A 72,089-nucleotide genomic window follows, 5' to 3' on the forward strand; every position below is an offset into this window, starting at 1 on the left:
CAAATATACAACAAACAAGCTTAACATTCCGCTACAGGAAAAAATTAAAATCGCCATTTTCTTGGCCACTTCGGCGAAAAAACGTAAAAACGTAAAAAAACAAAAATAACAAACTCAAAGGAAAATTTAAAATAGAAAGACCCTATCAAATAGCAAAATCAAAAGCTCAAACAAATCAAACGAATGGAAAACAACTGTGATATTGGAACTGGAGAACATGTTTCAGGCAAATACCATTGTTGATAAATAAAAGTAGCACTTAAGGAGGCTCGAGGATATAAAAATTTCAGAAAAAATTAAACATTTGTTTTTTTCACTACAAATTTTATTTATTACCTTTTGTAGTTGTTACTTTATCATATGGTACAAAAATCATTCAAAACAATCAATTCGTGTTGGCCCCAGATAACATTTAAAATGTGTACATCATTGAAAAAGTTCCAAATTATCTCCCTTTGGTGGAAAAATGCCCTTTTTTGGCTTTAAAATTGAAATATGTTTTTTAACTCATCGGTGACTTATATTTTTTAATATAATTTCCATATAAGCTGTACTTAAACTACATTATTGTAAAATTTGAGCGATTTCTGTAATAAATTTCTTTTTTTATTTCGATATTACCTATATTTCTCCTATTACTTCAACCACCTTTACAAAAATGTATGCTTCTTTCGAAGGCAGATTGTGAGCGCAAATGAACGGTGACCCCACTTTTTTATTTTAATTTTCTATTAACTATAAGATAAAGTTCATTTATAGAAAAATATAGAGAAATCCTATATAAATGATTTAGACCCGCGAACCCCCTTAACCGTACAGATCATTGTTACTTTTTTATATTTTTATGTTTATGTTAGGTGTCAACTATACATGGTTCTGATGCATAGATAATACAGTGTGTTCATTTTTATAGTCATTTAAACTTCTTAAGCGGCTGACAACGTAAAATAGACATGTATTTTATTTCGTTTGAAATAGGGTTTTTCCCGTTTGCTATTTGTAGTTAATATTTACAGATGGGAACTAGTATAACTAGTTTGGATACTGGTTTTGTAACAGTATGTACTATTTATAAGTTTGATGTTAGGTGCAGGAGGCACGAGGAAAGTTTTGGCGGTTTTTATGGGTGGGGTTTAAAGGTACTATATAAAGTTTGGGATTTAAATGTATTAGTATCGAAGGTGCTCGTGTAAAGCAAAATTATATCCGGGTGAAATTTGATCCGGAGGAAAAAATGTCACAGTAGTTGTTGTTATTTTTTTATCCGGAGGAAACTATTTCCTTGGGATATTTTATCCTTTGCCGTGAAATTCTATCTGGGTAGTTAACTTATTGAATAGTTATTAGAAAAAAATTATCCTTTAAAAATACATTGAAATAATAATAGTGTATTTGAAATAAAGCGAAATTGTTAAAAAAAAATATATTATAATGGGAAATAATTTCACAAATTATCCTTGAAAAAATTTCCTGAAATATTCAAGTCAATATCATCCTTTTAAAAAGAAAATTATCATGAAACATAAGGAAGAAAATCAGAAGTAATTTCAAAGATCGTAATTGTGAAAATAATATCATGATTAAATAAGGTTAGTGAAATTCATGTAAAAGTGAGTTGTTTTCAGATCTCAGTACAAATATAAATTTAAAAGTAAGGTAGAAATATAGTTGCATATTGCTACTGTTAACAGTAATAGAAGAATTTGATTATGATGATATTTTTAACTATATATTAAATAGTTTTGTCTGGGGACAGAGATGTAGTTTTTGAATATATGGAAATCAGATAAATCATAGCATAACAATATATTGGAACAATAGCATGTTTAACAGCTGGATAGTTTTTACCTGAGAAATGTTATCTGTCTTATTAAATCAAGTTGTAAGTCATCTTTTTATATAAATTAATATATAAAAAATAAGATTCAAAGAAAAATTTTGCTATAAAATAGATTCAGAAATATATTATATTAATGTCTTTAAAATATAAATTGCTCATAATTACCTCCCTTTGATAAATTATGCAAATTTAGTCTACCTTTGTGAAACATTTTATAATTATAGTCAGGTATAAATTGATTGTGAGTAACTTACATAGTAGTTAATGGAACTCCATTTCACACGGGTCTGTGAAATATAGAATGGCAAATATATACCGGTACATACTATCCGCATAACACAGATAGATTTTCACTCCTCTGGAAAAACTCAACCTGTGAAATACCATGCCTGGAAAAAAATTACCAGGACAAATTATCCTCAGGATAAAATATCACAGAGGAAGAAATAAACCGTTACACTCGCAGTTACGTCGGATTGAAGTTGGTCACATAGGTATATGTGCAGTTGCTGCTATGTTTATTGTACGTACAGGCGTTGGAGGCATTGGCCGGGGGAAAAGAAACGATGCGAAAGAGGAACAATGTTATATGTCATGTGTTTATATAATGTTTCGATTGAAGAAATATGTACAATTCAGTAAAATAAAATATTGTATCGCAAGAGAAAATAAGATGTTACTGCGAGCAACTAATCCTATATCTGTGTTTGTCTTGTTTATAGCCTATTGAATTAGAAATTAAATGCTTTAAATTCGGACGAGCAGGGCGAGGGAGAATTTAATGTTACCTGTATGTTGAATTCCTATCTTTTACACGAAAACTGTTGATTAATTAGAAAACATTTATGAGTTTGTATTAAATACTGAATAATTGTGAAGTGCAATTTTTCGGTAGATAAATTATTTTTAAACTTTACTATTAAAACTGAAATTGTATATGATGTTAAGTTAGTATTCATGTCTGGGGTGTTGCTTATCTGGGTTAGTTTCATACTGTTTTTCTAATTGGATATTTGAAGCAGAAAGTATGTTTTGCCACCATTTTCTACATACGAAAATACCTGTACCAAGTCAGGAATATGACAGTTGGTATCCATTAGTTTGATGTGTTTAAGCTTTTGATTTTGCCATTTAATTAGGGACTTTCCATTTTAAATTTTCCTCGGAGTTCAGTATTTTTGAGAGTTTACTTTTTGATCATGTTGAATGGTACATAGTGTGAATGTAAATAATTAAAATCTTATCTGAATGTAAATAATTAAAATCTTATCTGAATGTAAATAATTAAAATCTTCTCTGAATGTAAATAATTAAAATCTTCTCTTTATCATAAACTTACATTATCAATGACTAGGGGAAAAAAGGAACATGTGAAGTGATATGAAAGTCTATGATGTGAATTATTGCTTTAAAATTGTGCTTAGGAATCATGAACATATTACTGAATGTATAATATTCATTCTAAAAGCACAAATTATGAAACTGTGGAACGATTATATACTCTAAAAGACAAAATGAAAGAAGGTAAGCAGCAACTAAACATCATTTGACCTCCATCGATGACAGATAAAAGATTCAGTGCACTGGTCTTAAATCAATGTTTTTTACACAGCAATATTTGTTTCAAAATGAGAAACAGGCCAGCACCTAAAAGTTGAATAATGAAAACAACTATTTATAAATCTAGTGCATCTGAAGTGGTTTTTCTGGATTTCCCTTCGTAAGAAACACCAAATACATGAAACAGTCTATAAAAATTACTTGTGGTAGAGATTACAGATAAATGAATTTTTTAAAGATGGGTTTTCTGCGCTAAATAGGGAATCAGTTAAAACAAACAGTTTATATTTAGACCATGCAAACAGTCGACTTATTTATCAAATCTTGCATTCAGGTTGTTTTGATTGTTATAAGAAATGAATGTTATCATAACTAATTGTTTGAGTAGGCGTAGAAATAATAATCGAAATGCAAATTAAGTATTTTTAATTCTTTAGAATATACGATCTTGTAGACTAGGCTATATTGAAAGATTGTATTGTGGACAGATCTGTAAATTAAATCATACCACCGTAAATGTGTCTCGCATCTTTGAACAAATTTCACTTCGGTTACGGTAGATTTTATTGGTTCATTTGACTGTTATGTTGCAGTCATATGCACTGACAATAACGTTTGAATAATTCGTTTTCGGAACTATAAGATATTATTTTAGTTTATTTTCTATGTAATGTTTTGGTCTATTTGTCGTATTTCGTTCCTTTACATGACAATTTCAATTTTTCTGCGACTTTTACGCTTGAATGTCCCTTAGGTATCTTCCACCTGTTTTAGTAAGCTTAAACGAATCATTAATTCATATGTATACTCATGTTAACTAATTGATGAACAACCACGCTGAATTGGTTTGCACAAAGAGCATCGGGGTTTTTTACCCGCAAATATATATGCAAGGGAGAGGTAAATACACTCATCATAGATACCATGATTGAAATTTTATATTTGCGCCGTACTACAAAAGACAAAAGACTCATCAGTGACGCTCGAAAAAAAGAAGTTATAAAAGCAAAATAAAGTACATAGTTGAAAAGCAATGAGAACCAAAACTTCCTAAATGTTTTACCAAAAGATACCAGAAAAATGTTGTTGTTCCCCTGAAAGTCAAACAGTTTTAAGATCACGACCAATTTTAACAATGATTTTTCTGTTAAAATAAGTTCATGCGTCATATTCATGATCAAACATAATTTAATCGCAATTGGTAAATTATTCTTATCTAGCCATTTGATAAATATTAAACAATCGGTTAATGAAAATCTAAAACCATACTACATGACTAAGTGTAAATGTTCAGTGAAATTACATATTTAGAACAATTTCTGAATAATGCAATTCGAACAAATCGAGGGTAATCTGTGACGCAGTTATTTCGTTACAACAAAGGTGTCTGTTAAACTGTCGATGAGAGGAATTTGATTTTACCCTAAATATCACTTCTCTAAATATCTCTATTCATGTGAACACACATCCTCCACCAATGAAATCTTAAGCTGTGGTCACACCTTACCGGATAGCTCGAACGGACTTCATGCTAAAAATTTTCCACCGGACAGAACGGAAGACGACGGATAAAATGGACGCTTAACGGACAGGAAACGGATATGGACGGACATCTAACGGATAAGAACGGATGTATAACGGACATGAACGGATTGAAAAAAAAATTATACGTTCGACATTTGTTCGAGCTGTCCGTTAGGGTGTGACCGAGGCTTTAGAAGGAAATGCAAAGCAATATATATCTAAGCAAATAAAATACAATTATACGCAGGATTAAGAATACTTATTTATGTCAGACGAATACTGTATACACACCAGAAGTTTCATTTTGGTAGCTTTATAGTACTTTTTCTATTTTCGGATTCAAAAGATAAAAAAGTTATCTTGTCTTACGTTTGCAGCCAGCACCCAGTCAGCTGTTCTGATTGCACACAAGCAATGTCATGTAACTTAAGTCCTTGGAATCCTTTTAGTCTCTCTCAAATGAACTAAAGTTGGTCCTAACGGAAAAGCTGATAGACTTCTTATAAACATGTGTAACGAAAATAACAAAAAGGATTTAATCATATTGCTCTCCAAGTGTTTCCGTAGTCATACATCTTTGTCGCTCAATTTTTGTGGTATCACGGATATGGACGTTTCTGATGATGGAAATCCTGGAAAACTACTTCGGACTCAACTTTATCAAAGTGTAAGTTTCCTTTTTTCATAACCTTACTTGCTAATTTGCCGACAAAAAAAAATGTAATATATATTTGCTACATATAAAAAGAAGATGTGGTATGATTGCCAAGTAGAAAACTCTCCCCAACAGACCAAATGACACAGAAATTAACAACTATATGTCACCGTACAGCCTTCAACAATGAGTAAAGCCTATACCTCATAGTCAGCAATAAAAGGTTCCGAAATGGCAATGTAAAACAATACAAACGAGAAAACAAACGGCCTAATTAATATACAAAAATAAACGAAAAACAAATATGTGGCACATAAACAAATGACAACCACGGAATTACAGGCTCCTGACTTGGGACAGGCACTTACTTACATAATGTGGCGGAGTTAAACAAGTTAGCGTGATCACAACCCTCCCCTAACCTGGGACAGTGGTGTAACAGTATAACATAAGAACTACAAAAATCAGTTGACAAATGATCAACTCATCAGATGGATTCAAATATAAATACTACACAGAGTGGATATGTCCGGGTACTTCTATAACCAAAGAACAAAAAGACACTAAGTGCAGATCTGAGAGTATTCGCAGTTACTGAAAGCTAGTTCAAAGCTACTATCAACCAATCAAAAAAAAATGTGCGTCTAAGACTAAATTATCAATCAGTGCACATCCAACATTCAATGGATTTATTGTAAAGACGTGATAAAAAGTCAGAGAAAGACATAAAATTGAGAAAGGAAATGGTGAATATGTCAAAGCGACAACCACGCGACCATAGAGCAAACAACAGCCGAAGGCAACCAATGGGTCTTCAATGTAGCGAGAATTCCCGCACCAGTAGGTGTCCTTCAGCTGGCCCCTAAAATATGCATAATAGTACAGTGATAATGGACGTCATACTAAACACCGAATTATACACAAGAAACTAAAATTTAAAATCATACAAGACTAACAAAGGCCAGAGGCTCCTGACTTGGGACAGGCGCAAAATTGCGGCGGGGTTAAACATGTTTATGAGATCTCAACCCTCCCCCTATACCTCTAGCCAATGTAGAAAAGTAAAACAATAACAATACGCACATTAAAATTCAGTTCAAGAGAAGTCCGAGTCTGATGTTAAAAGATGTAACAAAAGAAAATAAATAAAATGACAATAATACATAAATAACAACAGACTACTAGCAGTTAACTGACATGCCAGCTCCAGACCTCAATTAAACTGATTGAAAGATTATGTCTTCATCATATGAATATCAGGTAAAATCCCTCCCGTTAGGGGTTTAGTATCATACTATCATAAAATATATGAGAAGAACATAACCCGTGTCATGCCAACAACTGTTTTTTTAGAAATAAATGTGTTTAGTTCCGATGCAAAGACCCTATCAGTGAATCAATGTTAAAGCCAAAATATGCAATCTTTAATGACCTGACAACAGTATCGTAACTATATCCCCTTTTAATAAGTCTATTTAAAGGTTTTGTTAGTTTCTGAGGAGAATACTGACATTTTTGTGCTTTATAAAGAATATTTCCATAAAATTTTGGATGTGAAATACCCGAACGTATTTACCTCAAATTCTTAAACTAAAAGCCATATATAAACCCAACCTCTTTCTTTCATAAAAAAGCCATTGCTATTTTGTCTCCTCAAACGGTTATTTTCTAGCATGTTTACATGAACGGGGAATTTTAATCAAGTTAAAAGTTAACTTATAATGACTTATTTCAATTTTACCAAACAGGGTTAATAAACAATGACCTGTCCACATTGGTGTAAATTTTGAAGAGGGATCTGGTAAATAAAAAAAAAATGCAAAACGACCAAACAAAAATCAATCATTCTGTTTTCACACTCATTTGAATATATATACTTGTACTGATAATTTGTTTGATCTTTTATTCTCAACGTCACAACTGGATACATTTTTGGGGTTCAAAAAGTTAATGAACTATTATATATTCAGATGAAAATTTGCCTTGTTAAGGCATGTGTGTGTAAACAAAATCTACTTCAGATTATATTCTTTATCTTGATGAGACCAGCGTTTATCTAAACAGTTGAGATATAGCAAAGATTACTTTTTTTGTCGTAAAAGATCAGATGCGAGATCGAAGTCCTGTGTCTGCTACTCTCTTTACACGATAGAACTATTCTTATTATCATTATTTGCCAAACGTTGAATTAAAACACGTAATTAATTATTCATGACGAGAATTAATAAACAATAGTTCTAAATCCTACGGGTGGAATGACGGCCTGTTTTATTAGAGCATTAATTTTTTTTTGCATCTTAAACTTTCCAAAGAATGGTTGCAAATATTTGTTAAGAGTGCGTACGACTTTCCTACATGGGATATCATAATTATTGTTGATACCCATGAGTCGGCCGCACATGGCTGCCTATGTATACATCCCGCAAAATCAAGCATGGGCTTTAGTGTCAAATAAATGAATTTCCATATTTCTATACTTCAGTAAACCCTTGAAGTAGATCGGAGGAATATAATAGTTATAAGTTATTGGAGTAAAAAATCTCCGTATAGTTTTGTGATTTCTTCTCCACAAATCCACCACAAGTCAAAACATCACTATACACTGTTCATACACGTGGTTGTAAGTATTTACGAACAAAAAAAACCTATAAAATTCATAACCTCGTCATAAATTACGAATGAAAAATCAAACAAAATAACAAGAAATATCATTGATATTTTCACAATTTTTTGTTTATAGAATTTTTATTTATTTGAAACACTAAGGTTTATGTACCCCAGGTCACATAGATAGCTGTAGCCGTAGCCGTTCTTGGTACAAATTTGTTTACTTAAAATTTTGGTCTAGCATACGGAATTATAAGCCAGGTCAAGAAATCGGGAAACAAATGAGAAAAGGCCCAAAATTAAGTATCTTTAAAAAATGTTATGAAGACTCCATCGAGACCATTCTCCAAAAGGCATGTTAAGTTTAAACGAAAGATGTATTTGGTGTTCAATTTATCTGTGAATTCATTTATAAGTTGTGACCCGTGGCGAGTTAGACTAGTATGATATTAACAGTTCTCCGACATTAACCAGTCTCTAATGTCGACCTCACAATTTCATTGTTTTTCTCTCCTTTTTTGATTTTTGTAACATCGAAGTTAATAGTCCCCCCTTTTTTTTTTAAACCTACCGGCTAGTATAAACATTAATCCAAAAGAAATTATTTTAACTATGCCGTTGAATCATACTAGAATATCGTTTAAAACAATGAATAAAAACGACACAAATAAGCAAATACCTTTGATGACCATGTAGATTTAATATATTAACGAAATCAGTCTTCATTGAACCAAATCTAAAATTAACGGGTATTCTCTCTAATTTCATTCCATGTTACTGACGTCACACAAACATAACTCAACAATAAGATTATTGTAAAGTTCAAAATGTAAGCATAGTCTATTAATATATGGAGAATCCATATTATACTTAACTAATAATCGATAATATTAAATGGTATGAACGGGGTCACCAATGTAAACAGATCAATGTAAATAGCCGCGTATACATTTAAGTATCTCCCACATGGTCAGTCGGTTGGAAAAGGGGAATTTATAGTTTATTTTGAATTTCTATTGTTATAATCCTCAGCCTTTATAAATAGTTATCAAAAGTACCAGGATTATAATTTTATACGCCAGACGCGCGTTTCGTCTACATGTATTAAAAGCTGATAAAGTCTAGCCATGGCATATAACAAACTAGCAATCAAGACTTCTACATCTTACCATGGAAGACTCGATATATTGTGACAGATCATTTCTGGTGGGTTTACGGGTAAAATGGGAACGAATGCAACAAATAACTTCAAATTGTTAAAAATTTAAGATAATCAAATCATCAGATTTGTCTAAAACTGTTCTTTTAATATTGAATTATTTTTTAAAGAAGAAAAAAATAATTTATCTTTAAGTAAATCATTTCTATCTTTTTAAATTTCCGTTAAAGCTCTTGTGTTTTTAATGTTTTATTCAAATTTGGCTTATGATATACTACTGCTTACATCTGAACAATTGTTGGACATTGAAATTAATCCATGAATTAAAACTGCTTTGAGGTGCTACAATTTGCGGTTTTTTTCCTACATAATGCACATCTTTTACTCATTATATCGTGTTTATCCATTACAAATATGCATTTACTATTCAGGCGTTACAGGAGAATATAAATACGACGCATACAGAACTGACAGAGAATTTACAAAAGACGACATGCCAGTGGAACACGTTGGGAATTCTGTTGATGGGTGTTCCTTTATGCTTTTTCCAGATTACAAGTAGAAAGAAGGACCAAAAATGTTCTAAAAGATTAGTCAATTTTAGAATTGTAAGTCTTTGTTTTGTAATTAAAGTCAAGCAAAACTCTAGTATGACTATCTGTACATGTTTTTATTTTATTTTATTATTCAACAATTTTCCGACTCTTCCTTGACGGTTTTTCAATGTGATCTATTCAAGTTGTTTGAATTCAATTGCATAAAAACAATTATTGAAATATGCGTAAAAAGAAAGAGGCGAATACAAATCGTATCTTTAAGAAACGTTGAAACAGATAAAATATTCACATATGTTTAAGTGACTTATTATTTTATTCCGTTTTCAGATACTCACAGGACTGATCGCTCTTCTAACAACATGTTACCTGATGAAGAACATCCAGGACATGTTTGGAGAAAATGGCGCCGTTATTGGAATCTTTACATCAGTTATTGTTGAAGTCGAGATGGTAGGTTGATAATATTTCACAATGTGACAGTTTTCTAAAAAAAAGATTTGCCAAATAAAACACGTGCTCATTTTTAATCATAACTTATAACAATATATTCTAGTTCAGAAAGATACTTAAGTTTTGGTCAAATTAGAAATTATGATAAAAATATGTGGATGATTTTAATATAAAATTATATTTTCAGAAATACATCACAAATGGAACTATGAATTGCATTTTATTTGCATTGTATGTGCTATTGGTACTAACGATACTGACGCAAACATACCTTCATCGTTCGACAACGAAAGAACAGAAATCCAAATTAGAAGAGGTAAGCTGAAAATAGATCTTCTGCATAGATATTTTTAAACTTCCATGCCAAGTACTCATATTCTTTATTCTTGAATTCCTTTATTTTCATTCTTGAAAAATCTCGAAAAAAAACGAAAAAAATTCACAATTCTATCTATTATATATTTCTTAATTTATGTAACAATCATGTAATATCGTTTACAATAAGTATTTTGATGTATTTCATTTATTCATTTTATAGGAATCGACATCAGTGAGCAACGAATCTTTATTTTCCAAGCTTACTTTTGGATATTGCACAAAGTAAGTATATTAAAATTAAATTGACTTGTTGGAAGTACATAAAATTATTTAAAATATATCAGAAGTTCAGAAAAATGCATTTATGCGTTTTGATTATTTTTGTGGGTTGTCAAAATATTCCACAATTATAAGAGCACGTACTTTATTACTCATAATTGGCATATAGTGTTCGGGTAGGAAGCCTTTTTCCGTAGGCTTGTGAGTTAGAATCTATATGGTAAAAAACAAAGCAATATGTAATCATATTATTTAATGTTGTCGCATTTTATATTCATGTAGTTTATATTCCGAGATGTAAATAATCAAACATTTGTTTTACCAACAGACTTGTCATGAAAGGATACAGACAAAAATTAGACAAAAAAGATTTATTTCCATTGAATGAAGAGGAGAGTTCAGCATGTGTTGTACCAAGATTTGAGAAATACTGGAATCAGGAAGTTGATTATATCAAAAGGTACGTTGTTTATCCTATATCTCTTTGAGAAATTACCAGTTTGAAAATTAGTATCATTTTTCGCATCAGTTCTTAAAATATAAATTGTTATGAAGCTATAAAAGGTTTTTTAATAGGCAGTTCTGATGCATAACATTTGGTAATCCAATAAATATATTTCTATCTTAAATTTGCAGAAGCTGTGTTGTTTCAACAACAAAGAAGGCAGGCAAAGGCAATGGAGAATTAAAACAACAGCCACGACTTGTTAAATGTTTATTAACGGCGTTTGGACCATATGTACTAGGTGCTGCTATGTTGAATTTACTATCAAGTATTTTTGGATTGCTCACACCTTTTGTCCTTAGGTATGTATGAAAGATGGACGAAACATATATCCTAATTACTTTCATATTAATTTCCTCTGAAACTTGTAACTTTTAATCGACTGTGAATCTTTTCAGTAGCTGTAATTAGCTATAATGTGTATTTTCACATATCAGTGATATGCATTTCTGTATAAGTCTATAAAGCAATGTATTTGTTTACATTTCATATACGATGGCAACTAACGTTCAATCAACTAATCTTTATTTTAATTATTTTTTTGCATTTTGCAGATTATTAATTCAGTTTACTGAAGATCACACCAATGCCATGTGGAAAGGATACATGTACGCTATATTGATGTTTGGACTCACCATTGGCAAAACCATTTTTGAAACTCAACAGGGACTAAGAAATTGTAGCGGTGAAAGGCGTATGTGGATAGCAATTTCATCAGTCATATACAAAAAGGTAAATTCACTATATCTTTTGTCAAATTGGGAGTAAAGTCGTATTCTTCTAAAAAAAATGATAAATATCCAAGGGACTGATCAATATTAAGAGTAATAATCATATGGGAACGGTTTTAAGTGAAAGTAATAAATCATTATTTGTTAGATGAATTTTAAATTGCAAAAATATGCTTATATTCATTTTTTATTTCAGACCCTTAGACTTTCCAACTCAGCAAAAAAGTCTTCAACATCAGGAGAAATAGTCAATCTGCTGTCTGTTGATGCTGGTAGAATTTCTACTTGTTTCCATAATATAAATTTCCTATGGACTATACCGTTTATGTTCTGTGCCACGTTGTTCTTACTTTGGCAGACACTTGGCGTATCGGCATTCATTGGACTTGGAATCGTAGTTGTTCTCATTCCATTCAACTCGTATTTGGTTAAAAAAGGAAAAGATTTGCATGTAAGTTAAATAGTTTTTAACTTTTTTTTTTATTCTTAATCAACAATGTATTTTATCCCATGATATAAGTTCAAGTTAAATAAATTTCAAATAAGGTGCTAATTCAATTTGGAAAAATTACAAAGACAAACAAAAATCATAATATCTAAATGATTAAATTAATAATTTAGAATTATATTAAATCTTTTTCAGTTAGAGGTTATGGATTTGAAAGACAACAGAGTTAAAATGATGAATGAAGTTTTGAATGGTATTAAGGTGAGTTTTTTTCATTTCGGCATGCATTCGACTTACGTTATGGAAATACAATATAAGATATATGATGTTTTATATTATAAAAAATAAAAGGGTTTAAATAAAGCTTGAATTGATTAAAAACAAAATGTTCCTATTAAACTAACCATAGTATAACAAAAGTACGACTGTCTACACTAATCATTGTTGTTAATTGCTCAGATTTTTCTTGTAGGTATTGAAACTTTATGCCTGGGAGGATTCTTTTGAGAAACAAATATCAACGATACGTGACAAAGAAATGGGTGTCATCAGAAACCAAGCACTTGTTGGTACTTGTATGCATTTGGCATGGTGTTTGACGCCATTTTTGGTAAGCTTTCAAGTTAAATTCGAAAGAAAAATAAAAAAAAAAGAGTTTAAAAGATAATTAGAAATGTTTGTCAGTTTTTTAAGATTAGTGTTGAAAGTAATTTCTAATAACAGTATAGCAGATGATCTTTGAATTAATTTGTTTTTCTGCATTTTATTAGGTTTCATTGGGGACATTTGCCATGTATGTTTTGATCGACCCTGAGAATGTGCTGACTGCTGAAAAAGCTTTTGTGGCGATGTCTTTATTTGGAATGCTTAGCTGGAATTTGAATGCATTGCCTCACATCGTAAATCACTACGTCCAGGTAATTATTTTATAATCAATTCACAAAATATTTGAAAATATAGAGCATGAAAATAAAATATTGTTTATCAGAGTACAAATCCAACAGATTAACTATAACTATGAAAATCTAATTTTAAAATTGTTATTATACAAAACACTGAGCTTGTTATTTTATTTAAGATAAACATAATGTAAGTCTACTGTAACAAATAAAAATGGTATTTTGTAATTTATGATGACATAGACTATTTCCTTTTGGATGGTACATAAAAACAAAGTGACTGCAATGTATTTAAAAGCACGGATGATTTATTTAAAGTTTTGAGAATTCAAAATTACAATTTGTACAAATGCCTTTTCAAAGTTCTAGAGTATACAGTTCTGATATTCCAAAGATTAGGGTACTGAGAATCCTAGAAAATAGAATTTTAAGCATGGAACGTTATCAATTTTAGGCCAATGTTGCTTTGAAAAGAATCCAAGCATTTTTGAACAAGGAAGAACTAAATGAAGAAGCTGTGACAAGAAACCATGACAACAGTAAGATCACTATGAAATATGAAATTTTAATTCCCCTGAAATCTATATTTTATGTATAAAAGTAGATTTAAAGATTTAATTTCATTTCCAATTTCAGCAATCGATGTTTCTTTTAACCTACACCATTGAGTTTGACTGTCCCTTTGGAATCTTTCGTCCCTCTTTTAACCTACACCATTGAGTTTGACTGTCCCTTTGGTATCTTTCGTCCCTCTTTTAACCTACACCATTGAGTTTGACTGTCCCTTTGGTATCTTTCGTCCCTCTTTTAACCTACACCAATGAGTTTGACTGTCCCTTTGGAATCTTTCGTCCCTCTTTTAACCTACACCATTGAGTTTGACTGTCCCTTTGGTATCTTTCGTCCCTCTTTTAACCTACACCATGTTGAACTTCCCACACATTTTTCGTTTATATCAATGGAATTTTCATCTTGCAAAAACAGATATATTTTGTTGGTGAATTTCAATATATGACAAAATAAATATAATTAATACACTATATTGGAATATTTCGATCAAAAATAGTTAGTCTTTTACCTTAATTAATAAATGTTATATTTTATTCTGTAGAAAATGCAGTCACAGTTGACAGTGGAACATTTGCATGGAATAAAGAAGATGATTTTATGTTGAAAGAGTAAGTAGTGAATAGTAAATCAGTTTGCAAATTAATGAAGGTATTGACATTTTTTGCTTAACAGTATAGTTAATACACGTCATGACCAACTAAACAACTAAAAACAATTTGATTACGATATTTTATTTTACCGATCACTGTGTTATAAACATCTGATAAAAACACATACATAAGCCTTGCTTTTTTTACAAGACACAGCTTTTATATTTTCACTTTAGTTCCTATTCTTGTACTAGCTAGTTTAGTTCGTACATTATAATGTCAATGTATTTTGATTTTTAGCATTAATGTCCACATACCAGAAGGATCATTTGTTGCTATCGTAGGATCTGTTGGTTCAGGAAAGTCTTCCATGCTGTCAGCTATCTTAGGAGAAATGGAATCTATGTCTGGAAAGGTCAATCTGAAGGTTAGCTACATTTAAATATCTATTTCAAAGTCCGTCAACTTTTAAAATTCATCTTATAAGATTTATTCTAGAATCACTTTTGTTTTCTTTCTCAAAGATTGTACATTAATTCTTCGTTCTTGGAATATTTACCTTGATGTATTATTACACTTATATTCTTATTATAGGGTACAGTGGCCTATGTTTCTCAACAAGCCTGGATAAGAAATGCATCACTACAGAATAATATTTTGTTTGGAAAAGGGATGGATAAAAGTGAATACAACGATATCATCAATGCAACAGCACTTCGTACTGATTTGGATATGTTGTCTGGTGGTGATCAGACAGAAATAGGTGAAAAGGTTCGTATAAATTCCTTTATATTGTAATTGTTGACATTTAAAAGCTATTAAGAAATTTTCAATGAAACACAAGTGTGTTTCTTATTAAGACTGGAAAAAATATAAATTGCAATGTTAGTAAAAGACAAAACTTTTAAGGACAATGATAAATAAAAAAAAAATTAAACATCTTAAATATTGAAATAAGTATTTATCAAATTTCTATATGTATTATATCTATATTATATAATTTCTCTATTCTTTAGGGCATTAATCTAAGTGGTGGACAAAAACAGAGAGTCAGTTTAGCCCGGGCATTGTATCAGGATGCAGATATTTATCTACTTGATGATCCTCTTAGTGCTGTAGATGCTCACGTTGGCAAACATATATTTGATGAAGTACTTGACAAGAAAGGAAAACTAGGAAAGAAGGTACTTTGACATTGACTTTAATAAAATTATACAATATCGGAAAATGTTTACCATCGAATGTGCTGTATAATTTTGTTTAGTTGTTTGTTTTGAACTGTGAACCTGCTCAGACTCCTCCCTTAAGCTTTCCTTTATTTTCCGATAAAGATAAATAACGATTAAAACCGAGATGTCTTTAGTGTTGTTAAAATATCAAAGTTTCCATAGACCTTAGACAAATAACATCAAAGCAATAGGGAATTAGTATATTCACATCAAACGAAGTCTTAAAATTAGTATTGGTTTAATTTACTTTTGTTTCGATTTTCAGACAAGAATTTTGGTAACAAATGGTGTTAGTTTTTTACCCAAAACAGACATGATCATCACAATGGTAGATGGTAAAATCGGAGAAATGGGAACCTTTAAAGAATTGATTGACCATAAAGGAGCATTTGCAGAATTTCTTGACAATTATATGATTAATAAAGGAAGTGACAAGGAAGAAACACTACCAGAGAGGGACGAGACTTCTGGTTTATCTCAAACAAAAGATGAAAATTCCAACATTGTGAAAACAAAAGATGAAAATTCCAAGACTGTGAAAACAACAAATGATATTAACGAAACCGATTATAAAACCGTGGATAAAATAATTGATGATGAATCCAATGAATCAGGAAAGGTAATACAAATATCTACTTTTATTGTGAATGTATACAAGGAAACATTAACCAACAAATATTGGTTGTATTGATAATGCACACATTCAAAAATGAATATGAATATAATAGTATATCAATTACTTATTTGCTGTAAATGATCCTTCATAACTTCTTAACAAAGTGTTGTCCTTTTTGTTATCTTATCCCTCCCTCTTTTATCTAGAAAATTCCGATTAATTTGTTTTGTTTCCGGTTGGAATTAAATATGGAAATAAGTTTTGTATGCAATCAATTTGATATCCATAAACTAACAAAGCAAATATATAACGACTTTCAGGCTAGAAGTGCAGTGATGTCGTTCTACATGAGTGCCATTGGTGTTCCACTTAGTGTTTTTATCGTTATATTCAATATAGCATTTGAAATACTAAGTCGGTCATCTGATGTGTGGATTAGCCAATGGACGAGTGACAACACAACTCACATCAATGGGACTGTTGATACAACACAGAGAAATATGCGTCTTGGTGTCTATGCTGGAATCGGAGTATTACAAGGTAATAATAGCTTCATTTATTTTTCCAAAACCTGTAAACTTTTTTTCGACGCTCTTTTTAAGAATTCCTTATTCTGGATAAATATTTTTTGAATACTAATGTTTTAATTGGTTAGTTGTAAAATAATTAACATTAAATTCGGCTTTAACATAGATTTGTGACTTTTTCTTTAGGTTTTGTTTTACTACTAGTTGGATATGGTGTCAGTACTGCAAGAATGAATGCATCAAGAAAACTTCATAAAAATCTTCTAAGAAACATTCTACGTTCACCAATGACCTTTTTCGACACAACACCAGTAGGCAGAATAGTGAATCGCTTTTCCAATGACGTTGCCAGAATAGATAACGAAATCATCTACCAATTCAAAGACTGTATTATCAGCGCTGCTGTAGTCATCTGTAATTCCGTGATAATATGTTTTGGAACACCACAGTTTCTTTGCGTTCTTTTGCCAATAACAATCCTTTATTTTATACTTCAGGTAAATTATCATTATCTACTACTTTTAATCCTTGAGCGATGTTGCTTTAAATATTATAAACGTTTTGGTGGGGTCAAATTTTAAGGTTTTTCAATTTAGCATTTTGGTCTTCCATTTCAATTTTCACTGGAAAAGGAGCCAGTTGAATTGACTCATATATAGATAGCAGAAGATGTGGTATGAGTGGCAATGACACAACTCTCCATCCAAGTCACAATTCATAAAAGTTAACAATTATAGATGAAAGTAGGGCCTTTAACACAATGCAAACAGCAAAATATCATGGGCACAAAAAATGACTAGTGTAAAACCCATTCAATTGAGAAAACCAACGATATAATCTATATATAAAATAATGAGAAACGAGAACCACATATGAACCACACAAACAAACGACAACCATTAAACAATATGTTCCGGACTTAGGACAGGTGAAAACAAATGCAACGGGTTTAAACGTTTTAACACGCGCCAACCATCATCCCAACTTCATGTAGAGGTGTAACATTACAATATAAACAGACACACTATAAGATATCAGTTATCATGTTGATTTTGTTTATAATTTTGTAGAGATTCTATACAGTAACTTCGACACAGCTGAGACGTTTTGAGACATCTGCAAATTCTCCAATTTACTCCCAATTTGCTGAAACTATTTCTGGAACATCAACAATCAGAGCTTACAATCAACAAGGAAGATTTATTGATGAATCAGCAGAACGTATTGATGCACATAAAACAGCTCAAAACTCCGCAGGGGTTGTAAGCCGGTAAGGATCGAATAACCTTTTTCATATTTCAATTGTGTTTGAAACTCTATATTTATATAAACAAAAACCAACAACCATCAAAACTCTTAAGGAAATGGTAGAGGAAATTATTAAACAAAAGATAAATTGACTTCTTGTGACCAGTCAACTACAAACATATTTCTTATATATGACTTCACTTTTTACAGATGGCTATCGATTCGACTTCAGTTTATGGGTGCACTTATTTTATTGTTTGTGTGTATATTTGCTGTACTTGAAAAAGCTACACTGTCTGCAGGAATAGTAGGACTTGTTATTACATATGCGTTAGAGGTAGGTTGTTTTTAAGACAGATTCTTATATATCTTTTGAATAGTTATATACAATTTCTTATGTTAAGTTAAAAGGATAAGTTTTATGCAGTAGATTTTCAATAGCTGCATTATCTGAAATTTTAATTTGTAAACGTGTTTTCTTACTCGTATTATGTCCTCGGTGAATTTTGATTTTAAATTTTGACATTCAATAAAGTATTTTCTACCTGATATTAGCTTCTCCACATCGCAATGGAATACAAGATGTTTTCCAGTGCAACACATGGATAAAAAGTACAGAAGACTAATCTGTAGCGAAGGATTTTTGACAATTGATAAAACATTGTTAAAAAGAGCCGTATAATACCAAAGGAACATTTAAAACTAAATACGATCAAATGCATAATATCAATATTTATCTTTTTTTCTGACGTCTTTCAAATATATAATTTTGTTTCAGATAACCGGATGTTTGCAATGGGTTGTACGAGTAATATCTGATTTAGAAAATAACACAGTATCGATCGAAAAGATCCAGGAATATACAGAAACCCCAACTGAGGTATGCATTATAATCCTCGTAGATTCATTTTGTATGTTTTAATTTTTTTTTAAATCATATAGAAAAACAACTTAAAAACAAATAGAATTCAACGTTACACTCGTTTGTTGAACACCAATAGTATAAGGTAAATGACTTTGCATAAAATAGAAAGGCTGGTCTTCACAAAGTTGTTTTTATTATTTGAAGCATTTGGTGGCTGGCACTTAAAATGCTCTTCAAATGACAAAAAAATTAATAAGTTCATTTACACATACTATAGGCTGCATGGGAAATTCCGGAGAAGCAACCTAGTTCAAGCTGGCCAAAGATAGGATGCATAGAATTCCAAGACTATGGCGTAAGATACAGAGAAGGTCTAGACTTGGTGCTGAGGGGAATTACATGTACGATACAACCAAATGAAAAGGTAATTTTTCCATCTCTCTACGATACTTCTTCAAACATGGCTAAATGAATGGAGACTTTGGGTAAACATCGATGAAACAGCAACCTTGTAACATTTACAATTCGTATTAATGGCTTTTCTCATATACAGGTGTCAATACTATATGTCAATATCGAAATATTTGTCTTTTACGAAATTCTTTACAGAATTTCATTAGGATATGATGCCAGAAAATAAACAAATATTATAAAGGATGCTTATGTATATCTATTTCTTTTTATAGATTGGTATAGTTGGCAGAACTGGTGCAGGGAAGTCATCTTTAACCATGGCTTTGTTTAGAATCCTTGAGAAAGCTAAAGGGAAGATAATCATTGATGGAATTGATATATCAACTATTGGTCTTCATGATTTGAGATCTAAAATTACTATCATACCACAGGTACATATTCAAACCTTCTTTGGTACAGTTTGGTTCACTAAAATAAACTTTTTGACAGTAAATAGATTCAAATGAAAGTAGAATGTTAGAAAACGCGGCTTAACAAATCCTTCCACCTTTTAAAGAAAAAATAAGTTACAACTATACAAATTATAAATGGTTAAATTTTTATTAACCTGTGTATTGTTTTTTGCAATACTATTTTCATTCAAATGAAAATATTTTTCTTGCAGGATCCTGTCTTGTTTTCTGGGACCATGAGAATGAATTTGGATCCATTCGAGGAGTACAGTAACGAAGAGATATGGAAGGCTTTAAAACACGCTCATCTGAAGAAATTTGTTGATGGCTTGGATGAAGGATTAGAGCATAAGTGTTCTGAAGGAGGAGAAAATTTTAGGTAATTATGTAATTTAGGTATCTAACGCAATTCAATAACGTTTTGTTTGAATGTGTATTTTAAATAAATGGGTACATTAGATATTCATAGACATTATAAAAGGTTAAAATCATAATTGAATGCGATATACAGTAAGGTTGAATGAAAATTAGAAAAGTCAATTAGATTATGTAGGAAGGTTTTAATGATTTACTGATTAGTTCATTATCATTATCATATGCACTGACGAAACATGAAAACCAGATATAAAAACAATTTGAAATAACAACTTCTTTCTAATTCAATTATTTAAAAAAAAACAAGATCGTTAAACTAAATTCGAATTTGTTTTCAGTGTTGGACAAAGACAACTTATGTGCCTTGCCAGAGCGCTGTTGAGGAAGACTAAAATATTGGTGCTAGACGAGGCTACAGCAGCTGTAGATTTAGAAACAGACGATTTAATACAGAAAACTATTAGAACAGAGTTTTCAGATTGTACAATCCTTACAATAGCCCACAGACTAAACACAATCATGGACTACACAAGGTAATAATTGATAATTGCGGTTGCATTTTGTTAAATATTGTAGAAACAGCAGGTATTGTTTAAGAGAGCAAAATCAAAGACAACTGAATTTCATGAATCGGATTGATTGAGGGTTGCTTGATTAATGTACTGTGGAAAAATTACATGAATATTAAGGATGAGAACGAATTAACAATTAATCTATATCTATATATGTTCTGCATGGAAGATTGACTGATGTGAATGGATATTTGGACGGCTTAGCAAAAATTAGGGAGAGAAATACTGCCTTGCAACAGGTCACAGTAGTACCAACAGACATTTGTTGCAAGGGTTCTGTAACATGCCGTACGTAGAACACCTACCTTATACGAAACATTTCCGACTAGACGTGGCTACATATTTATACATCCCACACAGTCAAACGACATATTATTTTACATGTTGGGGCCTGTCAATGCTGTCTATACTATTTGTATTTTGCTCATTGTTGAAGGTCGTATGGTGTCTTATAATATCTTAAATCAACGTCAGTTGGACTATGATTGATAGTTGTCTCAATAGCAATCCTAATACATCTCGATATATGTTTACAAAGTATCTGAATAAACTGATAATTATTTGTTGTATATTATTCACTTTAATGTTTAAATAAAAATGGCGAATTATTAAAGGAATTAATTGAATCTAACGTTTTGAGAAATATAATTACCCAAAACATATATATCTATCATTATATCAACAAAATAGGTCATATATATTTTGCTTTTTTTTTTAGAATAATGGTCCTGGATGCTGGAAATATAAGTGAATTTGACACACCATCAAACTTGTTAGATAACTGTGACAGTATGTTTTATAGTATGGCTCAAGATGCAGGATTGGTTAAAAGCAATTAATAAAGACATTTATCGAATAAAGTATACTTTGCGACCGGAATAAAGTGATCTGACGGGATATAAACGTGAACAGAGTCATTCACTTGGAAGACGAAATGACGGTCTGATCTCATATCTTTTCCCGACCAAGCCAAGGTGAAGGAGTGGCTAAAAGTTACTGACATGCGGAAAACATTTTCAGTATGCTAATGTTTTTTCTTGCCATTGTTACGATTGCACTTTCATTAATAATTCAATTCATGAATACATATCGTTATCATTTTATTGATAATTTCTGAGCGAAAATCAATTTTTGCATTTAATCAATCAATGTTTCATTTCTATTGTATAGCATCATTTTGAATATGTCCCTTTATCTTTTTCCATTTCTGAATTTGTTACAATTTGTAGTTCAATATTTCTCTAGTGCAATATACAGTATTCGTTGTTATCTCAATATGTATTCTATTCTATTTTTTTTTTGCATAATTTTTTTCTTTGCCATTTGTTATTTTGATTTGTTATACTGTATCTCAATCTCGATCTCAATATTTCTAGCTGGCATTTTATAGGGTATCTACCTTATTGTTATTTTCATTGTTGAATTTGTTTATATGAATTTTTACATTTGATTATTATTTTGGTTTTTATTTATTAAATAAATGAAGATAAATATGTTTGTTTTAATTTTGTTCAGCATAAATATACTACTGAATTATGTTGGCCTCTCATTGTCAAAACGTTGACTTGTTCTTTAAAAAAAAAACTGAAAAGATAGCAGCAGTAAAATGATATGGCCTCCTATACTCCCCTCCCGTTGTTAGAACAGTGATATATAGTTGACTGTTGTATTAATCCCGATCAAATCAGGGAGATAATTTGTTCTCGAATTAAAACGGAGTATGGACAATAATGGCCAAAATCGGCCCCAGTTTAGAACAAATTTTGTTCATATCTCAAGCCGTTTTTGCGTAAGACACTTTTAAAACTGATGACAGATAAATTAAAAAAAATCATGTATTTTCATGAAATACTTTTTTTTGTGGCCGTTTTGAAATTTGTATGTAGTATATACTAGAAAAATGTTATCTTTCAACTCATACAGTGTACACATGCTATTTCATGATATTTGTTTACGATTCATTATACTTATAATAACATGGTTACCGTTGCTATGGCAACAATAACCATGGTAACATATTAAAAAAAAAACATAAGTAATTGCTTTCAGGTAGCTTTGGTGTCTAAATGTTGGACGATAGATTTTAAACTTCTTTAAAAGACCTCTGGATCAATATGTTTTCGATTTCCAATGTACACACGATAAAACAGGGGGTCATAGACCTTGGGTATCTTTTTAAAAAGCATTGAAATTAGCAAAACCACTGTTATTTTATAAAGTTGAAAAGGAGAAACCTCATTTTCCTTATTGAGGAAATATTGAACGATAAAATTGTTTAAAAGTAAAGGAGAGAATTGTTTAAAATTAAAGGAGAGAATTGCTTTTCATTAATATTTCCGAAACATCACATAAAAAAGTAAACGGTAATAGGCCTAATTTTCATATAAAAAAATCAAAAAAATCTGTATAATTATTGCTCTTCTTTTGAGAAGGATTATTCTCTTTAGGTTCTTAAGATACACTTGAAGACAATTTGATTTCTTGAAAGTTTAATTTTTACATTTCAAGTCATGGATGTTGCTGTTGTTTTTTGGATAATACTTTCAAATATATTCTCAAACCATCTTAATTTTTCCAAGACGCCCAGAAGACAAAGAACCAGATCTACCTTGAACAGTATACCAATTTAAAGAAAAAAAATCGTAATCAGTTTTCATTAATTCGTTATTGCTCGTATTCTGTTGCTCTCTTTATAGTCACTTTGAATTATTATAGAATCCCGTTTAATGTAGACATCTGCACAATAAATAGAATTAACAATAGGTTTACGCATAAAGTATTTTTATCAAAGAATCTTGACAATTGTTTATTGGTTCTGCATTATGTGACAGATTATGCTATATTTTCTGTAGTCCCCAAATGTCCGTTAGCAAGGAATGGATAAACTCAAAATACGCAAGTCACAAGCTGAAGTACAGACAATGTGCTTTAACATGAACATATGTGTTTATGAGTTTTGTACCTCTTTGTTAAATCTTACTATTAATTGCATCCCGAGTGACTTTCAAACAAAATGGCATGGGGATATGGCGTGCATCTTGAATGCCTTCATATTTTGTCAGCGGCCAACCGTATGAAGTAGTGTTGTCAAATCGTACACTTTTACCTAACCGGTTACTCGGATAATCGTTCAACCGATTAACCGGTTAACCGGTAGTTTGAGTTGGTGCTTGAAAGCCTTATCAATAGTACCACACATAGATATAACATGTGGTATGAGTGTCAATTTGACAACCTTTCATCCAAGTCATAAATTTACGCTTTTAGAAGTGAAGTTTGTCCTCTTTGTTATAAGGCTTGTCCGTTAGGATTCCTGGCGAAGTTTGACTTTAAATAATCAACCACACCGTATCAACTATAGCGTTTGTACCAACTTCAGATTGAAAAATCACTTGTTGACTCCGAAAATGATGTGGAGTATTTCAATTTAAAAGATTAGTTATAAAAAAGAAGATGATTGCAAATGAGACAATTCTCCACAAGAGAATAAAATGACACAGAAATTCACAACTATAGGTCACCGTTTCTTTACTTTGTTTGCATGTTACTCGTACTATCACGTATACATTGAATACATTCACATTGGTTTGCAATTCACAATTTTTTGTTAGCATTTCGTTTAAAGTAAGACTAAGCCTTGCGCGACGGAGGTTGTACATTTAGGTGAAGGTTTACACAATATTAGATCAGAAACGAAATAATGAAGTAAATCGTAAATTTAATCGCTTACTGATTTAAAGTTACTGTTAAAAGACATGTATACTAATTATGTTTTTTTAAGATCCTGCCCCGAGCTGAGAGACAAGTTCTAATTAATTTTATGTGTAGAATCTATAGGATTAACAATAGCAATCAATTTACTGGACAATTGATCTGTCAAATTAATTACCAAGACGACAATTTTTAATTAAAACCTAACTATTTAATGATTTCAATACAAATTTATATCAAATCTGTCAAAAATAAAAAAAAAAGTCCGGTTAACCGGTTAACGTTTTTGGTATTCGGAATTCGGTCGTTCGACCGATTAACCGGTTAACCGGTTAACCGTTGACAACACTAGTATCAAGTTGTAGTTTGTGTGTTTTGAATCTCTCAGACAATAACTTCATGTTTTCTGAATTGCTGAGTTACTAGTTCAGTATATTTCTTGATATACATGTTTTTCTTATGACTATTTGCAATACACCTAATCGCTATTTATTCCATTCCGGATAAGTTCTAAAATTACACAACTTTTTCATCCAGTTGAAGCTATCTGGGGACTCTGTTTAAACAATTCACCATGCATGATACTTTTTAAAGAGACCTGTTTAAACTACCGTAAATACTTCAAACAAAATATGTTTTTACTTCAATTTTAATTTCGAAAAAAGTGGATCATACTATATCAAAGTTTCTTGATGATCACTTTCTAAAGTTTTTTCTCCCTCAGCTCACTACTGATGACCTCCATTTTTCGGCCGGTGACCCAAACAGGAAGTTGTATAAATGACTGTTTTTTCCCGGAATGGACTAAATAGCGATAAGGTGTATTCAACTTGTTTCGTAGTATGTATCAAAACATTTTATATTTCCGACAATGTACACAGTTTTTATTGTGTTTTTATCCTACAATTTTCATCCTCCACTTGCAACTTAATTTGTAAAAAAATAAATCATTGCCCCTATTTTCTTCAAAGAAGTCGACATAGATTAAACGCGGAAAGCGAAAAGGAACATAAATGAATATGATCATTATGGAAGTGGGCTAACATGAGACTTTATTTGTAAAAGTACAAATAAAACAAAAACATATTTGTGTAAATGTTATTTGTACAATAGTTGACGGATTGCAGGATAAATGGAGATATGGAATATACAATTTATAAGATAGCAACATCTGGGCATTTAACGACATTAAAACCATAGACATCAGGAAAATCTGTCAATAAGACTAGTATCTTTAGTGGCGTATACAGAAATGTTCATAAGTGGGGGTCCACTGACTGCCTAAGAGGGGGCCCGCTCTGGTCATGCTTCAGTGAGTCTCTCTATAAGCTACCAAATTTTGCCCAGAAAAAGAGGGGCGCGCCCCCTGGCCACCCTCTAAATCCGCCTTTGATCTTTTTATTTCTAATTTGTAGTTTAAGAAAACGTTGGTCTCCTAAATTGGAGTATATTTAGTGTTATTATCACAGTAACATTTCAGTCTCTTTGTACATATTTGTTTGAGTCTTAAAAAGTTTTGTACTATAGAAAATCAAACCATAATGAATAAAGGAGATGTGGTAATATTGCCACTTTATCAACTTTCCTACAAAGACGAAATGACGGAAATGTTAGCTTGCTTACATTTCTACTACATTTTAGATCTCTAAATTGCCATTCCACTATATGAACTGCATATTTACAAACATGTACCTGGTGTTACTATATATATATAAGGTGCGCATATCGGTCTGATTTTCTCTTTTTTATTTATGACAGGTTGATTGATTAGGCATTTTGGTAAACTATAAAGGAACGCAATTTCAAGCTAGAACTTTTATATTTCGCAGTTTGTTTTACTTATATAAAGAATGCATATATGATCTCAAGATTTGTTTTGTAAATAATTTTCACCGATTGACAGAATGTTGAACTTTGTGAAATGTAGCATACAGTTTGCAAGGTTTGTCCGACTTACTTAAGCACACAACCTATACATTTACACCACACAGAGAACATTATATTAATTTCTGTGTCGAGCCAAGAATATATCAGTTGTCAATCTTTTGATGTCTTTGAGCTTATCATTTCGTCGTTATATATTAAGGGACTTTTTCGTTTTGTTGTTTAATTCTTCAGAATGTGTTTTTTATCAGGATCATTTTTTTCTTTATAATTTTCACAACTAACAGAATGTTTGACCTTTTTTGACTTGTGCACCAAATGTGTCTTTTATAAGCAACTGTTTTCAAAATTTTATTGTATCGTCCCGAACATGCATGCAATATTTGCCGCTGAACGTAAACAACTATCAAACTTGTTTATTAAAAAACAGTTAACTTAATTAATCAATTTTGAGTTAATATATTCATGCATGGATGCAGCGATGACACCGCCATTGTCTAATATGATGGAGTTAAAAAAAATCCGTTATTCGAATGAATCTCACGTGAAATTTTCATATTATTTTCACTTAAAATTTACAAAAATATGTAGGTATTTTTATGATTTTAATTAAATTGTAGAATAATAATATTATTTCAATGATTCTATTTTAAAAAATTACGTGAATTTAACGAGTACAACATTCCGGTGATTTATGCATGAACTATTATAAGAATCACGTGCAACCAACCAGTACATGCAAGTGTCAAGTATATGCTCGTTTGATGTGAAAATCAGACGAGAGAAATTTGCATGTGCAGGACGAAATAAAATGATATCAGTAGAATTTTATATTGCATTACAGGAAATTTACGAAACCCGACAGGGAAAATGAAAATAAAATAAACAGTCATGTAGATCCGACAATATTTTTGTTTTTAATACCTCTGAATAGGAATCTGTATGCAAAATGTCACACGTTTTCGGTCAAATTCTAGGCATTTCAAAAACTGTGCAGCCACTTTTCTCAAAATCAAGGTTGTTGACAAACATGTATGAATTTCTAAACATGTATTGATTCAGTATGCAATCCTGGATATTAATATGTTAGTTTTTTTTGTTTTTATCCTTATATAAAGACATAGCCATTCATTGGAAAATCTAAAAAGGTAAGCCGAAAAAAGCATTTCCCATAAAACCTTTGTAAATTTGACGTTTTCCTATGAAATATATAAAGAAAACAAAAATGGTGACCCCCATTTTTTATTACATATTTCGATGTAACTCGATTCAAAGAACAAGTGTGGAAATCGGGAGATATGCCATTCGGTATCGTGTTACCTTAAGCCAAGTAGATCGGGTCTAAAATACTGAATGGTAACTAGTATAGACGCTTTGGTTGTCCTAAAAGATGTCTTCAATAGTCTGAACCGGCTTTTTTCAAATTTCTGCAACTACTTTTCTATTATCATGTTATATAATGTGATCAGGCAAACTAAATATTTTAAATGTCACAAATCAATTAGATTAATGTAAAATTAAGTTCGATATTGATACTTTTTTGGATTTTATGTATGTTTTTTTTTTCTTTTCTTTTTACCGGACATCGTTTGACAACCATGCCCAAGTTTGTCTCTCTTTTTATTCATAATCATAACAATAATAAACCATGAAAAATGCTCTTAGAAGACTAATAATAGTTTTAAAACAATCCACATTGAGTTGCATAATATTAATTTGCATGGCATGAAAAAATGCAAGTAGTCTGGTTATCTGGAAGGGGTATAAACGTTAGGTTTTCAATGCCTCCAAAAGAGAAACGATTTCGCTTCTGACAAAAAATTCATACCCTCCGCAGGCATGTGCAAACACAATATTTTGCAACTATTTTGATTGTTTATAGTTCCGTTTATAGTTTACATTATTAAAGGTTTAGAAATAAGATCCAGATGTAAACAAAATATATGAAGTAATTTAGTATTTTTATTGTTATAAGATTTAATATAATAGTTATATAAAACACATGTTGTGTTAGGCTCTGATCCTGTCCATAACGTTATAGTATGTATTAGTTTTCTGTTTTGTTTTTTCTAATCATATTGTGTTGTAAAATGATGCCCTTTATGGGTTCTTGATTAGATTAATAAAATTCTTATCTTATCTTATCTTATCTTATCTAGTTTAAAGGAAATTTTGGCACATCCCTGCGGAGGATACAAATTCTCGTAAAATGTACTGAAAATATTTGTATTCTAAGCAATAATTACAAATCATGGCGTTTTCAAGGTTCTATTGTGACGTCACGAACGTGATTTTTGCCGAAAACAACATGTTTTCAGAAAACACACATTACAATGATATTTTAGTTGGTAATATTACTGTGAAGGAAGTTTGGTTTTTTTGTGAAAATTGGGGCTGATTTTGGTGCTTTAATGTTTAACCCCGCCACATTATGTCTGCATGTGCCTGTCAAAAGTCAGGAGCCTGTAATTCAGTGGTTGTCGTTTGTTGATGTGTTACCAATTTTTTTTTCGTTCATTTTTTGTACATAAATTAGGCCGTTAGTTTTCTCGTTTGAACTGTTTTACATTTGTCTTTTCAGGGCCTCTCATAGCTGACTATGCGGTATGGGTTTTGCTAATTGTAGAAGGCCGTACGGTGACCTGTAGTTGTTAATTTTTGTTTTATTTGGTCTCTTATGGAGAGTTGTCTCGTTGTCAATCATGTACTACTACATCTTCCCTTTTATATTGAAGAAGATTGTTGATACTATGCTGCACATTTTTTCTATAGCAATCATAGCAATCGACAAAGTCATGGAGGGAATCATAGTTTTGAGCAGTTTTCACAATGTTGATTGTGTTTCCGTGAAGAAGTCGATGTGTTACCAGGTGCATATTGCTTGGAACGTACGTAGATAATCCAGGCATATTGCCTCTTAACAAATTTAAGGATTTAAAATTGTTTTACACCAAATATAAAAATGTCTTAGGTTTTTTTGTTTTCAACTACCCTTTGGTGACTGTAAGCCCTTGTATGAAGTTTCTGTTGTTTCAGCAGTGTCCAATGTCGATCACATCTTCTGAATATCTTTTGTTAGAATATAAGAATACTATAACGTTATAGTAGTCACAGCAAATCCAATCTCACTAATGAGTTCACAAAAAAGGAGAAGGAAACATAATATAATATACAGATCAGACGACTGGTGTCTCGAGATCTCAAACCCCGAAATATGTCTCGAGATCTAAAACCCCAAAATATGTCTCGAGATCTAAAACCCCGAAATATGTCTCGAGATCTAAAACCCTGGAATATGTCTCGAGATCTAAAACCCCGAAATATGTCTCGAGATCTAAAACCCCGGAATATGTCTCGAGATCTAAAACCCCGAAATATGTCTCGAGATCTCAAACCCCGAAATATGTCTCGAGATCTCAAACCCCGGAATATGTCTCGAGATCCCAAACCCCGAATTATGTCTCGAGATCTAAAACCCCGAAATATGTCTCGAGATCTAAAACCCCGGTATATGTCTCGAGATCCCAAACCCCGAAATATGTCTCGAGATCTAAAACCCCGGTATATGTCTCGAGATCTAAAACCCCGAAATATGTCTCGAGATCTAAAACCACGGAATTTGTCTCGAGATCTTAAACTCCGAAATATGTCTCGAGATCTAAAACCCCGAAATATGTCTCGAGATCTAAAACCCCGGTATATGTCTCGAGATCTAAAACCCCGAAATATGTCTCGAGATCTAAAACCACGGAATTTGTCTCGAGATCTTAAACCCCGAAATATGTCTCGAGATCTAAAACCCCGAAATATGTCTCGAGATCTAAAACCCCGAAATATGTCTGGAGATCTAAAACCCCGGAATATGTCTCGAGATCCCAAACCCCGAAACATGTCTCGAGATATAAAACCCCGAAATGTGTCTCGAGATCTAAAACCCCTAAATATAGACTGGATCCCGATGGCAATATTAAGTATGAGAGTATGGACATTACGTTTTTGCGTAAAATTAGTGTTATAATTTTTTATATTCTAAATTTTGGTGGTTTTTTTTCTTTATTTTTAATTCTATTGTTAGAACTGACCAGTCTACGTATCTATTTTTATGATAATCTATAACAAAATGGAATTCGTACCAACATCGTGCTTTTGAATTACTCCTAAAACAGGAACCGAAACGACAGGGCTATGAAAAAGAACTACATATATTGATACTACGAAAGTTTCAGAAACTAAGGTTTCAACTACCTCAGGCAAAGTTGACAGATACCCTTTTCTTTCTAGATCGCATTCTCTTTTGGTCATTTAGGTCCTAAATGTTTCTATATATCTTAACATATCAAATTTTCAAGTGTTTATGTTTGAGCATTTTGGTGAAAGACCATCCAGAAAAAGTGTTTCGGATGCATTGAATTCAAAAAGTGTTATTTTCATTTAAAGTCAACGTCACATGTATATCAGCGTTTCCTTATAGCCAATCAAGGTCGTTTAAAACTTCCATTTGTTGTATCTCCCAATTATAATTTCACTATGGAATGCTTATTCAATAAGAAATGTTGTCACCAAATGATTTATAAAATAGAGCATCATTATTATCATAATTATATTCCCTTGGCATAACAGGAAGCATACTGTGGAGTCATTTATTTTCGTGGGTATCAATTTTCGGGCATTGAGGAATACTTGCATGATCGTGGATATTTGATTTTGTGGTTTTGCCATATTTGCATATAAAGCCTATATAAATTTGTAATTAGTTGAACATTCAAATTCGTGGTTCACCTGTACAAAAGAAACCCTAGTCCCGCACTTATGGGGTTACAAATGTAAAACGGCTGATTTCATAGGACTATAGTTTTTAAGCTTAAACTTTTGAATTATGAAGTCGGTATTAGTGCTTATACTAAAGATGCGCATCTTATCAGATTAAATTTTATGACAAGTTGCTCAAGTTGGCCATTTTATACAATTTTGCGCCATGTTTTTGTTTACCTATATTGACGGTGTATGCATGTATATTCTCAGAATGTTAAACTTTTTCTATCTAGTTTTGCATACAGTTTTCAGGGTTTGTCCGACTAACTACAAACACAAACAACACGTATCTGGCATACGGAATGTGTATTTTATCAGTATATTGAATTTTCTCAATTTTCACAACCCACAAAGTTGTTTAACGTTCTCAGACGGCTGCATCAAATTATCTTTTATAGACACAACGATCTCAAATTGAATTGTGTCGTCCTGAAAAAATATTTGCCACTGGACGTTAATTATCCCTTATTCAATCAATATAAATTGTAATAAAAACATCGCTGTTTCAAAAATCCAACTTTTTAAGCTTTTTATTCTATGCATTCTTGGATACATTGTGACATCACCTTTGTTTTATGTGGTAGGGTGAAGTTGGAGATTCAGTTTTTAAAAGCTAAAAGTGCACCCAGTTATGACGAAATAAAATTAAATCAATCGAATGTTATATTGATCTATTAAGCAATTTACGACAAGATAGATGAAAATAAAATAGCAAGCGCCATTCAGATTCATTTACATATTTGGTTCAGTACCCCCGACTAAAAATAACGTTATTCTGTATTCAGCAACGTTACATGTTATTGTGAAATTCTAAGCGTATTTGTCAACTTTGAAGCAATGTATCTAAAAAAAAAAACAAGGATTGTGACACATCTTTTTCTAACATGCCTAGATTCAGTATACAATCCTGGATGTTATGTTAGTTTTTAGGTTTTTAGTCTTTCTCCGTAAAAACATAGCCACCTTTGGAAAAAAAACAAAAAAATTAAGTTTAAAAAAGGGATTTTTCCACAAAAGTTTTTCTAATATATCTTAGTAAATATGTCGCCAAAATTGACGTTTTCTTATTAAAATAACACACTAAAAAATAATAAAAATGGTGACTACTATTTTTTATTTCATATTCCGATGTAATTCTATATTGAAAGTACCAGTGTGCTAAAAATTGTGGAAATTGGAAGATATGCCATTCGGTATCGTGTTACCATAACTGTTAATATCCTCCAAACTTTGTTCCACAATTCTATATTTCTTTCAATTGTGTTGTTGATTTTTTTTTTAAATATCAACGATAATAAACTGCAATGCTCTTCAGTTCCATTGCTGACTGTACCGTCTAACTATTTTTATTCGAGCGTCTCTGATGAGTTTCATAAATATCAGACAAGAATTGCGAAATCTTTTATGCTATCACCCACTCGGACGTGTGTAGCCCCCTTTTTTACGGACTAACGGCTAGTACTATCATTATTTCAAAAGAAATTATTTTAACATTGCCATTGAACCATACAAGAATAACATTTAAATGTAATGAATACAAATGATTAAAGTAAGCATCTGTCTTTGATGTCCATGTAGATTTAAAATATTAACAAAATCAGCCTTCATTGAACCAAAACTAAATTTAACGGGTATTCTCTCTGATTTCATTCCGAGTTACTGACGTCACACAGACATACCTCAACAATAATAAGATTATTCTAAAGTTCAAAATGTCAGCACAGTCTATTAATATATGGAGAATCCATATTATACTTAACTAATAATCGATAATATTAAATGGAATGAACGGGGTCACCAATGTAAACAGATCAATGTAAATAGCCGCGTATACATTTAAGTATCTCCCACATGGTCAGTCGGTTGGAAAAGGGGAATTTATAGTTTATTTTGAATTTCTATTGTTATAATCCTCAGCCTTTATAAAAGCTGATAAATTCTAGCCATGGCATATAACAAACTAGCAATCAAGACTTGTACATCTTAACATGGAAGACTCGATATATTGTGACAGATCATTTCTGGTGGGTTTACGGGTAAATCGGGAACGAATGCAACAAATAACTTCAAATTGTTAAAAATTTAAGATAATCAAATCATCAGATATGTCTAAAACTCTTCTTTTAATATTGAATTATTTTTTAAAGAAGAAAAAAATAATTTAGCTTTAAGTAAATCATTTCTATCTTTTTAAATTTCCGTTAAAGCTCTTGTGTTTTTGATGTTTTATTCAAATTTGGCTTATGATATACTACAGTACTGCTTACATCTGAACAATTGTTGGACATTGAAATTAATCCATGAATTAAAACTGCTTTGAGGTGCTACAATTTGCGTTTTTTCCCTACATAATGCAAATCTTTTTCTCATTATATCGTGTTTATCCATTAAAAGTATGCATTTACTATTCAGGCGTTACAGGAGAATATAAATACGACGCATACAGAACTGACAGAGAATTTACAAAAGACGACATGCCAATGGAACACGTTGGCAATTCTGTTGATGGGTGTTCCCTTATGCTTTTTCCAGATTACAAGTAGAACGAAGGACCAAAAATGTTCTAAAAGATTAGTCAATTTTAGAATTGTAAGTCTTTGTTTTGTAATTAAAGTCAAGCAAAACTCTAGTATGACTATCTGTACATGTTTTTATTTTATTTTATTATTCAACAATTTTCCGACTCTTCCTTGACGGTTTTCCAGTGTGATCTATTCAAGTTGTTTGAATTCAATTGCATAAAATCAATTATTGAAATATTGGTAAAAACAAAGAGGCTAATAAAAATCGTATCTTTAATAAACGTTGAAACAGATAAAATATTCATATATGTTTAAGTGACTTATTATTTTATTCCGTTTTCAGATACTCACAGGACTGATCGCTCTTCTAACAACATGTTACCTGATGAAGAACATCCAGGACATGTTTGGAGAAAATGGCGCCGTTATTGGAACCTTTACATCAGTTATTGTTGAAATCGAGATGGTAGGTTGATAATATTTCACAATGTGACAGTTTTCTATAAAAAAAGATTTGCCAAATAAAACACGGGCTCATTTTTAATCATAACTTATAACAATATATTCTAGTTCAGAAAGATACTTAAGTTTTGGTCAAATTAGAAATTATGATAAAAATATGTGGATGATTTTAATATAAAATTATATTTTTTAGAAATACATCACAAATGGAACTATGAATTGCATTTTATTTGCATTGTATGTGCTATTGGTACTAACGATACTGACGCAAACATACCTTCATCGTTCGACAACGAAAGAACAGAAATCCAAATTAGAAGAGGTAAGCTGAAAATAGATCTTCTGCATAGATATTTTTAAACTTCCATGCCAAGTACTCATATTCTTTATTCTTGAATTCCTTTATTTTCATTCTTGAAAAATCTCGCAAAAAACTAACAAAATTCACAATTCTATCTATTATATATTTCTTAATTTATGTAACAATCATGCAATATCATTTACAATAAGTATTTTGATGTATTTTATTTATTCATTTTATAGGAATCGACATCAGTGAGCAGCGAATCTTTATTTTCCAAGCTTACTTTTGGATATTGCACAAAGTAAGTATATTAAAACCAAATTGACTTGTTGGAAGTAGATAAAATTATTTAAAATATATCAGAAGTTCAGAAAAATGCGTTGATGTGATTTGATTTTTTTGTGGTTTTGTCAAAATGTTCGGCAATTATAAGAGCACGTACTTTTTTACTCATAATTGGCATATAGTGTTCGAGTAGGAAGCGTTTTTTCGTAGGCTTGTGAGTTAGAATCTAAATGGTAAAAAAACAAAGCAATATGTAATCATATTATTTAATGTTGTCGCATTATACAAATGTTGTATATTCATGTAGTTTATATTTCGAGATGTAATAAATCAAACATTTGTTATACCAACAGACTTGTCATGAAAGGATACAGACAAAAATTAGACAAAAAAGATTTATTTCCATTGAATGAAGAGGAGACGTCAGCATGTGTTGTACCAAGATTTGAGAAATACTGGAATCAGGAAGTTGAATATATCAAAAGGTACGTTGTTTATCCTGTATCTCTGAGAGAAATTACCAGTTTGAAAATTAGTATCTAGTTTTCACATCAGTTCTTAAAATATAAATTGTTATGAAGCTATAAAAGTTTTTTTAATAGGCAGTTCTGATGCATAATATTTGGTAATCCAATAAATGTATTTCTATCTTAAATTTGCAGAAGTTGTGTTGTTTCAACAACAAAGAAGGCAGGCAAAGGCAATGAAGAATTAAAACAACAGCCACGACTTGTTAAATGTTTATTAACGGCGTTTGGACCATATGTACTAGGTGCTGCTATGTTGAATTTACTATCAAGTATTTTTGGATTGCTCACACCTTTTGTCCTTAGGTATGTATGAAAGATGGACGAAACTTATATTCTAATTACTTTTATATTAATTTCCTCTGAAACTTGTAACTTTGAATCAACGGTGAATCTTTTCAGTAGCTGCAATTAGCTAATGTGTATTTTCACATATCAGTGATATGCATTTCTGTATAAGTCTATAAAGCAATATATTTGTTCACATTTCATATACGGTGGCAACTAACGTTCAATCAACTAATCTTTTTTTAATTTTTTTTTGCATTTTGCAGATTATTAATTCAGTTTACTGAAGATCACACCAATGCCATGTGGAAAGGATACATGTACGCTATATTGATGTTTGGACTCACCATTGGCAAAACCATTTTTGAAACTCAACAGGGACTAAGAAATTGTAGTGGTGAAAGGCGTATGTGGATAGCAATTTCATCAGTCATATACAAAAAGGTAAATTCACTATATCTTTTGTCAAATTGGGAGTAAAGTCGTATTCTTCTAAAAAATTGATAAATATCCAAGGGACTGATCAATATTAAGAGTAATAATTATATGGGAACGGTTTTAAGTGAAAGTAATGAATCATTATTTGTTAGATGAATTTCAAATTGCAAAAATATTCTTATATTCATTTTCTGTTTCAGACCCTTAGACTTTCCAACTCAGCAAAAAAGTCTTCAACATCAGGAGAAATAGTCAATTTGCTGTCTGTTGATGCTGGTAGAATTTCTACTTGTTTCCATAATATAAATTTCCTCTGGACTATACCGTTTATGTTCTGTTCCACGTTGTTCTTACTTTGGCAGACACTTGGCGTCTCGGCATTCATTGGACTTGGAATCGTAGTTGTTCACATTCCATTCAACTCATATTTGGTTAAAAAAAGGAAAAGATTTGCATGTAAGTTAAATAGTTTTTAACTTTTTCCTTTATTCTTAATCAACAATGTATTTTATCTCATGATATAAGCTCAAGTTAAATATATTTCCAATAAGGTGCTAATTCAATTTTGAAAAATTACAAAGACTAATTAAAATCATAATATTTGAATGATTAAATTTATAATTTATAATTATTTTAAATCTTTTTTCAGTTAGAGGTTATGGATTTGAAAGACAACAGAGTTAAAATGATGAATGAAGTTTTGAATGGTATTAAGGTGAGTTTTTTTCCATTTCGGCATGCATTCGACTTACGTTATGGAAATACAATATAAGATATATGATGTTTTATATTATAAAAAAATAAAAGGGTTTAAATAAAGCTTGAATCGATTAAAAACAAAATGTTCCTATTAAACTAACCATAGTACGACTGTCTACACTAATCATTGTTGTTAATTGCTCAAATTTTTCTTGTAGGTATTGAAACTTTATGCCTGGGAGGATTCCTTTGAGAAACAAATATCAACGATACGTGACAAAGAAATGGGTGTCATCAGAAACCAAGCACTTGTTGGTACTTGTATGCATTTGGCATGGTGTTTGACGCCATTTTTGGTAAGCTTTCAAGTTAAATTCGAAAGAAAAATGAAAAAAGAATTTAAAAGATAATTAGAAATGTTTGTCAGTTTTTAAGATTAGTGTTGAAAGTAATTTTTAATAACAGTATAGCAGATGATCTTTGAATTAATTTGTTTTTCTGCATTTTATTAGGTTTCATTGGGGACATTTGCCATGTATGTTTTGATCGACCCTGAGAATGTGCTGACTGCTGAAATAGCTTTTGTGGCGATGTCTTTATTTGGAATGCTTAGCTGGAATTTGAATGCATTGCCTCACATCGTAAATCACTACGTCCAGGTAATTATTTTATAATCAATTCACAAAATATTTGAAAATATAGAGCATGAAAATAAAATATTGTTTATCAGATTACAAATCCAACAGATTAACTATAACTATGAAAATCTAATTTTAAAATTGTTATTATACAAAACACTGAGCTTGTTATTTTACTTAAGATAAACATAGCGTGAATCTACTGTAACAAATAAAAATGGTATTTCGTAATTTATGATGACATAGACTATTTCCTTTTGGATGGTGCATAAAAACAAAGTGACTGCAATGTTTTAAGAAGCACGGATGATTAATTAAAAGTTTTGAGAATTCAAAATTACAATTTCTTTAAATGCCTTTTAAAAGTTCTAGAGTATACAGTTCTGATACTCTAAAGATTAAGATACTGAGAATCCTAGTAAATAGAATTTTAAGCATGGAACGTTATCAATTTTAGGCCAATGTTGCTTTGAAAAGAATCCAAGCATTTTTGAACAAGGAAGAACTAAATGAAGAAGCTGTGACAAGAAACCACGACAACAGTAAGATCATTATGAAATATGAAATTTTAATTCCCTTGAAATGTATATTGTATGTATGAAAGTGGATTTAAAGAGTTAATTTCAGCAATCGATGCCTCTTTTAACCTACACCATTGAGTTTGACTGTCCCTTTGGTATCTTTCGTCCCTCTTTTACCCTACACCATTGAGTTTGACTGTCCCTTTGGTATCTTTCGTCCCTCTTTTAACCTACACCATTGAGTTTGACTGTCCCTTTGGTATCTTTCGTCCCTCTTTTACCCTACACCATTGAGTTTGACTGTCCCTTTGGTATCTTTCGTCCCTCTTTTAACCTACACCATTGAGTTTGACTGTCCCTTTGGTATCTTTCGTCCCTCTTTTACCCTACACCATTGAGTTTGACTGTCCTTTTGGTATCTTTCGTCCCTCTTTTAACCTACACCATTGAGTTTGACTGTCCCTTTGGTATCTTTCGTCCCTCTTTTACCCTACACCATTGAGTTTGACTGTCCCTTTGGTATCTTTCGTCCCTCTTTTACCCTACACCATTGAGTTTGACTGTCCCTTTGGTATCTTTCGTCCCTCTTTTAACCTACACCATTGAGTTTGACTGTCCCTTTGGTATCTTCCGTCCCTCTTTTAACCTACACCATTGAGTTTGACTGTCCCTTTGGTATCTTTCGTCCCTCTTTTAACCTACACCATGTTGAACTTCCCACACATTTTTCGTTTATATCAATGGAATTTTCATCTTGCAAAAACAGATATATTTTGTTGGTGAATTTCAATATATGACACAATAGATATAATTAATACACTATATTGGAATATTTCAATCAAAAACACTTAAAATCTTTTACATTAATTAATAAATGTTATATTTTCTTCTGTAGAAAATGCAGTCACAGTTGACAGTGGAACATTTGCATGGAATAAAGAAGATGATTTTATGTTGAAAGAGTAAGTAGTAAATAGTAAATCAGTTTGCAAATTAATGAAGGTATTGACATTTGTTGCTTAACAGTATAGTTAATACCCGCCATGATCAACTAAACAACCAAAAACAATTTTATTACGATATTTTATTTTACCGACCACTGTGTTATAAACAGCTGATAAAAACACATACATAAGCCTTGCTTTTCTTACAAGAAACAGCTTTTATATTTTCACTTTAGTTACTATACTTGTACTAGCTAGTTTAGTTTGTACATTATAATGTCAATGTATTTTGATTTTTAGCATCAATGTCCACATACCAGAAGGATCATTTGTTGCTATCGTAGGATCTGTTGGTTCAGGAAAGTCTTCCATGCTGTCAGCTATCTTAGGAGAAATGGAATCTATGTCTGGAAAGGTCAATCTGAAGGTTAGTTACATTTAAATATCTATTTCAAAGTCCGTCAACTTTTAAAATTCATCTGATAAGATTTGTTCTAGAATCACTTTTGTTTTCTTTCTCAAAGATTGTATATTAATTCTTCGTTCTTGGAATATTTGCCTTGATGTATTATTACACTTATATTCTTTTTATAGGGTTCAGTAGCCTATGTTTCTCAACAAGCCTGGATTAGAAATGCATCACTACAGAATAATATTTTGTTTGGAAAAGGCATGGATAAAAGTGAATACAACGATATCATCAATGCAACAGCACTTCGTACTGATTTGGATATGTTGTCTGGTGGTGATCAGACAGAAATAGGTGAAAAGGTTCGTATAAATTCCTTTATATTGTAATTGTTGACATTTAAAAGCTATGAAGAAATGTTCAATGAAACACAAGTGTGTTTCTTATTAAGACTGGAAAAAATATAAATTGCAATGTTAGTAAAAGACAAAACTTTTAAGGACAATGATATATAAAAAAGAATTAAATATCTTAAATATTGAAATAAGTATTTATCAAATTTCTATATGTATTATATCTATATTATATAATTTGTATTTTTTCTATTCTTTAGGGCATTAATCTAAGTGGTGGACAAAAACAGAGAGTAAGTTTAGCCCGGGCATTGTATCAGGATGCAGATATTTATCTACTTGATGATCCCCTTAGTGCTGTAGATGCTCACGTTGGCAAACATATATTTGATGAAGTACTTGACAAGAAAGGAAAACTAGGAAAGAAGGTACTTTGACATTAACTTTAATAAAATTATACAATATCGGAAATTGTTTATCATCGAATGTGCTGTATACTTTTGTTTAGTTGTTTGTTTTGAACTGTGAACCTGCTGAGACTCCTCCCTTAAGCTTTCCTTTATATTTATCCTTTAAAGATAAATAACGATTAAAACCGAGATGTCTTTAGTGTTGTTGAAATATCAAAGTTTCCATAGACCTTAGACAAATAACATCAAAGCAATAGGGAAATAGTATATTCACATCAAACGAAGTCTTAAAATTAGTATTGGTTTAATTTACTTTTGTTTCGATTTTCAGACAAGAATTTTGGTAACAAATGGTGTTAGTTTTTTACCCAAAACAGACATGATCATCACAATGGTAGATGGTAAAATTGGAGAAATGGGAACCTTTAAAGAATTGATTGACCATAAAGGAGCATTTGCAGAATTTCTTGACAATTATATGATTAACAAAGGAAGTGACAAGGAAGAAACACTACCAGAGAGGGACGAGACTTCTGGTTTATCTCAAACAAAAGATGAAAATTCCAACATTGTGAAAACAAAAGATGAAAATTCCAAGACTGTGAAACAACAAATGATATTAACGAAACCGATTATAAAACCGTGGATAAAATAATTGATGATGAATCCAATGAATCAGGAAAGGTAATAAAATTTGAATATCTACTTTTATTGTGAATGTATACAAGGAAACATTAACCAACAAATATTGGTTGTATTGATAATGCACACATTCAAAAATGAATATGAATATAATAGTATATCAATTACTTATTTGCTGTAAATGATCCTTCATAACTTCTTAACAAAGTGTTGTCCTTTTTGTTATCTTATCCCTCCCTCTTTTATCTAGAAAATTCCGGTTAATTTGTTTTGTTTCCGGTTGGAATTAAATATGGAAATAAGTTTTGTATGCAATCAATTTGATATCCATAAACTAACGAAAGCAAATATATAACGACTTTCAGGCTAGAAGTGCAGTGATGTCGTTCTACATGAGTGCCATTGGTGTTCCACTTAGTGTTTTTATCGTTATATTCAATATAGCATTTGAAATACTAAGTCGGTCTTCTGATGTGTGGATTAGCCGATGGACGAGTGATAACACAACTCACATCAATGGGACTGTTGATACAACACAGAGAAATATGCGTCTTGGTGTCTATGCTGGAATCGGAGCATTACAAGGTAATAACAGCTTCATTTATTTTTCCAAAACCTGTACTCCTTTTTTCGGAGCTCTTTTTAAGAATTCCTTATTCTGGATAAATATTTTTTGAATACTAATGTTTTAATTGGTTAGTTGTAAAATAATTAACATTAAATTCGGCTTTAACAAAGATTTGTGACTTTTTCTTTAGGTTTTGTTTTACTACTTGTTGGATATGGTGTCAGTACTGCAAGAATGAATGCATCAAGAAAACTTCATAAAAATCTTCTAAGAAACATTCTACGTTCACCAATGACCTTTTTCGACACAACACCAGTAGGCAGAATAGTGAATCGCTTTTCCAATGACGTTGCCAGAATAGATAACGAGATCATCTACCAATTCAAAGACTGTATTATCAGCGCTGCTGTAGTCATCTGTAATTCCGTGATAATATGTTTTGGAACACCACAGTTTCTCTGCGTTCTTTTGCCAATAACAATCCTTTACTTCATACTTCAGGTAAATTATCATTATCTTCTATTTTTAATCCTTGAGCGATGTTGCTTTAAATATTTCAAACGTTTTGTTGTGGTCAAATTTTAAGGTTTTTCAATTCAGCATTTTGGTCCTCCATTTCAATTTTCACTGAAAAAGGAGCCAGTTGAATTGAATTCATATATAGATAGAAGAAGATGTGGTATGAGTGGCAATGACACAACTCTCCATCCAAGTCACAATTCATAAAAGTTAACAATTATAGATGAAAGTAGGGCCTTTAACACAATGCGAACAGCAAAATATCATGGGCACAAAAAATGACTAGTGTAAAACCCATTCAATTGAGAAAACCAACGATATAATCTATATATAAAATAATGAGAAACGAGAACCACATATGAACCACACAAACAAACGACAACCGTTAAACAATATATTCCGGACTTAGGACAGGTGAAAACAAATGCAACGGGTTTAAACGTTTTAACACGCGCCAACCATCATCCCAACTTCATGTAGAGGTGTAACATTAGAATATAAACAGACACACTATAAGATATCAGTTATCATGTTGATTTTGTTTATAATTTTGTAGAGATTCTATACAGTAACTTCGACACAGCTGAGACGTTTTGAGACATCTGCAAATTCTCCAATTTACTCCCAATTTGCTGAAACTATTTCTGGAACATCAACAATCAGAGCTTACAATCAACAAGGAAGATTTATTGATGAATCAGCAGAACGTATTGATGCACATAAAACAGCTCAAAATTCCGCAGGAGTTGTAAGCCGGTAAGGATCTAATAACCTTTTTTCATATTTCAATTGTGTTTGTACTCTATATTTATATAAACAAAAACCAACAACCATCAAAACTCTTAAGGAAATGGTAGAGGAAATTATTAAACAAAAGATAAATTGACTTCTTGTGACCAGTCAACTACAAACATATTTCTTATATATTACTTCACTTTTTACAGATGGCTATCGGTTCGACTTCAGTTTATGGGAGCACTTATTTTATTGTTTGTGTGTATATTTGCTGTGCTTGAAAAAGCTACACTGTCTGCAGGAATAGTAGGACTTGTTATTACATATGCTTTAGAGGTAGGTTGTATTTAAGACAGATTCTTATATATCTTTTGAATAGTTTGTTATATACAATTTCTTATGATAAGTTAAAAGGATAAAATTTATGCAGTAAATTTCAATAGCTGCATTATCTGAAATTTTAATTTGTAAACGTGTTTTCTTACTCGTATTATGTCCTCGGTGAATTTTGATTTTAAATTTTGACATTCAATAAAGTATTTTCTACCTGATATTAGCTTCTCCACATCGCAATGGAATACAAAGTGAGTTCCAGTGCAAAACATGGATAAAAAATGCAGAAGACTAATCTGTAGCGAAGGATTTTTGACAATTGATAAAACATTGTTAAAAAGAGCCGTATAATACCAAAGGAACATTAAAACTAAATACGATCAAATGCATAATATCAATATTTATCTTTTTTTCTGACGTCTTTAAAATATATAATTTTGTTTCAGATAACCGGATGTTTGCAATGGGTTGTACGAGTAATATCTGATTTAGAAAATAACACAGTATCGATCGAAAAGATCCAGGAATATACAGAAACTCCAACTGAGGTATATATTTCAACCTTCGTAGATCTTTTTTTTTTTTTTATGTTTTTACATATATTTTTAAAATTAATTAGATAAACTATAAATTAGAAATCAAAAATTAATATTCATGAAATAGATACTAGTAAGCTAGTATTCTCAAAGTTGTTTTTTTACATTTTTATTCGTATCATTTGGTGGCTTGCACTTAAGAATCCCTTCAAATGAAGAAAAACATTAATTAGTTCTTTTACACTAATTATAGGCTGCATGGGAAATTCCAGAAAAGCAACCTAGTTCAAGCTGGCCAGAGATAGGATGCATAGAATTCCAAGATTATGGCGTAAGATATAGGGAAGGCCTAGACTTGGTGCTGAAGGGAATCACATGTAAAATACAACCAAATGAAAAGGTAATTTGTCCCTATTTACTTTTAATTTTTGGTTTGCAAATGGTTGAATTGGGACTTTGAAAATACATCAATGAGACAGCTGCCCGAAAAAAAATAAAAAAAAACCCAAACATATATTTAATTCGCCTTAACGTAATGCCTTTACAAATATACAGGTGTCCATCAATATGTATCTAGTCAATAACTAAATGATTTTGTTTTATGATGGAGATTCTTTTCATAATTAATATACAATATTATACCAGAAAATTGACAAATATTATATGATGCTTATGTATTTCTATCTTTTTATAGATTGGTATAGTTGGCAGAACTGGTGCCGGGAAGTCATCTTTAACCATGGCTTTGTTTAGAATCCTTGAAAAAGCTAAAGGGAAGATAATCATTGATGGAATTGATATATCAACGATCGGTCTTCATGATTTGAGATCTAAAATTACTATTATACCACAGGTACATATTCAAACCTTCTTTGGTACAACTTGGTTCAGTAAAATAAAGTTGTTGACAGTAAATAGATTCAAATGAATGTAGAATGTTAGAAAACGCGGCTTAAAAGATCCTTCCACCTTTTAAAGAAGAAAAAATGAGTTACAGTTACTATACAAACTAAAAATGTTTAAAGTTGTTTTAACCTGGTAATGTTTTATGCAATAATATTTTTCATTCAAATAAAATATAATTTTCTTGTAGGATCCTGTCTTGTTTTCCGGGACCATGAGAATGAATTTAGATCCATTTGAGGAGTACAGTAACAAAGAGATATGGAAGGCTTTAGAACATGCTCATCTAAAGAAATTTGTTGATGGTTTGGACGAAGGATTAGACTTCAAGTGTTCTGAAGGAGGAGAAAATTTTAGGTAATTATTCAAACGCAATACAATAACGTTTTGTTTGAATATGTATTTTGAATAAATGGTACATCACATATTCAAAGACATTATAAAAGGTTAAAATCATAATTGAATGCGATATTTACAGTAGGGTTAAATGAAAGATAGAAAAGTCAAATAGATTATGAACGTTTTAATGACTAACTGATAAGTTGTTCATTAACAGTATCATATGCTCTAACGAAACATGAAAACCATATATAAAAACAATATGAAATAACTTCTTTCTAATTCAATTATTTTCAAAAAAAAAATAAGATCGTGAAACTAAATTCGAGTTTGTTTTCAGTGTTGGACAAAGGCAGCTTATGTGCCTTGCCAGAGCGCTGTTGAGGAAGACTAAAATATTGGTGTTAGACGAGGCTACAGCAGCTGTAGATTTAGAAACAGACGATTTAATACAGAATACTATTAGAACAGAGTTTTCAGATTGTACAATCCTTACAATAGCACACAGACTCAACACAATCATGGACTACACAAGGTAAACATTGATAATTGATGAGCACAATACGTGTTAACACATTGTAATTATTCATGTAACTCGATGCATAAAACAAAGGAAACATTATCGTTGTTACTAAAAACTACGCAAATTTGATTTAATAAACCAGATTGCTCGATTAATATACAGTAGCAAACATTGCATGCATATTAAGAATGAGAACGAATTAGCAATTAAATTATAGATTTTTTTCTGCATGAAAGATTGACTGGTGTCAATATTTGGACGGTTATTTAAAAACAACTAGGGACATAGATAGTACCCTGGTACACTGATGTCCCATAATGACCATTAGACATTTAGCATGCAGTAAGCGGGAAACCATCTTGTTCGAGACATTTTCCACTGGACGTGGCTACATGTTTATATATTCCACACAGTCAAACGATATCTTATTACATGTTGGGGCCTATCATTGTTGACTTTACGATTTAGGTTTTGCTGATTTAGTCTATTGCAGTATATTAAATACACGGCCGTACGGTGACCTATAGTTGTTAATGTCTGTGTCATTTTGGTCTCTTGTGGATAGTTGTCTCATTGGCAATCATACCACATCTTCTTTTTTATAGTAATTTAGACTACTAGTATGATGGATAGTTGTCTCAAAAGCAAACATACCACATCTCGTTATTTGTTTATGAAGGACCGAAATAATCTTCCAAGGATACATGAGGTGTATTCTTCAATTTATTGTTGAAAAAAATGGCAAAGTTTTAAAGGGGTAATTATTGAATCTGAAGTTTCGAGAAATATAAGTCACATGAGAGATGATATCTTTATAATCATAACAACCAAATATTATATCATATTTTCCCTTTCAGAATAATGGTCCTTGATGCTGGAAATATAAGTGAATTTGACACACCATCAAACCTGTTAGATAACTGTGAAAGTATGTTTTATGGAATGGCTAAAGATGCAGGATTGGTTAAAAGCAACGAATAAAGATACATATCAATTAAAACATACTTTGTGACTTGACTAAAGAGAACATATTTTGGTGAAGTTGATCATGAACAGAGTATTTCACTTGAGAGAGAAAGGGACCATCTGATCACGTATCTGTTTTCGACCAAGCCAAGGAAAGGAGAACAGTAATTAAATAAGGAAACATTCCTGTATGCTAATGCTTTTTCTTGCCATTATTGCAATAGATGAAGCGTTCCATAAGGAGAATTAAAATTATTCACACATATCAATCATCGATTTCATAATCATTGATTCTAATAATAATTATTTCATTTATATCGTACAGTTTCATTTTGAATATGTCCATGAGATCTTTTCTATTTAGAATTTGGAGTTCAATTATTATCTAGTGCAATATAGATTATCCTTTTTTTATTTCAATGTATAACTTATATTTCATTTCTTTTGCAATATTTCTTTTTTTAACATTTGTTATTTTTATTTGTTATACTTTATCTCAATATTTCTAGCTGGCATTTTATCGGGTACCTACCTTATTGTTATTTTCATTATTGAATCTGTTTTTATGAATTTTTACATTTTGAAATAAGTTTGTTTTAATAAATATGTGACGATAGATGGCTTGTTTTAATTTTGTTGAATTGTGTTTGCCTCTAATTATCAAACTGTTCACTTGCCCTTTTCAAAAGGTAGCAATAGTAAAATGGTATGGCATCTTAGATCATTCCCTTCCCAAATTTAGGAGATGAATCGGTGTAGAGAGAGAGAGTAACATTAACAGTCTCCATAATTTTACAATTATGGAGAAGTATGTTCCGAATAGCTATCGACAAAGTCATAATGGCACCCGAAACCTTTTTGTAGTTTGGAGCAGATTTTATTATATTGATTGTGTTTCCTTGAAGATATCGATGAGAAACAATGTGAACAATGAACATTCAACATACGCAGATGATGCAGGTATATTGCTTCATAGCAAAGTAAGGATTGACTATTTGAAAAAAAATATATAGAAATGTGTCTCAAGTACCTTTTAATGTCTACAAGCACTAGTATAATTTAGATTCTATTGTTTCAGCAGTGTGACATTTATCGTCTGAGACTACGATGACGTTATAGTAGTCTTAGCTAGAATATTTTGCCAAAACATTCACAATATATATAAGAAGATGTGATATGAGTTCCAATGATACAACTTGCCATCAAACACAATTAGTAACAAGTAAACCATTATAGGTCAAAGAACCTTGTTCAACACCGAATATGTCTCTAGTGAGTGGATGAGTGGATGGACCTTTACCAAAAACGTTAAAACCTATACATTTGAAAGTTAGAGATGTATAAACAGAAAGAAACATTTGAAAGCCGTTTGACCGAAAAAGACTGTGACATAAAAAGAACATGTCAACTTTGCCTGATTGAGTTGGAATCTTAGTATCTAAAACTTGTGTAGTGTTAATATCAGTCGTTCTTATTCATAGAACCACCGTTTCAGTTTTTGTTAAAGGTGTAATTCAACTACACTGATCACTAACCTATTTAAGCAGAGGTTCTGAGATCAAACCACGCTTGTGGCAAGATATGTTCGACTCCGATATTAGTGACAAAAAATAGCGTACAGCTAAGGTCGGTTTTATTCATTGCCGAAGTCTGTACGGTGACATATAGTTGGTTACATCCACGCCATTTGAAATTCATTGTATAGTTTTGTAATATTCTATCGTACCACAACTTCTTACTTTATAACGATTACCCATTTTCCTGCATCATGTTGGTATCAATTTTACTGCACAAGTTGCACATTTTGACAATTACTGTATTCTCAAAGTTTCGAACAGCGGTATACTACTGTTGCCTTAATTATATTTCTCAGTGATGCTCGAGACCACATTATTTGAAACCCAATTCAAATGTCAAAATGCTGAAGAAAAGTGAAAGGACCAAATACATCAACATACTTAAATTAGCCCCGATGAGTCCTTGAGGATAAGGTCTTACATCTTTTTTCTTGTAAAAGGACGAGTAAGCTGAAATGGAGGATTAATTGTAAATTCATTCTTTACCTTTTTGGAGTTTATAGTTTATTAAAATATATCTTGTATATATTATAGTATGCTCTTCAAACACCATAAATCTGACGAATCTGTCATTCCTTCCGCTGTCCAAGTTTGACAAAGTTGTTCTGGTCTTTTATTGGATTGATTTTTAATTTGGTCTGCATCTTGATAATTTTGAGTTGTAGCGTATAATCAATTGTTAGATCTATCGTGCAGCTACATCCTCTTTGTAAACAAATTTTACACCACTCATTGCACACATAACGTTTTACATCTACTGTGCAAACACTTCCTCTTTGATCATAATTTGAAAGTATATTTAATAATTATCAAAGGTACCAGGATTAAAAAACATTCATTGTAATTTAATTGCTAAATAATTTTCATCAATTTTAATGGATAATCAATGGAATTATAAAACACTCCTGGAACAAAGAAATTTCAATTGCATACAGGTGAAAAGTTTGATATTAAGAAGCGTTCATGTTGTTGTACTTGGTCGATACCTTCTGCTATTGGGCCATTATTTGTCGACGAGGGTGTCATCAGCTCAGTTGTCAGTACCTCGGTACTGACATGAAAATACGAATTTTATCATATTAAAATTTGCTTTCAAACTATTAGGAATTATATTAAATTGAGGAATATATCTCTCTTATGCAAAGCTCCCATTCCTGGCCCGGCTTTGTCTATACTATAATAAACATTGATTGTCGAAATGTGCATATGGTGCAGCAAAATTGGCACCGTGTATGTTATTATATCAATCCTTTCCAAACTTTTCCGTTTAAACATTTATAAATTGTAACTAAGGGTTCAACTCCATAAACCAAAGTTCACCTTAGAGGGATTTGGTTATTTTACATTTCAGTTGTTGTAATTTAGCTCTTCGAATGAATCGGTTCTTATGCATCCTTGGCTTTCAAAAGAGGACGAAAGATACGAGGTGAACATTCAAACTCATAGATCGAAAATAAACCGACAACGTAATGGCTAAAAAAGAAAAAGGACAAATAATGGTACACATGACACAACATCGAAAACTAAAGACTAAGCAACACGAACCCGTGATATTAGGTGCTCTGGAGGGATATAGTTTTGAGCGTTTCTGATGAAAGGAAATCCATAAAGCGTTGCGGACGCATGCAATCAATAACATGTTATTTTCATTTTATTCAAAAAGAAATAATAGTGATTAAACTGTCCTTCCGCTTATTTAGAAATCGTACAGACATAATAATTCTTCGTAGATCATGGTTTATATATTGAGAAATTATATTCTTACAACATATTAACTTAATGGAGTGCAACGTGAACAGTATTTTTCTTTAAGATGTAGAAGCAATATGTTCCTTATGTTTAATGTCACGGAACAGTAAATGGGCTATGTCATAGTTTTTTGGTAAATTCGCATACAATTTGTGCTTGCAGAATTATATCTGATAATAGAAAAAATAGTAAACACTATACAAGAAATAAAAAAAAGTACTCTTTATACGTAACGTAGCAGACAATCGAAATAAGAGTTTTATGTTGAACGATATCGTATCCTTTTATCAACTGCCAAATTCGGCTAATCCGGCGAAATGATATAGAAAAATAATAGAAAATTTTGTTGTTGAGTGCCGTACATATCTCTGTCATTTTACATAAATTATCATTAACAAGATACCCGCGTCAAGACATATCTTACCCCCTGAATTTTGCATTCTCAATATTATTATTTGGTTTTGATATGTAATCTTTAGGGGTATACTAGGAATATATTTGGCTTCAATACAAATAACACTATCAGTAAATCAGTACGATATATAGTGAATTATCTCCTCTTTATTGATTTAATAACTTACTTCTATTCAATTGTAGCAACACGAAACACTTGAATGTCAAACTTGTTAATACCGTCATGAAAAGTGTCTCAACTTAGAATAACAATAAACTATGCCTTACAACACAAAAAATAGCAATTTTATATTATGCATGTTGTATATGCCAGTTATTACTTTTTAATTCCAGTGTGTATGTCCCTCTACATCAACCAGTTTCTATACCTCGCTTGCACATATCCTTGTGGAGGATGTCTATTATATTTATCACAAGAATTCCTTATATCCTCAACATTTATCAACCGATCCTTTCTGCTTCTCATCTGAAATCTAATATAGCTGGATACAGTTGGTTGGTTCAGTCTGAGAATATTTAATCTGCAGTCTACCAGCGATAGTTGCACGATGTCCCTTTTATCTGTGCTCCTTTCCCTAGTGCTGCCGCTTTCTCTGCTAGCTGCTGATGATGGAGTGCTTAACCTTTCTACCATCTCATTTATCTTGTCACCAGAAGCTGCTCTAAATGCAGGTGCTTTAGGAATGTAAGTCATATATTCTGGAAAGTACTCATAGTTGACAATGTTCACATTTTTCGATAGAGGTGCAAGTCCCGGGCCTCTGTAAATTATCCTTTGGTTTCTCATTTTGATATAAGACTACCCTTTTCTGCAATTTTTTTTTAATTAATTTAATTTTTTTTATATATAATTTTATGTTAAAACAAAATGTGGGATATACAATACTTTTATTGTTTCAACTTTTTTTTCAATTTATGATCGTTCTAAACCATTTGTCCACATAGTTAACACAATTCACTTCTTGTACCAAATCATAGCCCGTTTATTGTTTATCAGTTTAAAATGATTTATTTCAACAAATAATTAAAATGTTCAATTTACACGAAATAATTAAGTTTGCTTTGTATTTTTATTTAATGTCCTGAATGTTATGTATGACCTTGTTGTATCAAAATATCTTCCAAAAGGACCAAAATTGACACCTTTATTGTATCAATCTTGTCTTAAGCAATTTTCAAATTATGAAACATTATATCAGTAAAATTGTATGAGGAAAATCCATAAAGTAAAGAAAAGGGTGGCTTTTAAATGAACATAATACATGTATTCAGAAACAAATATTGAATTATTGATACAGTACACAACTAAAATTGTTCGACTCTTTAAAAATGAATTAAAGGAGCTGTGACTGTTAGGTATTCGTCGATGGGACAGCAAATCATTTGGTGTAGAATTCTTTCTTTGTCATGCATGTGTGTCTTTAATCCTAATGACGGGGTCTCGTGGTTAAGCAATGGTTATAATTTAGATATGGGTTTTTATATATATCAGTAAATTTTTTGAAAAGAATAATAGATAGCAAAATAAAAATAAAATGAATTTTGCTAAATCGTTATGTTATCTTGAAAATAATGTAAATCGGATAAAATATAATAAAAAACATATTCAGCAAACGTTATATTGGTAGTAAAACGACAAAATGATACACACGAAATAGGATAAAAAGCGAGTTAGAATGATTAATATTTCAGTGCGGTTGATACAGTAGAAATCTGAATTCCTTAGGATCCAGATACCTCTGAATTCAAATAAAAATTCAATTTTATCTGGTAAAATGTGGGGAGATTTTCCATTCAAGTCCTGAATTTAAGGTTAACGTATGCATAATTAAGCACATAAATGTTTTCCTTTGTTGTTTTCATTTTTCGAATTAGATAAGATTTTCATCAAAAGAAATCAGACATTTATTTTGAATGATGTGCCAAAGAAACATTAACCCCGATTTCTTATGCCTGCTTTCCATGTTCCCTATTGAGCCATTGTCTATGACACAATGCACATTATACATAAAATAAAACAATACATTATGCAGTTTTACGTTTTTTTAATTCTATACAATAATATTATGACATGATGCAACATTTTTTATATTAACATATTTATGTAAGTATAAAATATATGTTATAATAATGATACATATATAATACAGCATGTTATTTTAATAAAACTACTCAATCGGTTGACAAATTTTAAAAGACATTTTTATTATTCAAAAGTTTTATAATTTGAAACTTTTACGAGTTTGTGTTAAAAAGAAACATGCATATATAGGCAAATTTACTCTTTTGGTATGTTACATTATATTTTCTGGAGAAAGAGAGAATTTTAGAAATGAAGTATTTACATTCTGTGATGATACTGGTTGTGAAATTTTTTTAAGATTATCAGGATGAGTAGTGTATGTTGTTTTGATTGGTTTTCATGCCGTGTTTCTAATGGGATTCTTTTAAGTAAAATTTGTGTTTTGTAACACTGATTGCCACATGGTGTGAATATCAATCATTTTATGACTTCTATTAGCATTTTTAAAATTGAATTCATATTTTATACTGGAAGTATAAAAAAAAAACATATTAAATACCAGCTGTATTATAAAAGTTTAAGACTGGAACTGATGCTGTAAAATGTCGAATAGGAATTACGAATATATTCCTGAATATAAAACATTCATTCAAAAAGCACCTGCTTTTCAAACAAAGTCTAAACATGAAATCAACAAAATAGTGGAACGGTTAAATACGCCAAAAGCAATGCCAAACAAGGATAAGGAACAGCAAGGAACCAAAAGACCTCCAACGGCGAGACCAAAAACATTCAGTGCACTTAGTTTAAATCAACCAACAGTGTCTAGCTATATTCGCTTCCTAATGAGTGCCAGAAAAGCTCAGGAATTTACGGCGGAGTCTATTAAAAATGCGTGTGAAAAAGATAAACGACACCCTGCAAAAGGACACCTACCAGCAAAATTCAGGAACTGGTTTGTTGTGGAAGGAAAACGCCTTGACAAACAGTTTATTATTTAGACCATGGAATCACTGACTTATATACCCGATTTTATTCTCAACTTTGCAAAAATAAATGTTACAGAAGTTGTCAGAAGTAATATATGAGTAGGCATAGGATTGACAATCGAGCTACTAGATAAGTTTTCGCATATATAACGGATGGCACTTATTTAATTATCTGTCATAAATTTCTACAATTCAGCAAGTATTGTATCACAACTGTTTGGGTTCATCTGACTTGGATTTAACATAAGATTACAACGGATGGCAGCATTGATAGTATGTGTTGTCTGATATTTAACATACATAAAACTTAAAGGGATACTACAATGTTGAGTGTCATACATAATTATTGTCTAACTAACATGCTAAATTATTTTGTAAAAATACAAAAACAAGCATTACTTTTTTTCGTAAGAATAATCAACTGTGTCAAATGTATGAATTTAGAAGGAACGAAGGGAAAACAAAATTAAAAAACAAAAACAAATAAAATTGACAATACAATTCCCAAAAGAAGAAAGAAAAAAAATCAACGCATTAAAAAAAGAAATACGCAGAAAACTATAGATTGTGCAACACGAATCACATTTAAACACAGGTGCTCTGGGAGGACAAATAGTAACTGCTTTTTGAGCTATGGTCCCAGTTTTGCTGCTGTTCAAATCAATTGGTGAGTCATATCTTGTGATAAAAAGTCATCAAAATAAAAGGCCACAATTCTATACGCCAGACACGCGTTTAGTCTACAAGACCCGCCAGTGTAAATCGAATTAAAACAGTTAAGAGGCCAAATAAGATATGAAGTTAAAGAGAGCATTTAGGACCTAAAGATCCAAAAGATTTCGACAAATACACTAGAGTAATCTATTCCTTGAAAAATAAACCCTTAGTATATCAGACAATCATTTCAAAGTTTTGTTAAACAGTTAATTTATAAAAACGACACTATCAATGATAATTCATGCCAACTTATAAGTGTTGACTACTTAGCTGGTGATATAAGACATCAAAGAACAGCTTATTGATTCATGTACATGTATGTAATCTAACCTGTAGATATTAACTTTTCATTTAAATTTCAAATCCTGATAAATGACTGATTTTTTTATAGTTTGAATCGTAATCAAAATTATTTCAATACTTATAGATTATCGTTGGCCATCTAAGATGACCAATGATAATCTGTTTATTGCTATTTTTATATGACGACGTTGTTAGTTTCATGTACAGCGGCCCCTGCGCCCTTAGTTTCAAGTGATTGTTTTTCATATCAAACTACTGTGCTGAGAAAGGAAATTATCAGTCAGTAAGATCAAAGGAAAATTTCGTAAAATAGTGATAAAAAGTATTAGCAACACAAAGTTGATAATCAAATACCATAATTACAACAAAGAAACAAAAAAAATCTCTTATTTATAGAAGCAAACTTCAGGTACTCCAGAAAGTGATACAATTATTTTCAAAATATAAGACATCATACAATAGGAGATTGGTCTTGGGCTCATTCCTAATAAATTGTGAACTAGTTCAGTGAAAATTGACGTCACACTTAACTCCAAATCATATAAATGAACTAAAATTAAAAACATACAATACTAACAAAGGCCATAGGCTCCTGACTTGGGACAGGCATAAAAATGCAGCGGAGGTTACACAAGTTTTGTGAGATCTCAACCCTCTCTCTATACCTCTAGCCAATGTAGAATATGGAAACACATAGCAATAAAACATGTACACATGCAGTAAAAACGAACTCAAAGGAAAATTCAAAACAGAAACACCACTCGGTCGTATTTAAATGCATGGACAATTTTAAGCTATTTAAATATATAGTATTAACTCAACTATTCGAACCGAATAAGGTTCAATAACAATAACGAATCTACATTGGTATAAAATAGGTAGGGAATCTGGCAGATTTTAAATAAAATCTAGCAAAACGACCACACAAATTGAAGTCTAACTTTATATACTTATTTAAACCTATATGAATGTTTAAAAACCTTCTCTGATCTTTCGTTCTTTAAACTAGTAAAATTTCATTCAGAAAATTTGACTCGTATAAACATGCTTTTGTACACAAGGTAAACTAATAAGATATTGAACATGAAATTTTAAAATCATTTTCTATTATCCAGCACTTCTGCGTTGACATGACATATCATTGGTGTAGTAATTATGTAAATTACTGTTTTTTAAACTGTTGACACATAGGGGTTCTTCTACAAAGCATGAAGATAAAATTGAGAAAGGAAATGGTGAATATGTCAAAGCGACAACCACCCGACCATAGAGCAAACAACAGCCGAAGGCAACCAATGGGTCTTCAATGCAGCGAGAATTCCCGCACCCGTAGGTGTCCCTCAGCCGGCCCCTAAAATATGCATAATAGTACAGTGACAATGGACGCCATACTAAACTCCGAATTATACACAAGAAACCAAAATTTAAAATCATACAAGACTAACAAAGGCCAGAGGCTCCTGACTTGGGACAGGCGCAAAATTGCGGCGGGGTTAAACATGTTTATGAGATCTCAACCCTCCCCCTATACCTCTAGCCAATGTAGAAAAGTAAAAGAATAACAATACGCACATTAAAATTCAGTTCAAGAGAAGTCCGAGTCTGATGTCAAAAGATGTAACAAAAGAAAATAAATAAAATGACAATAATACATAAATAACAACAGACTACTAGCAGTTAACTGACATGCCAGCTCCAGACCTCAATTAAACTGATTGAAAGATTATGTCTTCATCATATGAATATCAGGTACAATCCCTCCCGTTAGGGGTTTAGTATCATACTATCATAAAATATATGAGAAGAACATAACCCGTGTCATGCCAACAACTGTTTTTTTTAGAAATAAATGTGTTTAGTTCCGATGCAAAGACCCTATCAGTGAATCAATGTTAAAGCCAAAATATGCAATCTTTAATGACCTGACAACAGTATCGTAACTATATCCCCTTTTAATAAGTCTATTTAAAGGTTTTGTTAGTTTCTGAGGAGAATACTGACATTTTTGTGCTTTATAAAGAATATTTCCATAAAATTTTGGATGTGAAATACCTGAACGTATAAGATGTCTGCATGTTGAGTTATATTTACGAATTATTTCCTTATACCGGTGATAAAATTTAGTAAATGTTTTGACCAGTTTGTGATATCGAAAACCCTGGTGTAATAATTTTTCAGTAATACATAAATTTCTCTCGCTAAAATCGAATACATTGTTACATACACGAGCGAATCGTACAAGTTGAGATATATAAACACCATAAGATGGTGACAAGGGAACGTCACCATCTAAAAATGGATAATTAACAATAGGAAATGAAAAATCATCCCTTTTATCATAAATTTTTGTATTAAGCTTCCCGTTTATGATATAGATATCAAGATCGAGGAAAGGGCAGTGGTCATTGTTATCATTAGCTTTATTTAAAGTAAGTTCTACAGGATAAATTTCTTTAGTATACATACTGAAGTCGTCATTATTTAGAGCCAATATATCATCCAAATATCTAAAAGTATTGTTAAATTTTTGTATCAAATGTTGTTTTGATGGGTCTTTGCTAATTTTAGTCATAAATTGTAACTCATAACAATACAAAAACAGGTCCGCAATAAGTGGTGCACAGTTAGTCCCCATTGGAATTCCAATAACTTGACGATATACGGAATCTCCAAAGCGAACAAAAATGTTATCAAGTAAAAATTCAAGTGCATAAATAGTATCAAAGCATGTCCAATTGACATAGTTCTTTTGTTTATTGCTACTAAAAAATGATCTAAAAGAGTTTGAACATATGTACTCGCATTCCGACTTTTTAAATGCCCAGTTAATTAGGGATGTGAATTTTTTCTTAATAAGAATATGAGGCAAAGTGGCATATAGGGTAGAAAAATCAAAACTTTGAACAGATTCAAAATCACCAATATATGCATGCAATTTATCAAGTACTTCCAACGAGTTTTTGACACTCCAAAAGTAATTAATTCCACTATTTTCAAAGGCCTTATTTGAACAATTTATTATCAGGTTTTTTATTGTACCAAGTGTACTAGTAAGTAAAACAGACAATTTAGTAGTTGAACAATGGCTGGAAGATGAAATAAATCTATATTTGTAAGGTTTTTTGTGCAGCTTCGGAAGCCAGTACATAGTTGGGACTTTCATTGTGTTTGGTTCTGCTTGTAAAGAAGTAGCTAAAAGTTTATGTTTGTTACAGATGTCGTTTTCTGAAAATGAAGTCAGTTGGAATGTTGATGAATTCGTGATTTCCTTTTGCAGAACCTCTATATAAAATTTACGTCAAACAATAATGATATTATTAGCAGCTTTATCAGCCGGGACAAAAACAAATTCCTTGGCTAGTTCTGTTAGTTTATTTTTGATACGCGAAATAGGGTTTTTATAGTTTTTGTTGAGGGTAAAATGTTCTTTAAAATGTTGTATTCGAATATCAACTATCTTCATTACTGAATTAAAAAAAGAGTCCAAAGATTTTTTGTCAGCTTTTTCCCGTTTTACCCATTTCAAACAGTAGGCGCGGAGTGAGTCGTTGATGATATTACGACACTCATTCCAGTTAATAGTTGACGGGGGACGATATTTAGGTCCTTTACTGAGGAATGATTTTAACTCTCGGTCGCGAACGATGTTAAGGTCTCCTGTTATAACATGGGAAATTGGTCCATAGGTGTATTCTGAATTACTGCAATTACACGACATAGGTGTATTTTCAGTGATATTTACATCTTTACACAATTGGCTATAATTAAACACATATTTTCGGGTAGATTTCTTGTAAATATAACAAATGAGAGGGAGTTCAGTATTATCAAAATATCCAGGAATTTGGTCTTTAACAGAATGGTCGTTAAAAATACCGGCAATATTTACAAAATCAAAACCTTTATTGACATACTTTATTTTAATAAAATGTTTTTTATGATCTTCAGGGCGATCAATTTTTGGAAACAGTTTAGAATAACAATATGCCATTATAATTTGGACAATTTCATACTTAGGACTGTAATATGAAATTGTGTTGCAATCCTCTAAAATTTTATTTAATTTATTTATAGGTAAAGAACAAAGCTTGGTTAACAGATAATGTCTGCCGTTGTTTTTTGAAATGGAAATTAGGTCCGAAATATTTGTATGGTTGGTCCGAAATTTTCTTTGATTGCGATTTTTTCTGCGTCCATGAGAACGATTTTTACGAACAGTTTTAGAAACTATATCCAAAATGTTAACAGAATCGGTTCTTGATATATTGCCAATTCCCATGATATTATCATTAAGACCGAGAGGGTAGACTGTCTGTAATTTTTTAATCCAATTTAATTCATTTATTTTTCGTGATCGTACAAACTTGGAATGAGATTCACCAGGCTGCTTATTTACTACTTCTAAAGGTTGAACTGTTAAATATTTAATAGGATGACTGTGCTTCTTAAGATGTTGATAAATGATACTTTTGAATTTATTGGGTCTTTTAAAACGATACAGGTGTTCTTGCGTGCGTTTAGATAAATATCGCCCAGTTTCACCTACGTACTGAATACCGCATCCCGGTTTGTTTCATGTGAGTAAATAAATAATACTGTTTGTTTTTCAAGTAATATCAGTTTCAAAATTTAGAGAAAATGTGCGACCATTAAATGCGGACCTTACTGTATTGTTGGTGGAAAGACGGGGACACGTAAGTCATTTTTTGGCATGACACTTATCGATAGAAGGGTAACCACGATTTTTATTGTTAAAAACGTTAGCTATGGTAGTATTTTTAGATAAGCGATTCTGAAGATTGAGACGTGTAGATACCCTTTGAACGAGTTTAGTATTTAATATTTTTCCATTTCTAAGCTTCATATTTGTTTTTTGGTATGTAGATTTATTACAAAGGAGCAAAGACTGGCGTCCAGAATATTAACCATCACACAGTAGATTAAATTGTGTAAAAATGATAAAACTGTTCGGCTCAAGACGTCAAATGCTTATTGTCATAAGTTACCCGACAAATTTAACAAAAGATAGGGTATATCAAGGTAGCGACTGACGTCTGACTAAATAGATGAATGGGGCTGAATATTAAAATACTACTTTTTGATAGATATTCCTAAAGTAATGAACATAGAGAAGTTCTCGCTCGGACACACACTCCATAATCTAGTATAATATAAGAGCATAAACCTTAAGCACGGGGAGGCACTCTACTGTCTCCACACGGCACTAAAGACAAACTCTGGTAAAAATAAAATTGAGAAAGGAAATGGTGAATATGTCAAAGCGACAACCACCCGACCATAGAGCAAACAACAGCCGAAGGCAACCAATGGGTCTTCAATGCAGCGAGAATTCCCGCACCCGTAGGTGTCCCTCAGCCGGCCCCTAAAATATGCATAATAGTACAGTGACAATGGACGCCATACTAAACTCCGAATTATACACAAGAAACCAAAATTTAAAATCATACAAGACTAACAAAGGCCAGAGGCTCCTGACTTGGGACAGGCGCAAAATTGCGGCGGGGTTAAACATGTTTATGAGATCTCAACCCTCCCCCTATACCTCTAGCCAATGTAGAAAAGTAAAAGAATAACAATACGCACATTAAAATTCAGTTCAAGAGAAGTCCGAGTCTGATGTCAAAAGATGTAACAAAAGAAAATAAATAAAATGACAATAATACATAAATAACAACAGACTACTAGCAGTTAACTGACATGCCAGCTCCAGACCTCAATTAAACTGATTGAAAGATTATGTCTTCATCATATGAATATCAGGTACAATCCCTCCCGTTAGGGGTTTAGTATCATACTATCATAAAATATATGAGAAGAACATAACCCGTGTCATGCCAACAACTGTTTTTTTTAGAAATAAATGTGTTTAGTTCCGATGCAAAGACCCTATCAGTGAATCAATGTTAAAGCCAAAATATGCAATCTTTAATGACCTGACAACAGTATCGTAGCTATATCCCCTTTAAATAAGTCTATTTAAAGGTTTTGTTAGTTTCTGAGGAGAATACTGACATTTTTGTGCTTTATAAAGAATATTTCCATAAAATTTTGGATGTGAAATACCTGAAGACACTACACACGCCAAAATGATTATGAAACAACTACTTTTACGTTAACAATTCAAAACATTACATAAATAATGCAAGAAGAATTAAGTTGTTTAAACCACCAAGTCAGGAATATAACAGCTGTTATCCATTTGTTTGAGCTTTTTGATTTTACCATTTAGACATTTTAGTTAGAAACTTTCTGTTTTAAACTTTCATTGGATTTGTTTTGTGATTTTACTTTTAACTCGTATATAAGTTGAACCCTCATCCATGTATCAATCCATATCAGTATCAGTTGCATGGTATTTATTTATGCACAATTTGTGTCCTTTGGATCGAGTTTCCACTAATTATTCCAAGTAGACTTTTCATGTATCAACTGTTATTGCGAAATTAGCAAAAAATAAAACTTCACGATTAACAGTTTGACGAACGCGAAGCGAGATAACTCTATATAAAAACTGCATTAACATGTCGAGATGTGAAACCGTGAAACTACTTTCAAATGAAGATAAAGTGTCATCACAAAATTATTCCGTATGGCATTTTATAAAGTTTCAAATGATTAAAAAAGCATTACATCTTTTTCAAATTTCAAAATACTTTAAGAGTACTGTTAAGCGAGATGAAATAAATGAAAATTTCGCGAATTGACATAAGACTTTATTTATATCACAAAGAGCACAATCCATCTTAGGCATTCTTATCTCAAACTCAGATTGTGTTCGCTCACAAAAAGCTAATCATAATAAAACTTTATAAAATGGTCAAATATACAACAAACAAGCTTAACATTCCGCTACAGGAAAAAATTTAAAATCGCCATTTTCTTGGCCACTTTGGCGAAAAAACGTAAAAACGTAAAGAAACAAAAATAACAAACTCAAAGGAAAATTTAAAATAGAAAAAACCCTTTCAAATAGCAAAATCAAAAGCTCAAACAAATCAAACGAATGGAAAAACAACTGTGATATTAGCACTGGAGAACATGTTTAAGGCAAATACCATTGTTGATAAATAAAAGTAGCACTTAACCGTACAGATCATAGTTACTTTTTTTATATTTTTATGTTTATGTAAGGTGTCAACTATACATAGTTCTGATGCATAGATGATGCAGTGCGTTCATATTTATAGTCATTAAAACTTCTTAAGCGGCTGACAACGTAAAATAGACTGTTACCTGTATGTTGAATTCCTATCTTTTACACGAAAACTGTTGATTAATTAGAAAACATTAATGAGTTTGTATTAAATACTGAATAATTGTGAAGTGCAATTTTTCGGTAGATAAATTATTTTTAAACTTTACAATTAAAACTGAAATTGTATATGATGTTAAGTTAGTATTCATGTCTGGGGTGTTGCTTATCTGGGTTAGTTTCATACTGTTTTTCTAATTGGATATTTGAAGCAGAAAGTATGTTTTGCCACCATTTTCTACATACGAAAATACCTGTACCAAGTCAGGAATATGACAGTTGGTATCCATTAGTTTGATGTGTTTGAGCTTTTGATTTTGCCATTTAATTAGGGACTGTTTTAGTAAGCTTAAATGATACGAATCATTAATTCATATGTATACTCATGTTAACTAATTGATGAACAACCACGCTGAATTGGTTTGCACAAATAGCATCGGGGTTTTTTACCCGCAAATATATATGCAAGGGAGAGGTAAATACACTCATCATAGATACCAGGATTGAAATTTTATATTTGCGCCGTACTACAAAAGACAAAAGACTCATCAGTGACGCTCGAAAAAAAGAAGTTATAAAAGCAAAATAAAGTACATAGTTGAAAAGCAATGAGAACCAAAACTTCCTAAATGTTTTGCCAAAAGATACCAGAAAAATGTTGTTGTTCCCCCTGAAAGTCAAACAGTTTCAAAATCACGACCAATTTTAACAATGATTATTCTGTTAAAATAAGTTCATGCGTCATATTCATGATCAAACATAATTTGTAAATTATTCTTATCTAGCCATTTGATAAATTTTAAACAATCGGTTAATGAAAATCTAAAACCATACTACATGACTAAGTGTAAATGTTCAGTGAAATTACATATTTAGAGCAATTTCTGAATAATGCAATTCGAACAAATCGAGGGAAATCTGTGACGCAGTTATTTCGTTACAACAAAGGTGTCTGTTAAACTGTCGATGAGAGGAATTTGATTTTACCCTAAATATCACTTCTCTAAATATCTTGACATTCATGTGAACACACATCCTCCACCAATGAAATCTTAAGCTGTGGTCTTACCTTACCGGATAGCTCGAACGGACTTCATCCGTTGGACGTCCGTTCAAAGTTTTGAACATGCTAAAATTTTTCCACCGGACAGAACGGAAGACGACGGATAAAACGGACGCTTAACGGACAGGAAACGGATATGGACGGACGTCTAACGGATAAGAACGGATGTCTAACGGACATGAACGGATTGAAAAAAAAGTTATCCGTTCGACATTTGTTCGAGCTATCCGTTAAGGTGTGACCGAGGCTTTAGAAGGAAATGCAAAGCAATATATATCTAAGCAAATAAGATACAATTATACGCAGGATTAAGAATACTTATTTATGTCAGACGAATATTGTATACACACCAGAAGTTTCATTTTGGTAGCTTTATAGTACTTTTTCTATTTTCGGATTCAAAAGATAAAAAAGTCATCTTGTCTTACGTTTGCAGCCAGCACCGAGTCAGCTGTTCTGATTGCACACAAGCAATGTCATGTAACTTACGTCCTTGGAATCCTTTAAGTCTCACTCAAATGAACTAAAGTTGGTCCTAATGGAAAAGCTGATAGACTTCATATAAACATGTGTAACGAAAATAACAAAAAGGATTTAATCATATAGCTCTCCAAGTATTTCCGTAGTCATACATCTTTGTCGCTCAATTTTTGTGGTATCACGGATATGGACGTTTCTGATGATGGAAATCCTGGAAAACTACTTCGGACTCAACTGTATCAAAGTGTAACTTTCCTTTTTTTATAACCTTACTTGCTAATTTGCCGACAAAAAACATGTAATATATATTTGCTACATATAAAAAAGAAGATGTGGTATGATTGCCAAGTAGACAACTCTCCCCAACAGACCAAATGACACAGAAATTAACAACTATATGTCACCGTACGGCCTTCAACAATGAGTAAAGCCTATACCTCATAGTCAGCAATAAAAGGTTCCGAAATGGCAATGTAAAACAATACAAACGAGAAAACAAACGGCCTAATTAATATACAAAAATAAACGAAAAACAAATATGTAACACATAAACAAATGACAACCACGGAATTACAGGCTCCTGACTTGGGACAGGCACTTACTTACATAATGTTAGCGTGATCACAACCCTCCCTCTAACCTGGGACAGTGGTGTAACAGTATAACATAAGAACTATAAAAATCAGTTGAAAAATGATCAACTCATCAGATGGATTCAAATATAAATACTACACAGAGTGGATATGTCCGGGTACTTCTATAACCAAAGAACAAAAAGACACTAAGTGCAGATCTGAGAGTATTCGCAGTTACTGAAAACTAGTTCAAAGCTACTATCAACTAATATAAAAAAAAATGTGCGTCTAAGACAAAATTATCAATCAGTGCACATCCAACATTCAATGGATTTATTGTAAAGACGTGATAAAAAGTCAGAGAAAGACATGTTTACCTCAAATTCTAAATATAAAAGCCATATATAAAGCCGACCTCTTTCTTTCATAAAAAAAGCCATTGCTATTTTGTCTCCTCAAGCGGTTATTTTCTAGCATGTTTACATGAATGGGGAATTTTAATCAAGTTAAAAGTTAACTTATAATGACTTATTTCAATTTTACCAAACAGGGTTAATAAACAATGACCTGTCCACATTGGTGTAAATTTTGAAGGGGGATCTGGTAAATTAAAAAAAAAATGCAAAACGACCAAACAAAAATCAATCATTCTGTTTTCACACTCATTTGAATATATATACTAGTACTGATAATTTGTTTGATCTTTTATTCTCAACGTCACAACTGGATACATTTTTGGGGTTCAAAAAGTTAATGAACTATTATATATTCAGATGAAAATTTGCCTTGTTAAGGCATGTATGTGTAAACAAAATCTACTTCAGATTATATTCTTTATCTTGATGAGACCAGCGTTTATCTAAACAGTTGAGATATAGCAAAGATTACTTTTTTTGTCGTAAAAGATCAGATGCGAGATCGAAGTCCTGCGTCTGCTACTCTCTTTACACGATAGAACTATTTTTATTATCATTATTTGCAAAACGTTGAATTAAACACGTAATTAATTATTCATGACGAGAATAAATAAACAGTAGCTCTAAATACTACGGGTGGAATGACGGCCTGTTTTATTAGAGCATTAATTTTTTTTTGCATCTTAAACTTTCCAAAGAATGGTTGCAAATATTTGTAAAGAGTGCGTACGACTTTCCTACATGGGATATCATAATTATTGTTGATACCCATGAGTCGGCCGCACATGGCTGCCTATGTATACATCCCGCAAAATCAAGCATGGGCTTTATTGTCAAATAAATGAATTTCCATATTTCTATATTTCAGTAAACCCTTGGAGTAGATCAGAGGAATATAATAGTTATAAGTTATTGGAGTAAAAAATCTCCGTATAGTTTTGTGATTTCTTCTCAAACAAATCCACCACAGGTCAAAACATCACTATACACTGTTCATACACGTGGTTGTCAGTATTTACGAACAAAAAAAAAACTATAAAATTCACAACCTCGTCATAAATTACGAATGAAAAATCAAACAAAATAACAAGAAATATCATTGATATTTCACAAATTTTTTGTTTCTAGAATTTTTTATTAATTTGAAACACTAAGGTTTATGTACCCCAGGTCACAAAGATAGCTGTAGCCGTAGCCGTTCTTGGTACAATTTTTTTTACTTAAAATTTTGGTCTAGCATACGGAATTATAAGCCAGGTCAAGAAATCGGGAAACAAATGAGAAAAGGCCCAAAATTAAGTATCTTTAAAAAATGTTATGAAGACGCCATCGAGACCATTCTCCAAAAGGCATGTTAAGTTTAAACGAAAGATGTATTTGGTGTTCAATTTATCTGTGAATTCATTTATAAGTTGTGACCCGTGGCGAGTTAGACTAGTATGATATTAACAGTTCTCCGACATTAACCAGTCTCTAATGTCGACCTCACAATTTCATTGTTTTTCTCTCCTTTTTTGATTTCTGTAACATCGAAGTTAATAGTCCCCCCTTTTTTTTAAAACCTACCGGCTTGTATGAACATTAATCCAAAAGAAATTATTTTAATTATGCCGTTGAATCATACTAGAATAACGTTTGAATACAATGAATAAAAACGACACAAATAATCAAATACCTTTGATGACCATGTATATTTAATATATTAACGAAATCTGTCTTCATTGAACCAAATCTAAAATTAACGGGTATTCTCTCTGATTTCATTCCATGTTACTGACGTCACACAAACATAACTCAACAATAAGATTATTGTAAAGTTCAAATTGTAAGCATAGTCTATTAATATATGGAGAATCCATATTATACTTAACTAATAATCGATAATATTAAATGTTATGAACGGGGTCACCAATGTAAACAGGTCAATGTAAATAGCCGCGTATACATTTAAGTATCTCCTACATGGTCAGTCGGTTGGAAAAGGGGAATTTATGGTTTATTTTGAATTTCTATTGTTATAATCCTCAGCCTATATAAAAGCTGATAAAGTCTAGCCATGGCATATAACAAACTAGCAATCAAGACTTGTACATCTTAACATGGAAGACTCGATATATTGTGACAGATCATTTCTGGTGGGTTTACGGGTAAATCGGGAACGAATGCAACAAATAACTTCAAATTGTTAAAAATTTAAGATAATCAAATCATCAGATATGTCTAAAACTCTTCTTTTAATATTGAATTATTTTTTAAAGAAGAAAAAAATAATTTATCTTTAAGTAAATCATTTCTATCTTTTTAAATTTCCTTTCGTTAAAGCTCTTGTGTTTTTGATGTTTTATTCAAATTTGGCTTATGATATACTACTGCTTACATCTGAACAATTGTTTGACATTGAAATTAATCCATGAATTAAAACTGCTTTGAGGTGCTACAATTTGCGTTTTTTCCCTACATAATGCACATCTTTTACTCATTATATCGTGTTTATCCATTAAAAATATGCATTTATTATTCAGGCGTTACAGGAGAATATAAATACGACGCATACAGAACTGAGAGAGAATTTACAAAAGACGACATGCCAATGGAACACGTTGGTAATTCTGTTGATGGGTGTTCCTTTATGCTTTTTCCAGATTACAAGTAGAACGAAGGACCAAAAATGTTCTAAAAGATTAGTCAATTTTAGAATTGTAAGTCTTTGTTTTGTAATTAAAGTCAAGCAAAACTCTAGTATAACTATCTGTACATGTTTTTATCTTATTTTATTATTCAACAATTTTTCGACTCTTCCTTGACGGTTTTCCAGTGTGATCTATTCAAGTTGTTTGAATTCAATTGCATAAAAACAATTATTGAAATATGCGTAAAGAGAAATAGGCCAATAAAAATCGTATCTTTAAGAAACGTTGAAACAGATAAAATATTCACATATGTTTAAGTGACTTATTATTTTATTCCGTTTTCAGATACTCACAGGACTGATCGCTCTTCTAACAACATGTTACCTGATGAAGAACATCCAGGACATGTTTGGAGAAAATGGCGCCGTTATTGGAACCTTTACATCAGTTATTGTTAAAATCGAGATGGTAGGTTGATAATATTTCACAATGTGACAGTTTTCTAAAAAACGATTTGCCAAATAAAGCACGGGCTCATTTTTAATCATAACTTATAACAATATATTCTAGATCAGAAGAATACTTAAGTTTTGGTCAAATTAGAAATTAGGATAAAAATATGTGAATGATTTTAATATAAAATTGTATTTTCAGAAATACGTCACAAATGGAACTATGCATTGCATTTTATTTGCATTGTATGTGCTATTGGTACTAACGATACTGACGCAAACATACCTTCATCGTTTGACAACGAAAGAACAGAAATCCAAATTAGAAGAGGTAAGCTGAAAATAGATCTTCTGCATAGATATTTTAAAACTTTCCATGCCAAGTATTCATATTCTTTTTGAATTCCTTTATTTTCATTCTTGAAAAATCTCGCAAAAAAACGAACAAAATTCACAATTCAATCTATTATATATTTCTTAATTTATGTAACAATTATGCAATATCGTTTACAATAAGTATTTTGAAGTATTTTATTTATTCATTTTATAGGAATCGACATCAGTGAGCAGTCAATCTTTATTTTCCAAGCTTACTTTTGGATATTGCACAAAGTAAGTATATTAAAACTAAATTGACTTGTTGGAAGTACATAAAATTATTTAAAATATATCAGAAGTTCAGAAAAATGAATTGATGCGTTTTGATTATTTTTGTGGTTTTGTCAAAATATTCAACAATTATAAGAGCACGTACTTTTTTACTCATAATTGGCATATAGTGTTCGGGTGGGAAGCCTTTTTTCGTAGGCTTGTGAGTTAGAATCTATATGGTAAAAAACAAAGCAATATGTAATCATATTATTTAATGTTGTCGCATTGTACAAATGCTGTATATTCATGTAGTTTATATTTCGAGATGTAATTAATCAAACATTTGTTTTACCAACAGACTTGTCATTAAAGGATACAGACAAAAATTAGACAAAAAAGATTTATTTCCATTGAATGAAGAGGAGACGTCAGCATGTGTTGTACCAAGATTTGAGAAATACTGGAATCAGGAAGTTGATTATATCAAAAGGTACGTTGTTTATCCTGTATCTCTTTGAGAAATTACCAGTTTGAAAATTAGTATCTATTTTTCGCATCAGTTCTTAAAATATAAATTGTTATGAAGCTATAAAAGTTTTATTTAATAGGCAGTTCTGATGCATTACATTTGGTAATCCCATAAATATATTTCTATCTTAAATTTGCAGAAGTTGTGTTGTTTCAACAACAAAGAAGGCAGGCAAAGGCAATGAAGAATTAAAACAACAGCCACGACTTGTTAAATGTTTATTAACGGCGTTTGGACCATATGTACTAGGTGCTGCTATGTTGAATTTACTATCAAGCATTTTTGGATTGCTCACACCTTTTGTCCTTAGGTATGTATGAAAGATGGACGAAACATATATCCTAATTACTTTTATATTAATTTCCTCTGAAACTTGTTACTTTGAATCAACGGTGAATCTTTTCAGTAGCTGTAATTAGCTATAATGTGTATTTTCTCATATCAGTGATATGCATTTCTGTACAAGTTTATAAAGCAATATATTTGTTTACATTTCATATACGGTGGCAACTAACGTTCAATCAACTAATCTTTATTTTAATTTTTTTTTTGCATTTTGCAGATTATTAATTCAGTTTACTGAAGATCACAAAAATGCCATGTGGAAAGGATACATGTACGCTATATTGATGTTTGGACTCACCATTGGCAGAACCATTTTTGAAACTCAACAGGGACTAAAAAATTGTAGCGGTGAAAGGCGTATGTGGATAGCAATTTCATCAGTCATATACAAAAAGGTAAATTCACTATATCTTTTGTCAAATTGGGAGTAAAGTCGTATTCTTCTAAAAAATTGATAAATATCCAAGGGACTGATCAATATTAAGAGTAATAATCATATGGGAACGGTTTTAAGTGAAAGTAATAAATCATTATTTGTTAGATGAATTTCAAATTGCAAAAATATGCTTATATTCATTTTTTATTTCAGACCCTTAGACTTTCCAACTCAGCAAAGAAGTCTTCAACATCAGGAGAAATAGCCAATCTGCTGTCTGTTGATGCTGGTAGAATTTCTACTTGTTTCCATAATATAAATTTCCTCTGGACTATACCGTTTATGTTCTGTGCCACGTTGTTCTTACTTTGGCAGACACTTGGCGTATCGGCATTCATTGGACTTGGAATCGTAGTTGTTCTCATTCCATTCAACTCGTATTTGGTTAAAAAAGGAAAAGATTTGCATGTAAGTTAAATAGTTTCAACAATGTATTTTATCCCATGATATAAGTTCAAGTTAAATAAATTTCCAATAAGGTGCTAATTCAATTTGGAAAAATTACAAAGACAAATTAAAATCATAATATCTGAATGAATAAATTAATAATTTAGAATCATATTAAATCTTTTTCAGTTAGAGGTTATGGATTTGAAAGACAACAGAGTTAAAATGATGAATGAAGTTTTGAATGGTATTAAGGTGAGTTTTTTTCATTTCGGCATGCATTCGACTTACGTTATGGAAATACAATATAAGATATATGATGTTTTATATTATAAAAAAATAAAAGGGTTTAAATAAAGCTTGAATCGATTAAAAAAAATGTTCCTATTAAACTAACCATAGTATAACAAAAGTGCGACTGTCTACACTAATCATTGTTGTTAATTGCTCAGATTTTTCTTGTAGGTATTGAAACTATATGCCTGGGAGGATTCTTTTGAGAAACAAATATCAACGATACGTGACAAAGAAATGGGTGTCATCAGAAACCAAGCACTTGTTGGTACTTGTATGCATTTGGCATGGTGTTTGACGCCATTTTTGGTAAGCTTTCAAGTTAAATTCGAAAGAAAAATGAAAAAGAGGTTAAAAGATAATTAGAAATGTTTGTCAGTGTTTTAAGATTAGTGTTGAAAGTAATTTCTAATAACAGTATAGCAGATGATCTTTGAATTAATTTGTTTTTCTGCATTTTATTAGGTTTCATTGGGGACATTTGCCATGTATGTTTTGATCGACCCTGAGAATGTGCTGACTGCTGAAAAAGCTTTTGTGGCGATGTCTTTATTTGGAATGCTTAGCTGGAATTTAAATGCATTGCCTCACATCGTAAATCACTACGTCCAGGTAATTATTTTATAATCAATTCACAAAATATTTGAAAATATAGAGCATGAAAATAAAATATTGTTTATCAGATTAAAAACCCAACAGATTAACTATAGCTATGAAAATCTAATTTTAAAATTGTTATTATACAAAACACTGAGCTTGTTATTTCACTTAAGATAAACATAGCGTGAATCTACTGTAACAAATAAAAATGGTATTTCGTAATTTATGATGACATAGACTATTTCCTTTTGGATGGTACATAAAAACAAAGGGACTGCAATGTTTTTAAAAGCACGGATGATTTATTTTAAGTTTTGATAATTCAAAATTACAATTGCTTTAAATGCCTTTTAAAAGTTCTAGAGTATACAGTTCTGATACTCTAAAGATTAAGATACTGAGAATCCTAGTAAATAAAATTTTAAGCATGGAACGTTATCAATTTTAGGCCAATGTTGCTTTGAAAAGAATCCAAACATTTTTGAACAAAGAAGAACTAAATGAAGAAGCTGTGACAAGAAACCATGACAACAGTAAGATCATTATGAAATATGAAATTTTAATTCCCTTGAAATGTATATTGTATGTATGAAAGTAGATTTAAAGATTTAATTTCATTTCCAATTTCAGCCATCGATGCCTCTTTTAACCTATACCATTGAGTTTGACTGTCCCTTTGGTATCTTTCGTCCCTCTTTTAACCTACACCATTGAGTTTGACTGTCCCTTTGGTATCTTTCGTCCCTCTTTTAACCTACACCATTGAGTTTGACTGTCCCTTTGGTATCTTTCGTCCCTCTTTTAACCTACACCATTGAGTTTGACTGTCCCTTTGGTATCTTTCGTCCCTCTTTTAACCTACACCATTGAGTTTGACTGTCCCTTTGGTATCTTTCGTCCCTCTTTTAACCTACACCACTCAGTTTGACTGTCCCTTTGGTATCTTTCGTCCCTCTTTTAACCTACACCATTGAGTTTGACTGTCCCTTTGGTATCTTTCGTCCCTCTTTTAACCTACACCATTGAGTTTGACTGTCCCTTTGGTATCTTTCGTCCCTCTTTTAACCTACACCATTGAGTTTGACTGTCCCTTTGGTATCTTTCGTCCCTTTTTTAACTTACACCATGTTGAACTTCCCACACATTTTCGTTTATATCAATGGAATTTTCATCTTGCAAAAACAGATATATTTTGTTGGTGAATTTCAATATATGACAAAATAAATATAATTAATACACTATATTGGAATATTTCGATCAAAAACACTTAGTCTTTTACATTAATTAATAAATGTTATATTTTCTTCTGTAGAAAATGCAGTCACAGTTGACAGTGGAACATTTGCATGGAATAAAGAAGATGATTTTATGTTGAAAGAGTAAGTAGTTAATAGTAAATCAGATTGCAAATTAATGAAGGTATTGATATTTGTTGCTTAACAGTATAGTTAATACCCGTCATGATCAACTAAACAACTAAAAACAATTTTATTACGATATTTTATTTTACCGACCACTGTGTTATAAACATCTGATAAAAACACATACATAAGCCTTGCTTTTCTTACAAGAAACAGCTTTTATATTTTCACTTTAGTTACTATACTTGTACTAGCTAGTTTAGTTTGTACATTATAATGTCAATGTATTTTGATTTTTAGCATCAATGTCCACATACCAGAAGGATCATTTGTTGCTATCGTTGGATCTGTTGGTTCAGGAAAGTCTTCCATGCTGTCAGCTATCTTAGGAGAAATGGAATCTATGTCTGGAAAGGTCAATCTTAAGGTTAGATACATTTAAATATCTATTTCAAAGTCCGTCAACTTTTAAAATTCATCTTATAAGATTTATTCTAGAATCACTTTTGTTTTCTTTCTCAAAGATTGTATATTAATTCTTCGTTCTTGGAATATTTACCTTGATGCATTATTACACTTATATTCTTTTTATAGGGTTCAGTGGCCTATGTTTCTCAACAAGCC

The 72,089-nt window shown here is 31.4% G+C and overlaps 3 protein-coding genes and 2 long non-coding RNA genes across 5 annotated transcripts in view; all 5 read left to right on the plus strand.

Annotated features, from left to right (window-relative positions):
* The first annotated feature begins 9,318 nt into the window (after positions 1-9,318).
* LOC139489608 (uncharacterized) lies at positions 9,319-10,345 on the plus strand. Its single transcript, XR_011656205.1, has 3 exons — positions 9,319-9,392; positions 9,777-9,953; positions 10,230-10,345. It is a non-coding gene; the product is annotated as an uncharacterized lncRNA (long non-coding RNA).
* Positions 10,346-10,544: 199 nt separating this feature from the next.
* LOC139489609 (uncharacterized) lies at positions 10,545-11,400 on the plus strand. Its single transcript, XR_011656206.1, has 3 exons — positions 10,545-10,668; positions 10,891-10,952; positions 11,278-11,400. It is a non-coding gene; the product is annotated as an uncharacterized lncRNA (long non-coding RNA).
* A 205-nt stretch (positions 11,401-11,605) lies between these two features.
* On the plus strand, positions 11,606-22,483 carry LOC139489604 (multidrug resistance-associated protein 1-like). The gene is made up of 22 exons (XM_071276204.1): positions 11,606-11,756; positions 12,009-12,186; positions 12,382-12,636; positions 12,829-12,894; positions 13,106-13,243; positions 13,404-13,550; positions 13,987-14,071; positions 14,644-14,710; positions 14,993-15,119; positions 15,287-15,463; positions 15,709-15,876; positions 16,187-16,540; positions 16,858-17,077; positions 17,251-17,561; positions 18,135-18,334; positions 18,523-18,649; positions 19,091-19,192; positions 19,455-19,601; positions 19,864-20,022; positions 20,256-20,422; positions 20,757-20,951; positions 21,709-22,483. Exons 1-22 carry the CDS (start codon positions 11,704-11,706, stop codon positions 21,827-21,829), a joined length of 3,564 nt encoding a protein of 1,187 aa, XP_071132305.1. The 5' UTR covers positions 11,606-11,703; the 3' UTR covers positions 21,830-22,483.
* A 14,123-nt stretch (positions 22,484-36,606) lies between these two features.
* Positions 36,607-46,879, plus strand: LOC139489607 (multidrug resistance-associated protein 1-like). The gene is given in 21 exon segments (XM_071276207.1): positions 36,607-36,679; positions 36,873-36,938; positions 37,141-37,278; positions 37,435-37,581; positions 38,018-38,102; positions 38,977-39,043; positions 39,326-39,452; positions 39,620-39,796; positions 40,048-40,215; positions 40,529-40,796; positions 40,799-40,881; positions 41,205-41,424; positions 41,598-41,908; positions 42,483-42,682; positions 42,871-42,997; positions 43,441-43,542; positions 43,784-43,930; positions 44,225-44,383; positions 44,624-44,790; positions 45,113-45,307; positions 46,153-46,879. Coding segments are annotated over 20 exon segments (3,069 nt in total). The 5' UTR covers positions 36,607-36,679; positions 36,873-36,881; the 3' UTR covers positions 46,277-46,879.
* Positions 46,880-66,376: 19,497 nt separating this feature from the next.
* Positions 66,377-72,089, plus strand: part of LOC139487782 (multidrug resistance-associated protein 1-like) — a 13,192-nt gene continuing 7,479 nt past the window's right edge. The window contains exons 1-15 of the mRNA XM_071272861.1: positions 66,377-66,539; positions 66,816-66,938; positions 67,125-67,253; positions 67,473-67,534; positions 67,872-68,003; positions 68,182-68,352; positions 68,605-68,782; positions 68,977-69,231; positions 69,400-69,465; positions 69,676-69,813; positions 69,970-70,116; positions 70,553-70,637; positions 71,417-71,483; positions 71,766-71,892; positions 72,060-72,089. The exon at positions 72,060-72,089 is cut by the window's right edge and continues 147 nt beyond it. Coding sequence (XP_071128962.1) covers positions 66,456-66,539; positions 66,816-66,938; positions 67,125-67,253; positions 67,473-67,534; positions 67,872-68,003; positions 68,182-68,352; positions 68,605-68,782; positions 68,977-69,231; positions 69,400-69,465; positions 69,676-69,813; positions 69,970-70,116; positions 70,553-70,637; positions 71,417-71,483; positions 71,766-71,892; positions 72,060-72,089 — 1,794 coding nt within the window. The 5' untranslated portion in view covers positions 66,377-66,455. The remainder of the gene's footprint in view (positions 66,540-66,815; positions 66,939-67,124; positions 67,254-67,472; positions 67,535-67,871; positions 68,004-68,181; positions 68,353-68,604; positions 68,783-68,976; positions 69,232-69,399; positions 69,466-69,675; positions 69,814-69,969; positions 70,117-70,552; positions 70,638-71,416; positions 71,484-71,765; positions 71,893-72,059) is intronic.

Source organism: Mytilus edulis, chromosome 9 (assembly GCF_963676685.1).
Source record: "Mytilus edulis chromosome 9, xbMytEdul2.2, whole genome shotgun sequence".
In the NCBI taxonomy this organism is placed as follows: domain Eukaryota; kingdom Metazoa; phylum Mollusca; class Bivalvia; order Mytilida; family Mytilidae; genus Mytilus; species Mytilus edulis.

Excerpts from the sequence above, each read along its gene's own strand:
- LOC139489604 (XM_071276204.1), top strand. The coding sequence starts at position 11,704 with ATGTTGAATTTACTATCAAGTATTTTTGGATTGCTCACACCTTTTGTC. Across the intron at positions 11,757-12,008 it reads CTCACACCTTTTGTCCTTAG|ATTATTAATTCAGTTTACTG; the intron begins GTATGTATGAAA and ends TGCATTTTGCAG. Across the intron at positions 19,193-19,454 it reads ATACAGAAACCCCAACTGAG|GCTGCATGGGAAATTCCGGA; the intron begins GTATGCATTATA and ends CACATACTATAG.